Source organism: Numenius arquata, chromosome 1 (assembly GCF_964106895.1).
Source record: "Numenius arquata chromosome 1, bNumArq3.hap1.1, whole genome shotgun sequence".
Lineage (NCBI taxonomy): Eukaryota > Metazoa > Chordata > Aves > Charadriiformes > Scolopacidae > Numenius > Numenius arquata.
The window spans coordinates 71,267,816-71,339,318 of NC_133576.1; the positions used below are offsets into that span (position 1 = coordinate 71,267,816).

General features: G+C 41.4%; 2 protein-coding genes across 2 annotated transcripts; both read left to right on the top strand.

Moving 5' to 3' along the window:
* Positions 1 to 9,641: 9,641 nt before the first annotated feature.
* Positions 9,642 to 31,788, top strand: LOC141463651 (interleukin-1 receptor type 1-like). The gene is made up of 10 exons (XM_074146219.1): positions 9,642 to 9,732; positions 10,698 to 10,929; positions 12,980 to 13,169; positions 14,216 to 14,390; positions 15,591 to 15,650; positions 19,566 to 19,686; positions 22,657 to 22,802; positions 24,350 to 24,493; positions 25,551 to 25,715; positions 27,190 to 31,788. Exons 1-10 carry the CDS (start codon positions 9,642 to 9,644, stop codon positions 27,564 to 27,566), a joined length of 1,701 nt encoding a protein of 566 aa, XP_074002320.1. The 3' UTR covers positions 27,567 to 31,788.
* Positions 31,789 to 41,066: 9,278 nt separating this feature from the next.
* On the top strand, positions 41,067 to 56,499 carry LOC141467049 (interleukin-1 receptor type 1-like). The gene is made up of 11 exons (XM_074151363.1): positions 41,067 to 41,247; positions 43,933 to 44,002; positions 45,407 to 45,650; positions 45,942 to 46,128; positions 47,254 to 47,416; positions 50,609 to 50,674; positions 51,234 to 51,354; positions 53,442 to 53,590; positions 53,894 to 54,037; positions 55,460 to 55,621; positions 56,108 to 56,499. The coding sequence occupies exons 1-11, from the start codon at positions 41,200 to 41,202 to the stop codon at positions 56,497 to 56,499; spliced, it is 1,746 nt and encodes a 581-aa protein (XP_074007464.1). The 5' UTR covers positions 41,067 to 41,199.
* The last annotated feature ends 15,004 nt before the right edge of the window (positions 56,500 to 71,503 follow it).

The window sequence follows — 71,503 nt, forward strand, 5'->3', positions numbered from 1 at the left end:
AAAGGCCGAGCTTCCCACTTGGGAAAGAGTAATGGTTCTGTGAGTCTGGACCAAAGAATCTCCTCTGCCATTTAGTAAGTTAAAACACTCCTTTTTTTCCTTTCCAAACCCTTAACCAAGTTGACAGTCCCTTCACTTTGTTTCAGAAATTGTTCAAATCGCAAGATGATGCTGCTTCTTACATTACGTTTTTATAATTCATATTAAAATGTATGTTTACTTCAGCTGGAATGTAAATAAAGTTAATGCATTTGGATCTTGAATAAAAGCAAAGATGGGGATAAGCAATCACTCTGAGTACCCTACAGTCATGTCTTTGAGGAGTGACTAAAAGTGAGCTTATGAGAACCAAAACAAAGGAGGTGAAGGCAAACTCAAGGAGGAAAAGGCACTAAATAGAAAACTATGGACAAGGAAACAATTCCAGAGAAAGTTCTCCTTGTCTGGGGAAATTTGCATTTCTGTGTTTGAACATGTATAATTTCACCATCAAAGTAAAGAATGAGAACTATGTGGAGTTACTACGCAAACCCTGAAGGAAGAAACTATTGTCTGAACTGAAAACTTGGCACAGCGGAAGTGACAGCTGACCAAACCAGACAAAAAGTTAACACTTAAACGATGGAAAGCAAACAAAGCTCTGCTCCAAATAGAGAGGTTGAGCAACTTCAGGTGATGGAATACAGGAATGGTGGCACCAGGCACCCAGCTGTCCCAGTAAATACCAGGCAGAATCAAGAGTCCCTGCACTCACGAGTGGTGTGCCAGATTTGCCAAGGACTGGGTTCACTGGTGCTATACTGGTCTCCAGGGCAAGTGCGGTTACAGAATCACGGAATCACGGAACCGTTGGAGTTGGAAGGGACCTTCTAGAGATCATCTAGTCCAACTCCCCTGCCAAAGCAGGATTGCCTATAGCACATTACTCAGGACTGCATCCAGGCGGGTCTTGAAGATGTCCAGAGAAGGGGACTCCACAACCTCCCTGGGCAGCCTGTTCCAGTGCTCTGTCACCCTCACTGTAAAGAAGTTCTTCCTCATATTTGAGTGGAACTTCCCATGTTCCAGCTTGTGCCCATTGCCCCTCGTCCTGTCACTGGAAACCACTGTAAAGAGTCTGGCTCTATCCTCCCTCAAACCGCCCTTTAGATACTTATAAGCATTAATAATAATATAATAATATAATATCTATAAAAATAATATATAATATATAATATATTTTTATATAATATATAATATATAAAAATAATATATATCTATATAAAATAATATAATAATAATATAATAATCTTTTTCGTCACTCCCTCCGGTGGCAGGCAATGATGCTGGGAGGAGCAGACGGATCCAATCAGTCAATACATGGCTCCGTGGCTGGTGTCGCCACCATAACTTTGGGTACTTTGATAGTGGGTTGGCCTATGCGGCACCGGGCTCGTTGACAGGAAATGGAAGATGCCTCTCCCAAAGCGGGAAGAATATTCTGGCCCAAGAGATTGCGGGGTTGATTGACAGGTCTTTAAACTAGATGTGAAGGGGGAGGGGGGTGATAACATCAGGCCTGTCCTTGAGGCTCCTGAGGCAAAAGTAATCCGGGAAACACAGATAAAGCACCACAAAGGAAGGCCACCTGAAGAGCGACACAAAGGAAATGGAGCCATTACAGCTAGTAAGTCAGCACCATTGGGTGCCCAGCTGAAATGCCTTTACACAAATGCACGCAGCATGGGGAACAAGCAAGAGGAGTTAGAGACGCACGCACGCCCCCAGGGCTATGATCTTATTGGCATTACTGAGACGTGGTGGGATGGCTCTTATGACTGGAGGGTTGGAATGGAGGGTTACAGACTCTTCAGGAAGGACAGGCTGGGCAGATGGGGTGGGGGTGTTGCCTTCTATGTCAATGACCAGCTGGAGTGTGTGGAGCTCCACCTGGGGATGGATGGAGACACGACAGAGAGCTTATGGGTCAGGATTAAAGGGAGCACAGGGGCAGGTGATGTTACAGTAGGGGTCTGCTACAGACCACCAGATCAGAGTGACAGGGAGGATGGGACCCTCTATAGACAGATAGGAGCAGCATTGTGCTCGCACACCCTGGTCCTCATGGGGGACTTCAACCACCCCAATATCTGTTGGAAGGACAACACAGCAGGGCATGTGAAATCCAGGAAGTTCTTGGAATGCGTTAATGATAATTTTCTTCTTCAAATGATCGAAGACCCAACAAGGAGAGGAGCCGTGTTGGACCTTGTCCTTACCAACAAGGAGGGACTGGTGGGGGATGTCAAGTTCAAGGGTAGCCTCGGCTGCAGCGACCACGAAATGCTAGAATTCAAGATTCATAGGGCAGCGAGGAGGGTGTGCAGCAAGCTCGCTACCCTGAACTTCAGAAGAGCAGACTTTGCTCTCCTGAGGGATCTGATTGGCAGGGTAGTGTGAGAGAAAGAACTGGAGGGGAAGGGGGCCCAAAAAAGCTGGTTAGTATTCAAGGATCGCCTCCTCCAAGCTCAGGAGAGGTGCACCCCAAAAAAAGAAGAAGTCAGGCAAAATAGCCAGCAGGCCTGTGTGGATGAACAAGGAGATGCTGGACAAGCTCAAGACCAAAAGGGAGGCCTATAGAGGGTGGAAGCAGGGACGGGTAGAATGGGCAGAATATAAAGAAACTGTCCGAGTGGCCAGGAACCAGATCAGGCAAGCGAAAGCCCAGGCAGAACTAAATCTAGCCAGGGACATAAAAAACAATAAGAAAAACTTCTACAGATATGTCAGGGACAAAGGCAAGACTAGGGAAGTTGTGGGCCCTCTCCGGAAGGAAACGGGAGACCTGGCCTCCCAGAATGTGGATAAGGCTGAGCTACTGAACAACTTTTTTGCCTCAGTCTTCACTGGCAAGGGCTCAAACCACACTGCCCAAGTCACGGAAGGCAAAAACAAGGGCTCTGCGAATGAAGAACTGCCCACAGTAGGAGAAGATCAGGTTCGAGACCTCTTAAGGAACCTGAAGGTGCATAAGTTCATGGGACCTGACGAAATCCACCCACGGGTCCTGAGGGAGCTGGTGGACGAAGTTGCTAAGCCGCTTTCCATCATATTTGAGAAATCGTGGCAATCTGGCGAAGTTCCCGCTGACTAGAAAAAGGGGAACATAACCCTGATATTCAAAAAAGGAAAAAAGGAAGACCCAGGGAACTATAGGCCAGTCAGCCTCACCTCTGTGCCTGGCAAGATCATGGAGCAGATCCTCCTGGAATCTCTGCTAAGGCACATGGAAAATAAAGAGGTGATTGGAGACAGCCAACATGGCTTCACCAAGGGCAAATCGTGCCTGACAAATTTGGTGGCCTTTTACAATACTGCCACAGGCTTGGTGGACAAGGGCAGAGCAACAGACGTCATCTACCTGGACTTATGCAAAGCGTTTGACACTGTCCTGCATGACATCCTGGTCTCAAAATTGGAAACTCATGGGTTCGATGGATGGACCACTCGGTGGATAAGGAACTGGCTGGATGGCCGCACTCAAAGGGTTGTGGTCAATGGTTCAATGTCCAATTGGCGGCCAGTGATGAGTGGAGTTCCTCAGGGGTCGGTACTGGGACCAGTGCTGTTCAACATCTTTGTCGGAGACATGGACAGTGGGATAGAGTACACCCTCAGCAAGTTTGCCGATGACACTAAGCTCGGTGGCATGGTCGACACGCTGGAGGGAAGGGATGCCATCCAGAGGGACCTGGACAGGCTTGAGAGATGGGCTTGTGCAAATTGCATGAAGTTCAACCAGGCCAAGTGCAGGGTCCTGCACCTGGGACGTGGCAATCCCAGGCACAAATACAGGTTGGGCGGAGAATGTCTAGAGAGCAGCCCTGAGGAGAAGGACTTGGGGGTGTTGGTTGATGAGAAGCTCAACATGAGCCGGCAGTGCACACTGGCAGCCCAGAAAGCCAACCGCATCCCGGGCTGCATCAAGGAAGTGTGGCCAGCAGATCACGGGAGGTGATTCTACCCCTCTACTCTGCGCTCGTGAGACCCCACCTGGAATACTGTGTCCAGCTTTGGAGTCCACAACAGAGGAAGGACATGGACCTGTTGGAACGGGTCCAGCAGAGGGCCACAAAGATGATCAGAGGGCTGGAGCACCTCTCCTATGAAGACAGGTTGAGAGAGCTGGGGTTCTTCAGCCTGGAGAAGAGAAGGCTCTGGGGAGACGTCATAGCAGCCTTCCAATATCTGAAGGGAGCCTACAGGAGAGCTGGAGAGGGACTCTTGTCAGGAAGTATAGTGACAGAACAAGGGGTAATGGTTTTAAATTGGAAGAGGGGAGATTTAGATTAGATATTAGGAGGAAATTCTTTACTGTGAGGGTGGTGAGACACTGGAACAGGTTGCCCAGGGAAGTTGTGGATGCCCCATCCCTGGAAGTGTTTAAGGCCAGGCTGGATGGGGCTTTGAGCAACCTGGTCTAGTGGAGGTGTCCCTGCCCATGGCAGGGGGGTTGGAACTTGATGATCTTTGAGGTCCCTTCCAACTCTAACCATTCTATGATTCTATGATTCTAATAAGGTCTCCCCTCAGCCTTCTCTTCTCCAGGCTAAAGAGCCCCAGCTCTCTCAGCCTTTCCTCATACGGAGATGCTCCAGTCCCTTAATCATCTTTGTTGCCCTGCGCTGGACTCTTTCCAGTAGTTCCCTGTCTCTCTTGAACTGGGGAGCCCAGAGCTGGACACAGTATTCCAGTTCTGGCCTCACCAGTGCAGAATAGAGGGGGAGAATGACCTCCCTCGACCTACTGGCCACACTCTTCCCTATGCAGCCCAGGATCCCGTTGGCCCTCTTGGCAACAAGGGCACATTGCTGGCTCATGGATAGTTTGCTATCCACCAGGACCCCCGGATCCTTCTCCTCAGTAGTGCTTTCCAGCAGGTCCATCCCTAACCTATATTGGTATCTGGCAATACGTTCGGCATGTCCTGAATGCTTGGTGGTGCAATGGCTAGGATCTGGTTATTTGAAGACGTGAAAGGTCTCTGCTCCCACCAGGCTGTCAAATGGGCATTAGCCCTGCACTGTGGTAAAGCTGGCCACAGGGCTCTCGCCCCTCCTGAGATCAGCCCTGTCAGCTCTGAGCCCCGAGGGCAGCCTGAGGGAAAAACGGAGCCCTCACAGCCCCGAAGTCACCTCAGCCGCCCTGGGATGGCAGCTTGAAGGGGAACTAAGCCCAGGTGTGGCAGCTAAAGGAAGTGGGTCGATGCCAGGGAAAACAGGGTTAGCTCAAACTTCTGGGAGATGCCTCAAAGGAGGCGACAATGAGGGCCAGCTTGCCTGCGCCGGGCGCTCGCACGCCCTCGGGGGCCCATGGGGGCGGTACGGCTGTGGGGAGCCGCCGGTCCAGCCAGCCCCAACCGAAGCAGCCTGCCCCGTCCACACCCGCCTCCAGCGGGCCGGGGGCCGGCCCCCCGAGCGGTACCGGGGGCGGCCGCTGGGAGGGGCGAGGCGCCGGCCGCTGCCGTGGCCCGGCGGGCGAGGCGGGGCCTTGCTGCCCGCCCGCTCGCCGGCTATGTGGCGCGGGCCGGGGCGGCCGGCGAGTCGCGGGGAGCGGACGGAGGTGAGGAAAGGCAGCGGGCGGAGGTGAGGAAGGGCGGCATGGGGGCGGCTGTAGTCTCAGCCGCCTCGCTCCCTCCCTTCCTCCCGGGGCTCGGCTGGGCTTCCCGCGCCGCCGGCGTGGCGAGGAGGGCAGCGGGGTGTCCGGGGGGGCGGCGGGGTTTGTCTTTCCCCGCGCGTCTCCCGCCGCTCCGTGGACCGGCGTTTGGCGGCGTGGGGGAGTGGGCGGTGGCGGGAGGGCCCCCTCCCGATCCGGGCCGGTCAGCTCCGCGGCAGATAGACCGCAGTGCTGATGGCTTCCAAAAAAAAAACCCAAACCAACCCCAAAACCCCGCAGTTTCGGTTAATTTCAGGCGCGTTCCGAGGCGGTTTGTTTTGGTGCGCGGGGTGTTTGCACGAACCCGCTGCCTCGGCCAGTGGCTGCTGGTTTTCCGGCTTTTCTGGCACTTTGGAAGTTATTTTATTTTATTTTACGTTTGTGTCTGCTTCCTCGCTGTGTGTGGCGTTTTATACGCACCCAGGTAGGAAGTACGGTATAAAAACCGAAGACTTCTAGTGAGTGCTGAAGGCCAGCACATTTTTAAAAGTCCTTGTAACAGGAAGCAGGATAAAGCTTGGCGTAAATCTTCTTGACCCGGTGAAACACTACAGAAGCTGTTCATTGCATAACTGCGACCAAACAGGGGCTTTTTTTTTTTTTTTTTTTTTTTTAACTGTTCGTATGATGAGAAGAGGGAGGCTTTGGGTGAAGGGGGCTCCTGCAGAAGTACCGGTATCAAACCTAGTGGGGAGCTGCTGTGACAGCCCCGTTACAACCCGTGGAGCCACAGCTTGGTGGGAGCGAGCTCTCTGTTGAAAACTGCCGAGCTCGAATCAAGGTTCCAGTTTGTTTCCAGCAGCCTTTAAGCTTGGAGAGTTTTCACCAGGGGCTCAAGCAAAATGCTGGATGTGTTCTGGTTTTCTTCTTCATAAATTTGGCAACTGCGCGCTTGTTTGACTCGGACCGTTTGTATGTGCTCAGGTTCTCAAAAGGCAGGTTGGAGTTGCTAAATGAACATGCTCACCTTTCATATAGATTGTGAAATTGGAGTGCTGTAAAAGCTGAGAAACTGGCATAAAACTTGCACAAAAATTGTTTTATAATCCTTAATTCAGGTATTTTAAATTAATGAGAAATACTCATTAGGTTTTTTTCTAAACAATATTACCGATTTCCTTCTGTCCCCCCCCAAGAGTAATATATGAATTTTTTAATACTTTGCATCACTGTATTTTTGTAACATACGGTGTTATCTGCATGAGCCCTTACGGTCCTTTTAAATGCTTCTTGACTGTACTTTGAAAATGCTAGTAGAAAAGTAATAACTTACTTTGGACTTAAATAAGAAATGTTCCACAATAAAGTCCACATTATTTTATATTGACAGGTATCAGGAGTTGAAATGACATAGAAAAAGTCTTCAAAGCGCTGACTGCAAAATGAGCTCCTTCCACTTGATGCCGAAAGGAGGTACTGTTTTCAATTGATTTGAATACTGTTAAGATCGCTCCTTTCAAGGTTATTTGGATGCTCTCATTGCCTCCAGTTTGACATGAGGGGGAAGTGGGCAGATAGGTAGCACTTCAGTGTACTAGAATCAACCGGTGGTGGCCAGTTATGTGCAGCTACAGGTATCCATCTCTTTTTTTTGTGTGTGTGTGTTGCTTTGGAGCAAGTGGCCATACCTGGGTTTGGTTCTCCATCCAAAAGTTAAAAAGTTAATGCTGTTCTTTCATATACGTATGCCACTAAATTGGGGCACTACGCCTCTATGCTATTAAGTTGCTTGCAGAGATGATAATGAGCTGCCTTTGAAGGACAATTTGTGTGTTCTTAGGTATGTGTGCCTCAAAGGCAAAGGATCTATTGGTCACCATTGCTGTTGCAGGTCCCCATAGAGAGTGATCAATACTGAAAGCCAGTTAAATTAGCAACGACTTGCTGATATGCAGTTGAGGGGCTTAGATGCTTTCTGTGCTACTGTCTTGAGTGTTTTTTCATTGTGTTGGCTTTTGCAACACAACGTCATGCCATGTATTTATGAATTATTTGCAAGAAGGTCAAGTTTGCTAATTCTGCAGTATGCAGACTTAGGGACCCAATATATCTATAAATGTGTTCTTATGGCATTTAAAGTTGGCAGTGTGCCTAAGGCAAGTAAAAGGGCAAGTTCTGTGAAAACAGACATCCTGCAGAGAACAGAATGTCAGTATCTTAAATTAGGTCTGCATGTTTTGTATTTTGGTTTTCAATATGGTAATTTTAGAAATTTGAAGGAACAGCAATAAGTTATATTTTAACTATGGGAAGATAAATATTAGGAAAGTAACTTGGAAATCAAACCTTTTTCTTTTTTAGTAGCTCGAACCACAAATACGATTGGTTGGTAGTGTGGGGTTTTGTTTGTTTGTTGTTGTTTTTTTTCTCCTTATTTCTTGAAGGACTTCACGTACATTTTTCCTTTGAGCCCAGGAAGTTTTGTGCTGAAACAGTTTTCCAAACTAAGTATGTAGGCAATGTCATCAGTGAAATTGCCATTCTCTCTGCACATGTGAAGTTTTTGAGCTTATCATTTACTTTGTCCAAATGATGTGTTTTGTAAAATCTTGTTTTCCCCTTCTCCGCTCCCCTTTTCCACTCTTTATAGGTAAACTGAAACTCCAAGAATGATGATCAGCTCCCTGGCAAGTTACAGGAAAACCACATACAAGGCAACTAAATAAAGACTATGGTATGAGTGCTTTGTCAGATAAACCGTCCAAAAGAAGTACATACTTGGAGGCTGTTATATTAAAGTGTTGAACTCTACTCTGTGTGTCCCTTCCTACTACCCCAACACTTCTGCTTATGAAATGCTTCAAAAGAAGGAGCTGGTGTGGCTTATTTGTCACTAAAGTGAACTACGTTGGATATAAAAGTAAGTCAAGGCGATGTGGTTTTTTTTTTCGGGGAATACCATCTATTATTCCAGCCATTTCTAGCTGGCTAGAAGGCAAATATTAACTAGGATCTGTGCAATGAATGTTTTGCAGTGGACAGCTCTGTGGGAAACCAAATTGTGTTAGATTGAAAGGGAGCAGCATGCAAATTGGTCAGGAACCGAGGAAAGCCAAGACAACTAAATGCACACCTTAACCTACAGGGAGCTGTCAGAAGGGAAGGGGTTAAGCGTTTGCCATCTGACAGTAAAAGGCTTAGGAAAGGCTCTGATGATGTCTTGCCAAGAAAAAGGATGTGCACCTGAGAGGGGAGCAGGACTTGGTTAAGATGTAGAGGTTTCATGGAAGCCACTTGCGGGCCATGAGGGCAGTGGGTGTCTGTTCAGTCATGTCTTTGTTAGAGAAAGCTGCAAAGGAGACCTGAGGTGTGAAATGAAACTACAAGTCTTGAACACTTCGTTTTGTGTCTGACCACAGCAATACATATTAGCTGCGGTTTCCACACAAGTTTGACTTTAGGCTCCAATTTAAGTGCCAGATCACACTGGAGTTACAGTGTGCTTGTCCTCCTGCAAAGAACTACAAGTTTATCCGCTCTTAAAAGGGGTGCTGCCTCAACTGTATGAGAGCAGTTCAAAGAATGAAACCTCATACATCTCTGTGGTTGTGTCTCTCATAAACATGTGGAAAGAGGAGTAGCTTAATCAAGCTTGGTTTCTAAATTACACAGTACAGCTTAAATCACTGTATGCTAGCATAACTTGTCTATGCTAGAGGGTTGGGGGTTTTTTTGTCTTTGGCTTAACTATGCTGGCAAAAGAAAATTACACTGTACGCAAGAGTTATTCCAGTAGAAATTTGGACAAATTTCAGTAGAAAGCTGAAAACTGAGCACCCTTCTGTGGAGGCCAACAGTTACTGTAATTGAAATCTTCAAAGGCGGGGGTTAAATTATCAAACCCTTTTTCCCCTCCCCGAGATGACTAATGCTTCTTCTGACTTTTGTTTTTAAGGAGTAATGCAGGGTGCAGAGGGCAGTGTAGCTTGAACACTCTTACCACACTAATGGAAAAAAATTCTTCTTTGCAGCAAAAGATGACATCTACGTTTTTCGTCATTGGTCATCTCATTCTACTGATACCGCTGTTCAGTGCTGGTAAGTTAAATACGTTGGCAAAATTACCATTTTAAAAAAGAAAACCTGCAAGAGACGAATTGTGTGTATTTAGTAGGAAAGAGTTACTGAGAGCAAATATTGGATTTGGGGTTTGTTTTTCCTTCATCATATCGAAGATATACTGAATGCCTCTTTTTGGACTGAAGTTGTGCTGGGGATGAAATGGACAAATTGACATTAATATTTTCAAATCTAGCCACATAAATTTAGGATACTGAAGCTTTGATTAGCCTCTCCCTGATTCCTTTTAAGAAAGTCCAAAGAGATTGGCTTCCTTCACTTAAAATTAGCTGTTGAATGCCTTCTTTAAGAGAGATGCTGTAGCTCTAGTTCTTAAAGCAGTAGGGCTTAATTTCCTTTACAATTAATTAGTAATATTTTTCATGGTAGATCTAATTTTTCAGTGAAGTTTAGGGCTACATAAGTTAATGATGCTTGTCTTGCTGCTCTTGCATAAGCAGTCTAATGTGAGTGTGTCTGAATATCTCCATAGGGACCTACTTGGAAATCTTTAAATTAGGTGATAGGAAGGTGGTGGGACTGCAAAGATTACTGAAGACTTTTTTATTTTGAAATTGAATACATTAGCTTTGTATTTTTACAGTCATTCAGCAAGATTTTTAAAATCGGCTCAGTCATATGTTTTGCAGTTGATAGGAATTCAGTGTTGCAGGTGTCTGCAAACGTTTGGAAGCTTTTAGAATCTGCGTTGTAGTCAAATGGTCTGCCCTGTTTGTGCTAAACTGGTAATGTACTGACTTCTTGCAGCATCTGTCCTTCTTTCTCTTGTATTTTTTTGGCTGATGTTTTAAAAAAATGTTTGCTAGGCTGCATGATTGTTTTAATGGTAAATTGTTACACAAATTTTATTTTTTAATTCTGTGTACTTATAAAAAGTATGCGGATTAAAAGCATTGATAATTTTTTTCTTATTTTTTTCATAGAAGAATGTATTATTTGTAATTACTTTGTGCTTGTTGGAGAACCTACAGCTGTCAGTTGCCCAATAATTACACTGCCAATGCTTCATCCTGATTACAATCTCACATGGTATAAAAATGGTAGTGCTACACCAGTAACCACAGAGAGAGATGCCAGGATCCATCAGCGAGAGGGCTTGCTTTGGTTTATCCCTGCAACACTGGAAGATTCTGGACTTTATGAATGTCATGTAAGGTAAGGAAGGGAGGAGGGGAACAACTGGGTTGCTAACGCTTATGAGTGTGGTAATATATTTGTGGAACTTGAGTGTCCAGAATTTTTGGTGTAGGTAGAGAGCTTAGATCAGTTAAAAGCACTGTTTTGACCATGCTTTTTGTTTCTGCATGCTGCCTTTTTTCCCCTTTTCTTCCACAGGTGTAGCATTGCAAAAGTGGTTCATACAGAAGGCTGTTTATCTTAAAGCATAATATTAACAACGGTCTGTGTGTGTTTTTTGTTTGTTTTGGATGAAATGTAAGGTCACAGGGAAAAGTCTTAACTGCTTCAGTTTTTCCTGTGTTCAAATTGCTGTTTGATACTGACAGATCAGGAGAACATTTTGGTTTCTTCATTGGACATGGTTAAATGGAAGAAGGATCTAAGGGGAGCAAACTCTGCATGTTATGCAGCATCACCACATACAGACTTTCTGGAGAGCTTAGCAATTTTGGGAATCATTTTAGAAATTTACAAATTAAAAGGCAGAAATTAATTCTTATTTTTCATTTTAAAACATTACCAAATATTACTGGTCAAAAATGAGAATGCATGTGAAGAGCAAAACAATGTGCTAGACAGCTTTACAGACAGCAAAAGTAACACATCCCTCAAAAGATCTGAGTGCACAAAGAAGAAAAAAAGAATAGATTCTTTTCACCTCTTCAGTATTTTAAAGCTCTTGCTGTATCTACAGCTCAGATTAGCGCGCTGGACTTCACCACTTCAGGTGGTCAAATCTTACTTATAATGGCTGAAATTCACTGTGTGCTGGATAGGAAATTAATTTTGGGAAAGCACACAGAAATGGTTCTTTTCTTCATGACCTTTCCACAGGACACTGAGAACAGCCAATTCAGGCTTTTTGGGTGACCCAAAATTTGTTTTAGTAGTGTGTAGTTGTGTGTACTGGTGTGCATACGGTACACCAGTTATGCTGAAGGGGTTTGTGTTGTGAATGTGGTAACAGTGATCAGCAAAAACTTCCAGCATAGGCACAAGTTGCAGGCCTTTGCATCTTCCTGCTCCAGAGTCGAAAATGAAGCTAAAATTGGAAGTCAGAAGAAATGTAATCCTTTCAAAGCTACCCAGTTAAATAATTTTAATTTAGTCTTTCTTGCTATGTTTCTAGTTAATCTAGCTATGAGAGATGTTCCTGTGGGCATCTTGCATCCCTGGCTTGCATAATGTCAGCAGCACAAAAAACTTGCTAAAGTTCAGTTGTGTTAACTGTAGGCTAAATTTTATGCATCAATCACTTAAACTTTAATTACAGAGCTTGTCAAGGTGCAGTATATAGAAGTTGAAGCAAGGACTATCAAAGCATGCAAGTTCACTCTTCTGGAAACTTCTCCTTTAGCGTAGCATTGGGAAATGAAGAGTTGAGCAATGAATTAATAGAAAGTATTCCTTTACTTCTGGCATAGGCTTCTGGTTTTTAGTGCAATCTCTTCTCTGCAGAGCTACTGTACCACTGGTTCTTGTTGAGCTCTTGGTGTGAAGTGGTTTCACGTTGATACTGCACCTTGATGTATATGCTATTCAAAAGCTCTGTCTCTCTTCTGCTAAGAGTTACCACCTGTTTTTCTTGGTATGTCCCTCCAAGGAATGCTGAGATGAACCTGTCTTCTCCTTTTCATTTGGCGCTGAAAGTGCTCCAGTGCAGATATGTTTTGGGTTGCCCTGGGCTACTGTGTGTTGGTAAATGTAACGCTGAAAATGGCAAGGCTGGGTTGGTGCTGTGGCCTCCATAGAGCGACAGCTCCGAGCAGTCCTGGCATCCCTGCTGGTGCTCCCAGAGCAGACCCTACTTCTGCTCATGACACAAAATCAGAGCTTATTCCCATCTCTCGATCTGGAACAAGGGGTGAGGAGCTGAGGGTGATGTTTAAGAGCTAGGGGGGCTGTAGCAGGGGTGTTAGAGGCAAGGCTGGTGGGGATGCTGAAGTCCCTCTGTAAGCTTCCTGACTTGCTGGAAACAAGGAACATTATTATTAATGACCTGACTTGTTTGATATTCTAATTACAGGAGGCTTAACCACACTAACCACAAAACTATAAAGTTAACAGTTTTTGAGAACGATAACGGTTTGTGTTTTAACGGAAAAATGAAGTTTGAACAAAAAGTGACAAGCACAAATACTGGAAAGATTATATGCCCTGATCTAGATGTTTTTAAAGATGAAGACAATAATCAGCCTGAAGTACACTGGTATAAGGTATTGTGCATGTGTATACAAAATATTCTATTTAAAATGTCTTACGAAGTAACTGTGAAAAGTAGCTTTTGGAAGGGAAGGTTTATTTTCTCTACAGTTTGTGTAAGGTGTCTGTCTTGCTACACTATTGGGGAGGTGTAAGGAGATACGATGTAAGGAGGCATTTAAAAAAAAAACTATTGTTCATTTTTGGATTGGAAGTTTTTTCAGAGTTAAAACTGTGTGTTTCGGTTTGTTGTTTGTGAAAATCTAGTTTGTCCTTTGATTATTTTATGTAGAAAAGCTTGTATGTTTCCTGAAATACAAGGCTCTGCATAATTATTTCAGTTTCACGGAATATTAGGCCTGTCCTGTCTTTTGATCATGGTGTGGCATTCTTATGCCTCTTGCTCTGTTTCTGTAAAAAGTACTCTGTAGACTGTGCAAGCTTAGAAACATGTGTTTTTCCCATGTTAAGGTAGAATTCTAAAGTGGTTCAACTCTTAATTCTGATGCTGGTATTAAAGTAGTTACTTGTATATGTAAAATAACCTTGGTGCTGCACCTATACATCCTCTGTTGAGATGAAATAATTCTAAGCTGCTTATAGGTCAGGGAAGAGAAGGAAGTTTTTCACTGCGTTTGCATTGCCACAGAAACAGCAATGCACCCATCAGCATGAAGCACTGCTACGGCAGCTCTCGTTCATCTCAGTGAAGTAGGAATGCAGGCATGTATTCTCATAAACTCTGCTACCTGTGTAATGACTATTATTACACCTGAGACAGAAAACTGTCAAGCTATTAAACAAAGGCAGTGAACTAAAACACTGCATTTGAAAACTTCAAGGATTGGCTGCAGTCTTTGCATTCTTAAAAATGCAAACGCAGCAAGATGTCATCAGGCTTCGTGTTAGAGCGTAGCGAAGCTCAGGTAAGAACCCACATTGTGGCTTTCCAAAAAATCAGTATTTGGCAAGCATTTTAATGATTCGTAGAGCTCAGTAACTTATTTAATTATCAGATTATTAGTTCCCTTTAAATCACAGGTACTTTTGATATATTTAGGAGTGTAAGCCTGGATTTCTTGAAGACAAGCGACTTCTTTTGGCAGAGGGTGAAAATGCTGTCTGGATTCACAATGCAAATGTACAAGACAGAGGAAACTACACATGCCGTATGATATACACCTACATGGGAAAACAATATAATGTTTCACGAACCGTGAGTCTAGAGGTTAAAGGTGAGTGCATTGAGGTTATTCTCTTCTCTTTTTGGCTCTGCTGTAAATATTTGTATACAGGCATAAGCTATTTGGCATGTTAATTTTCTGCTCTGTGAAATCAATTGCAAATCTTCTTTAATTAATTCTTTCCTGAATGTAAAATTAGAATACAATAATGCATGTTGCTACCCTTGAGCATTGCTTCTGAGGAAGAATTGTCATGGGGAAATGAGAAATGCAGGGTTAGGAATGAGAATTAGAAGGAAGCAATTGTTACTGGGGTGGAGGGGGTTTTTATTGCTAAAACAAATAATGCACTATTAAATTAAATTATTTAAAAAAAAAAAAAGGAATTTTATTTTTGCTGAGGCCATCACAGCAAAACACCTGCTTGTAGCCCAGTTTGTGAACTTGCTTACAAAGTTCACTATAATGTCAGTTGTTGAGAAAGGAGGTGTGGCCAACTGTGTAAATGCTATAAAATTAATAAATCTTCCTCTGGAAAGGACTGACTTACTGTTTGCACTTGGTTGTGTTTTTTGGCACACAAGACTCAAAACTGGCTGCCATTTTCCCAGTACTGTCATTTATTGCCATGATCATTGTGATTGCTTCTTTGTAGGCAGCATTGATGATGGCCTGACCAGTACCATGACAGTAGTGCTATCAGAAAAGTTGGTTGGAGGTAGTGTCCATCTTTTTAGATTAAATCAAAATTCTGACTTTAGAAAGGTGATAGAAGAACAGTGGGTTGTTAGCAGCTAGTCTATACATCGTGCAGAATGAAACCATTCCAGCTCAGTTTAAGTGTGTGCTTATTTACTCTTAAATAGATTTTCATGTACTATAGGAAGTTGTTGATCCAATCCCTCTTTCTCTTCCTAACCCTTCTTTCTTATGAAGTTAATAGCATTTTTTGGTTTTAGTTTCTGCTTTCATATTACTTTTATATTGACTTCCAGTAAATTTGAGATTTTTTAAAAAAAGTATTTTTAAGGTAAGATAAAGCCTTTTAATTTGAAAGCTAAACCAGAATAATTTGGATAGAGTACAGCAAACCATATGAGAAATTTTCTGTTGTAAATTTGAAACTAGTATTAAGTATGGCACTTCAATAGTACCAAACAATAAAACAAAACCATTGTAAAACTATTCGTTGAATTAAGTTGTGGAACTCCTTTTGCCTGAAGATTTTATTTTTCTCTTTGTTTCTGTTAGAAAGACCGAGGAAACCAGAGTTTATTTATCCAAACAACAACACAATTGAAGTAGAACTTGGTAAGTAATGACTATTTAAGAAATCATTAACATTCAGTAAAACAAGTAAGCTCCTGGTCCTTCTGAAGTAACACGTGAACAGTTCCACTGACTTAGGTAAGACTGGGAGATAGGCACATGGATTGAGGATATCTGGAGGACAGATCACAGAACATGATTTGGCGGGGGGAAAACTGTGTGCCTAAGATTGGAGTCTCTTGACCAGCAGTGTGAGGTGGAACACATTTATTTATTTTTCTTATTATTGCCATCTGTCCTTTTTAATGCTTCTCAGTGTCTATGTCTTGACATATCCTCAGTATCTGTGAAAATACGGTTACATACATGTAACATGTTAGCATAGTTACCAGTTGACTAGTTCAGTAGTTTTTCCTCCTCCTGTATGTTTCCTGTCTCCCTTCCCTCCACAGCCTGGATTTTATTCCTTGTTCTAGGGTGATGAAAGGTTTCAGATACTAATCTTTTGTGAAACAGTGAGCTGCTAGTTGATGGCTATACCAGCAATTGTTTGTCTTAGTAATTTCTTAAATAAGGGATTCTGGATATAAGGAGTAATGTCTTCCTTTGAGGACAGCCAGGCAGTGCAGCAGCCTGCCCAGAGAAGTTGTGCAGTCTCTGTCCTTGAAGGTTTCTGAACCTGACTGTATAAACCTCTGAGCAGCCTGGTCTCACCTCAGAGCTGGCCCTGCTTTGGGCGGGAAATTGGACTAGAGACTTCCCAAAGTGCCTTCCAACCTCAATTATTCTGTGATTCTATGTGCCAAGTATATGGTATGCAAGTCTTTTCATAAGTAAACCTATATGTGTTTAGATTGCAACATATATTGGACAGAGCAGTGTTCTACTGATGTAGTCCAGAAGAACGAGTTTTGGAGCTGCATGTACTGTAATTTTTTTTTCTTGTTTTTCACCAAGTAGAATTGTTTCAAACAAAGTCTCTATTTGATTAAAAAGGGCATTAACTGATTTTGGAGAAGTCTGATTAGCTATTTACTAGAATTTCCTAGTACAGGATCTAAGCTATTCTGTAATATTTTGAGGAAGGATTATTACCAATTTGATCATTAGAGAAGCTCTGTGGAAAGGTTGCGTTGGGGCTCTGGTACCATATGGGAGCTGAAGCCAGAGCATTGGGGATTATTCTTATGTAAATCAAACTGATGGTAGTCTCACATAACAGCTACTTTTGCTTCTGCTTTTTCTTACATTGAGCTTGTGAATACTGTGTGTATTGGGTGTTCTTTTCTCATGTTGAGGCTTTATGCTGCTTTTCACATTATCTCAAACGTTTTCTCTGGCCCAAATTCTAACTTTGAGTATATGGTATTAAGCTGAAGTGAACAGCACTGAAATACTGGTGGGTTTTGTGTTTTTGTTTTAGTTGCAGTTGCTTTGGGGGTTTGGTTTTGGTTTTATTTGATCTTTTTTATTTTTTGACCTCAACAGCTTGTGAAAGATACCTTATTCTGAAGTTGCCAGGTTCTGGTGAGGATTAATAGATTTTGACCAGAATAGTGAATGAGCTTTAATAGCTCGTGTTCCTTGAGAGTCCAGAAGGCTTTATTTTAAACAATGGGAATATTCAGGATCTGATACAAACAGTATTACTTTAAGGACTTAAGTCCTACAGTCTTCAGATGGTTATTTAATTCTGTTGGAAATACCCTGAAATGGCTCAGCAGCCTCTTCTTTCCTGGTAATTACATCTTCTCTGGCTTCATTACAATTACATGCCTGAAAAGCTGTATTTGTGCTCTTCCACTAATAAGGAAATTTGTTCACCAGATCTTAGGTTGAAATAGGCAGGCTTTCCACAGTTGTTTTTTTTTTTTTTTACCTCATACAACCCTAATCTTTATGTGTGGAAACTTTTCCTTTGTAATTGTAACTGTGGAAGAAATGAAGTAATACTACAGTGGGGCTTCTCTGTACTGCATCTTCCACCCATTAAAATACCATGTATATTTCATCCCCAGTTCTGACTGTTAATTAGTTATGACATCCTATTTAATTCAGAAAAATTCTTACCGATGCAGCCTCTACTCAGAAGGAGTCTGATCTGCGTAGGCCCTTAAAGGCTCTTTAATTTACTGAAGATATCCTTTTGAATTTTCTTAATCCTTGGTAGTACTTGCTGAGAAAATGGAGAATTGACCAATTATTACCCCAGAGGCTGCCTGTGACTCTCACCCTGTATTAAGATGTGTTATGGGACTTGTTTAGACTCCTTATTTTAGAATAGCATTTGGTTCATATTTGTTATGGCTTGGACACTGCATTAATTAGAAGTTGCTGATGTGTTATTGGATGCCTTAGACCAGCTAAGATGAACAAACCTTGATTGCCTTACAGACATTAGGAAAGCAGTCACAGGTGAGACTAAAGAAGACACAAAGCCTATTGTGGCTACTGAAGAAACCTACAAAGTGGGTTTATTGTGGCTATTGAGCAACTACAAATGATTCCCTACTACGGGGGGGAATCACTTCAAAGGAAGTTGGTGAAGATTTTTTGTGGGGGTTTTTGTTTTTGTTTTTTTAAAGACACTGCCATTCAAAAGTAATATTCTCTGTCCAGTACTTTAATGGAATGCTGGGGGGAAAAAAATTATCATTTCTCTTATTAAATGCCTGGCTGTGGGGCAGAACCTGGAAACACTTGTATGCTTTTTGAATGAGAAATGGCAGGAGGTTAGGTAGAAACTTAGTACATTCACAAATTTATGGAAATGGAGGGCATGGAACACTTGAGGGGTTTTCTTCCTTTTGAAGAGCTGTGCTATGCACTAAACCACATCTTTAGAAAAATTCAGTATTGTGCTGGAAGGACATGAAGGAAGACGTTGGGGAGAATCTGTGATTTCTATGTGAACTCTTGTTCAAGTAACTGCTTTGCATGTGAGCTGAAGGCTTATTCCATACTTTTGATAGACTATCCCTTGTTGGAAGCGTCTAGATCTAATGTGGTTCTAGGAAATGAAACACTGAGATCTTTACATAGGTGAACTGAAAGCCCACCTTCTCCTAACAAATCAAGACTTCTGTGGATAAAATACAGAAGGAGGGGACTCCCAAGAAAGCTGCTTACCTTCCTGTAAATGGAGCTCTCTGAGGTACATTGGCAATAAATAGATTCTGCAACTTGGCTTGCTTTCTTAATACTGAGACATTCTGTAAGATCTGGACTCTTGATGGCAGAGGAGCTGAGTGACAGGTGAGCTTGCTCTGGGAGCAGATTGTGAGAGTATTCAGAAACCATCCCAGTGGACAGAGTTGGCCAAAAGACTCTGGTCTGGAGCAAAGATATCATTGGTCACTAAGAACGGGATTCAGCTCCAGGGTGTAGTTGTCTACACGTGGGTATCTGCATGTGAGATAGGGTGCTTAGTTCTTGCTGTTGTCAACAAGGGCTCGATTCAGTTGCCTGCACATAGATGTCTAGTGCTGTTTTGGGTGGTCTCTAGCAGTACAGGTTTCCTGAGGATCTGGAGTCCTATCTGCCAGCTCCATACAGACGCCTTGGATGCTGGAGAGCATCTTGGATGTCATCATATTGTGTACATGCAACTGATTTGAGCCCTGGAGATCTTTCAGTGGACTCAGTGGAGTCTGGAGAGCCATTCAGTTGATTCACTTTAATGTGAGTGGACTTCAGCACAGCTGAACTCTGTTACTAGCTTAGACATCTAGCTTACATGTAGATGTGAAAATCTAGACACCTACATTTAGGGTGGAATTTATATACAGATCAGAGACACCTGAGTGTGGGTTACAAATGGATGAGTTTTAAGGATTCTGCTTTTTATAAGGTAAGTGGGTTTTTCGATATTGCTCCTTTTCCCAGCTAATCCCTAATCACTTGATCCTGCTTCTGTTACAAGACCTTGAATTGCCATATTTAAATGTTTTTTTGTAGGCTCTCATGTAGTTATGGAATGTAATATATCAAGTGGCATAAATGGCTTGATTCCATTCTGGCAAGTTAATGATGAGGATGTTGATAGCTTTGATAGCACCTACATGGAACAGTTTTATGAGTAAGTATCCTTATACACTGAATTGTAAGTGCATTTGTAGGTGAAGTAATCTGCAGTAATTTGCGGTGGTTTCATCATAAAGTTAACTACTAGTCAAGTGTCAGTGGACACTGAAAGACTGATTAGAAGTCTGCGTCAAGTAAATTATATTCTTATTGTTTGGTTTTAAAAAAAACCCCAAACAATTTATTATAAATACTGATGTATCTGATGCAAATGTAATGAAGCAATCATATGTAGGTTTTTATAATGCTGTTGAGAAACATAATTTTGTAAGGTTTATTTATGCATTTGTTCTTATGCAATCCTTTTTGCAAATAGATTAAAGCCTGCCAACTGTCATTAATATGGGAAGGATAGATTGTTCCAAAACCAAAGAATCATCCAACTTATTTTTATTTGTGAAGTTGGTTGTTTTCTAAGTACAGACATGGCTGCTAATCCTGAAGAACACAAAGCAGAAGCTCTTGTTGCAGAACATTTAGGTTGGTTTTTTTGGGTTTGGTTTTTTTTTTTTTTTTATGTTCAGGAAGATTAAACACAGATTAAGCTGATAATACCAGCAATTCTTTCAAGAGAGCAGGACCTTTGTTACCCAGTGACTGGTCTGTGCTATAGCAGAGTGTGGATGTACTGTTTGCTTTCTCATTGTGTTAATTGCTGCTGTTAAATATAACCCTTAAAACGTAGTGCAAAGAAGAAAGAAAGAAAAAAATCTCAGCTGATCACACTCATGCAGAAGCATTGCTGTCCCCACCAAGTGCCATCATCAGTGCAAAATATGGCTAGAGAGTTAGGTTGCAGACTGCTTTTTAAAAGATCTTTTCCATTCTTCTGTATCTGGCCTCCAGAAGAAATCTTAGTTCTACTTTGTCTCCAAGTTTCTTTAGAGGGAATTATTACTTTCATTATAGATCCATATACTTAGTTGTTTGCTGTAAATATTAGGGCCCCAGCTTATGGTCTCTAAGGCACAACTAAATCCATTATTCTTTAGGGCATGAAGTTTCTGAGCTTCACCAGTTAAGACACATGTGCAACTCTGTGTATTTATGATTAAAGTTTTAACAACTGCAGCTTCTTCCAAAACCAACTCGGTGCTGTTATTAAACACATCTTCCTGTGAAGCATTTAATATATTTAACTCAAAGCAATTCTCTGGTAAGATTTTTTTTGTTTGCTTGGAAATGATCTCTGTTTCTAATCACTACGCTGCCTGATAATTTTCCCATGCCAGAGATGGAGTTGTGCAAAATACATCCTGTGCAAGTTCTGATTAGGATTAATAGTTCAAAGCAAGTTATCAGAGAAATGAATCTAATTGAAATAATAGTGTTTTATTAAAAAAAAAAATAGTAGCAATTTCTCAGCAATTAAATTTGTGGAGCATTTGCTAGTAGCAAACCACACTGTAGGCCTGGCCAACATTATGAACCTGAGGCTTACACTGGGGAGGTAACCTTTTCCTCTGCTGGGAGGAAAGTTGAAACTGGTGTGAACAAATCTGAACATGTTGCAAAATGTATTGGCATCCCATGACAGAAGTTGCTGGCAATTATTCTTGTAATAGAAACTGGTTCTTCAGGATGTTCTGCAAAATGAGTTTTCCTCCTTAGGTACATAAGGTGACGTCACTTTGGTATACAGCATAGAATGCCAGTTTGTAGATACTTTCCTACTGCGGTCCCCCCCACCTCATACTTCTAAATCTACCTTAAGGCAGGATGGTATTTAGCAGGATAGCGCGTTATATCTCCAAGCTTCTTGTGGCAGTAGATATCAGACATAAAGGCAGTATCACCATGTTTCTTGTCATTTGACAGCAGGGTCACCCAGGTTTTGTGAATTTTGTTTGTCATTATTTCCCAAGTTCATTGGCGCTGTTGGCTATAGACAATGTGGGCTTGGGGAGTCTGCTAGTATGCTTAGAAGGGTCTCTGCTTCATCAGTGTAAAGAATCCTGGATGCTTTTATTACTAGTTATTACTGGTTTGAATAGTCTTTCATTCACAGAATCATTTAGGTTGGAAGGGACCTCTTGGGATTGTCTAGTCCAACCCCCCTGCTCAGGCAGGGTCAGATAGAGCAGGTTGCTCAGGGCTGTGTCCAGTTGGGTTTTGAATATCTCCACAGGTGGAGACTTCACAACTTCTCCAGTGTTTGACCACCCTGACAGTAAAAAAGTGTTCAGATGGAATTTCAGATGGGAAGGTGTTTCAGTTTGTGCTCATTGCCTCTTGTCCTGTCAGTGGGCACTACTGAAAGGAGCCTGGCTCCCTCATCTCCACTCCCTCCCTCAGGTATTTACACACATTGATAAGATCCACTCCCTGCCCCCAAGCCTTCTCTTCTCCCGGCTGAACAGTCCCTGCTCTCTCCCATGACAGATGCTCCACTCCCTTAATCATTTTCACAGTCCTGCACTGGGTTTATTCCAGTAAATCCCTACATCTCTTGTACTGGGTAGCCCAGAACTGGCCCCACTACTCCAGGTATGAACTCACCAGTGCTGAGTAGAGGAGAAGGATCATCTCCCTCCACCTGTTGGCAGCACTCTTAAGGCAGTTGAGGATGCCTGGGGACTTGTTATTCCTCCTCGGGTGCAGGATTTGAATTTTGCTTTGAACTCCCTGAGGGTCCTGTCAGCCCGTTTCTCCAGCCTGTCAAGGTTCCTTGGGATGGTAGCATAACCCTCTGGTGTATCAGCCATCCCTTTGCTAGGGGTGCACTCTGCCCCACCAAGCAAAAAAACCCCAACAACCCAATGTATATGGAAGATGCCAAGTGAGCTCTGGTCATGAAGCCGTTTGTTACGGGGGTGATATTTACTGTTCTTCGCTGGCTTCTTAGGTATATAGAGGTAAAAAATGCATGTTCTTGTATTTGTGGGTAGATTACTCTATCCTGTATTCAGCACTGATATTTCAGTTTCTCTACAGAAATTTCCTTTTTACCCTTTTTTAATGATAGAGAGAGGATGCCTCATGGACTTGCTGTATCTGGAACAAAATTTAACATTTCAAAAGTGAAAGCAAAGGATTATGCTCATAAGTTTTTCTGTCACTTCATATATGGTACTCAACAATTTACAGCCTATATCAAACTGGAACGCCCAGGTAAGAGATCTCAGCTTGATAAAGTGGTTATGCTTACTTCTCAGTTTGACAACGCCCTACTTAGAGATAAAACTGCATGACGTACCATTGAGCAAAGTGGGCAATGCAGCTCAATACCTTTTCTTTTGTGAGTTTTTTTTTGTTGTATTCTTAGCAAAATTAAAGAAAGTAACAGTTTGAATGAGAGAAGACAATGAATGAGACCTCAGTGGAATACTGTGCTTCATTCTACACACTTGTACTTAAAGAAGCATGTGGATCAGAGGAGATTGTGTGTCTAGAACAGCAGTGAAACTGGCCAATTCTCTAGAAGAGCTGGGGGAAAGACATAACAAAGTGTGGTACAGACTGCCAAGAGGACATGAATATATATGTGGACCTGGTTTCCCTATCCTTCAGTAGTAGATAATGGGCTCAGATTGCCAGGAGAAAGGAAAAAAAAATAATAAAAAAATACCTGTTTATATAGTAGGAGAAACTCTAACAATGATGATAGTGAAGGAATTGAATAGATTGCTTGGAAAGGTTATGGACTTTCCATTACTGACGCATGTGCTGTGTTGTCATCTCATAGATAGGCTCATGCATGTTCATTGGGAGTATCCTGCCAGTTACTGGAGACCCCGGTCTTGTGCTCAGAGACAAGGATGAGTTTGACCTGTTGCTGGCTAGCATGAAATTTTCTTTTTGGTAGATGAACTTGAAGATAAAGTGGGCTTTACAAACTCAAATGCAAGGCTGAAGAAATGTATTGCTTTCATTTAAAACCAGATACATGGAAAAGCAAATCACCAGATATTCTAAATGCCCTTTTGGTTTTTTTTAATGTAGCTGCAGTAGAGTCTCTGGTCTATTGAGCCTTGTATTGAGCTGATTTTTGTCAACTGTGAGCCAATCCTCTGACAAATCTAATTCTCAAACTTAAGTTTAATTGGCCACATTGTAAACAAATAATTGACTGAAAGTGGATCTGAGCTCTAGCTTGTTACATAACTACAAGGTCTACATAAAGATTGTCTGGGTAGGATTTAACCTCAGAAAACCTTTAATATGCATGAATGGAAAAATGCAGTTTGTAGAGAGTGATTGTTTTAAGGACAAAAAATCTAGTAAGGACAACAAATTAGTAGGTTCAATGACAAATGTTCGAAGAGGCTAGAGACAACGGAAAACTGGTTGGTCCTGGGAGAACAGCACGATCAAGAAATCACCTCCCCACCTCCAACTTTTTTGCTGACTGATAATTTTGTACAAGAATTCTCACTGTACTGCTGCAGTGGGATATATGTCAATATTTTGGTGTTTCAGCTGAAGAGTAGCCTCATTTGTCACATTGCTACGGTATCTTTTCTCTGAAAGATAAAAGTAGGCTTGCCAAATAACAGTATTTGCAGAAAGCATACATGAAGAACTTTCAGTCCTATTAATTCTTTTTTTTAAAAAAAATATTTTAATGACAATTTTGGAGATCTCTTTGGTCTTTCTCTGGTTCTAGGTTGTAACAGTGTTTTGTTTGTTTTCTCCCTTCTTATTTCACTCTGCTGCAGCTCGTAACATTCAGGGTTACTTAATTGGAGGAGGAATTTCTTTGGTATTTTTACTATTTTTTACTCTCTTCATCTACAAGATCTTCAAAATTGATATTGTGCTTTGGTATCGGGACTCCTGCCATCCTTTCCTGGGTAAAAAAGGTAATGTTTGTGTAAACAGTGCTGTATGGTGTAATGAGCCTCCATCTTCCCTTGCAAAGCAATGAGCTAACTTCAGGGAGTGTGATTGGTCTTCCTTGGGATTTTTGAAAGGATAACGTGTTTTTAGGATGTTTAGAATTAGTTCAGATAACAATAGCATCTACAGGGGAAAAAAAAACCAGCAACTTTCCAGGAATTCAGTATTATCATTCCTTTCCCTGAAGACCCACTTCAGTGGTTTGAATGCTGTTCTGACAGCAGTTGTTCAGACTTCTTTTAATTACTGTTTTTACAGAAAGCCGCAATACAGTGGAATTGTTGGGTGTTTTTTATTTTCCATAGATGAACCGGGAAAAATTTCATTTTGTTTTCAATTTGAAGGCACTTCCGATTATTTTACTCTGTAAATTTCTGGCATTCAGAAAAATGTTGATGGGATGCTGACTATGAGAGTATGGGTCATTTCCGAAGTATGGTACATGGCTAGAGAAACAGAAAATATCTTCTAGAGGTATTGAGGTTCTGTTAGATATCTTTAAAGTCTTTTAAATTTGTTCTTTCTAAAAATTTGTTCCAAAAAATCTAATACAATTCAGACCTTGAAATTTGCCAAATACTTTGTTTTTGTTTTCATGTCTATGTGGTTGCTGTGTTTTGAAACTCTAGGTTATAAAAATGACCAATGAGTTATATGGCAGCTGGAATTTTAAGTACTCAGTTGTACTACTGGAACCACTATTTTCCGGATAATTCAGTGATACAATTTTTTTTTTTTATTTAGAGTTCAAAAAAGAATATTCAAACCTACCTAATTTTTGCAGGTCTCTTGCCTATTCAGATCCGGCATACTGAATTCTAGAAGGCCTGATTCTACAAATATTTCAGGCTTAGTACACATGCTTAGATAATAGCAAGATAAGGACCTAAAACAATGATTCAAGTGGGGAAAAAACAGACTTTAGAGATTTTTTTTTTGTTTATTTGTTTGTTTGCTTGCTTGCTTGCTTTTGTATCTTTAGAATCCATTTTTATATTACTCCTGTTGCTCCCTTTTTAGTTTCAGATGGGAAGATCTATGATGCTTATGTGCTGTATCCAAAGAACAGAGAGAGCTGTTTGTATTCATCAAATATATTTGCACTGAAGATACTGCCAGAGGTCTTAGAAAGACAGTGTGGATATAACCTCTTCATATTTGGGAGAGATGATTTACCAGGAGAAGGTAAGCTGTCTGAAGACAAATTACACTTGAGTTTTCTCATTGGCAGCTGCAAATACTAGTCAGAAACAGGCAATCAATCAGATGTGATTCTAAGTATCTCCCACCATTGAATGAGCTATGATTTTCTTATTCTTTTTGGAGAATGAGAAATAGAGCTCTGTGTGCTCCCATGAAGTCTGTTTATCTTGGCCTTTCCCTTGTCGTTATTTAGCTTTTCCAAGTTTTTTCAATGTCTGGCTAGCCTAGACATCTGGAGATGGAAGGATGCTGAGGGAAAGAGGAATTGTGAATGATGCCTAATGGCAGGAAACATGAGAAAGTAGGTCTCGTGAGTGGTGTGAAAAGAGCCTGTTGCTTTGAGGTGCAATTTGACAAGATGTCCTCTCTACTGTTTCATTTTTGTTTTCTCTGAGAATTGCTGTCAAACCAGCAGGATGCAATACAGGGTATAGTGGATGCTTAGACAGTGCAGATGGGGAAAAAAAAGAATACAAAGCAACAGTAAGTTATCAGGAATGACCAGCTGTATCAAAAACTACTTGTCCCTAGTAAATGTCTTACAAAGCATTGCCCTCCGTGCAAAGCTTTAAAATTCTTCTGGAGATTTCCTCTGTGTGCAAATGTGCATCAAATTTAAATTTCTAGCATTTGACACTGAAAATTGCAAAGTCTGTCCCACTGACTGCTTATGTGATGTGAAATAATGAAAATCTTCAGAATCCTTCCTGATCTTATGACTTTAAAAAGATAATATTCAATAAATTTGCAGAGTAGGCTTTTGTTTTAAAAATAATTGGGTGTGAACAAACCTACATGAGTTGGTTTGTGGATCACTTTTACACATATGAAGGCTTTTGGTAGTGGTTTGGGAAGGAAGCGTTCCCCAAGCAGTAGAATCTAAAGTGCTGCTTTATCTTACCAGCTTGAAAAAATGCAATAGTCTGTTCTCAAGGGTTAACCCATATGGGTTTTGTATGGTATTTACGATATTTTGCTGAGTTAGAATGAATTGCCTGGAATGGCATTGAAGGGAGTACTTTCTCTTCCACTTACATGTAACAAAAAACAGTTAAGCATATGAGAACAAGCCATTTAAGGAAAAAGATCATAGTTTTATCTAGGTGTATGGTTTTGGAACTTGTTTTTTTGCAATACCTCAATGATGGTAATAAAATGGCATTAGTGAGATAAGTAGTAGATAGTTGGTAACTCTTCCCTGTTTATGCAGAACAAGAATATAGACATGCAGTCTGATGCAGGTGGTGGATCAACAACACATGTGGGTTGTGTTGTATTGGCCAAATCTCTCCTTGTTGGCTAACCCAGTGTAACTGCTTGCATGCTCTTATGCTATCCCTATTTGTGAGGCAAACTGCGTTGTCTCAGATATCAAACAGGGAATGAACCAGCTGCAACGTGTTGGTAACAAAAAGTAGAAACATACAGCCTTAATTTTGCACCTTTTTCTCTACAGCTGTGATCAGCGTTGCTGATGAAAAAATCCGTCAAAGTAGAAGAGTGATAATTGTTTTAGTACCGGAACCCTCCTGTTACAGTGTTCTAGAAGATGTGTCTGAAAAGCATCTAGCCATGTATAATGCTCTTATCCAAGATGGCATTAAAGTAATTCTCATTGAACTTGAAAAAATACAAGATTATGCAACCATGCCAGAATCCATCAAATATATTAAGCAAAAGCATGGGGCTATCCGATGGAAAGGGGACGTCTCGGAAAGGTCTCACTCAGCACATACTAGATTCTGGAAGAAAGTACGCTACCACATGCCATCCAGAAAAAAGGGATTTTCATCACGACTGCATTTGTTACCAAGAAGCTTTAATTCTGCCTAAATAACAAAAGAAAAATGACACTTAATGACTAATTCATTTCACATAGTTGGTGATGGATTGATTGAAGGTCACATATATCTGTTTTGTGCAGACAATCTTATCCAGATTTTCTGGATTGAAGGTACTACAACTTCATCTACAGATGTGAATAATTTTTTCTTCTGGCCAGATCAACAGAACGCCTTGAAATGTCGTCAGTAGCACAGTGATGACATGGAAACCACGTTGGAAGTACACGAGGCCTTTTCTAGGAATTGCACTGTGATTTGGTGGAATTCTTCTGATATTAAAAATAGAAGGAGAAAAAAACTATCAAAAAAACAGAAAACTTTTTTTTTTTGATTGAAGGTTGGAGATGAAGGGAAATATATTAATTATAATTGTGATAGTATGTAATGGGCATGGTTGATGCCAGTAAATGTTTTTGTTTCGTTTTTTAAAAAGAAATTTGCAGACCGGCTCCATGCTTGACCAATCTTATAGCCTTCTATGACATTATAACTGGATGGCTGGATGAGGGGAGAGCAGCAGATGTCATCTACCTTGACTTCAGCAAGGCTTTTGACACTCTCCCATAACATCCTCATTAGAAAATTAAGGAAGTGTGGGCTAGGTGAGGGGGAAGTGAGGTGGATTGAGAGCTGGCTGTGTGACAGAACTCAGAGGGTTGTAATTAATGGAGCAGGGTCAAGCTGGAGGCCTGTAACCGGCGGTGTCCCCCAGGGGTCAATACTCGGCCCAGTCCTGTTCAACATATTTATCAATGACCTGGATGAGGGGACAGAGTGTATCCTCAGCAAGTTTGCTGATGATACCAAACTGGGAGGGCTGGCCGACACTCCAGAGGGCTGTGCCCCCATCCAGCGTGACCTGAACAGGCTGGAGAGATGGGCAGAGAAGAACCTAATGAGGTTCAACAAGGGCAAATGTAGGGTCCTGCACCTGGGGAGGAAGAACCCCAGCCACCAATATAGGTTAGGAATGGATCTTCTGGAAAGCACTACTGAGGAGAAGGATCCGGGGGTCCTGGTGGATAGCAAACTATCCATGAGGCAGCAATGTGCCCTTGTTGCCAAGAGGGCCAATGGGATCCTGGGCTGCATAGGGAAGAGTATGGCCAGTAGGTCGAGGGAGGTCATTCTCCCCCTCTATTCTGCACTGGTGAGGCCACAACTGGAATATTGTGTCCAGTTCTGGGCTCCCCAGTTCAAGAGAGACAGGGAACTACTGGACAGAGTCCAACGTAGGGCAACTAAGATGATTAAGAGATTGGAGCATCTCCCTTACAAGGAAAGGCTGTGAGAGCTGGGGCTCTTTAGCATGGAGAAGAGAAGGCTGAGGGGAGACCTTATCTATGTTCACAAGTACCTAAAGAGCGGGTTGAAGGATGATGGAGCTGGACTCTTTTCAGTGGTTTCCAGTGAAAGGATGAGGGGCAACGGGCACAAGCTGGAACATAGGAAGTTCCATTTAAATATGAGGAAAAACTTCTTTACGGTGAGGGTGACAGAGCACTGGAACAGGCTGCCCAGGGAGGTCGTGGAGTCCCCTCTTCTGGAGATTTTCAAGACCCGCCTTGATGCAGTCCTGAGTAACGCACTCTAGGCAATCCTGCTTTAGCAGGGGAGTTGGACTAGATGATCTCTAGAGGTCCCTTCCAACTGTGAAAATTCCGTGATTCCGTGAAATTACACAAAACTTCTTTGTTACAAGTTTATTTGCTTTGTTCAGTTTGCTGAAAGATAAATCCCTCTGTTACTATATCAGTATGTTATCGTCCAAAAGACAAAGTGAGAGACAATCTCAGCCTCCCAAAAGTGCTGTTGAACCTGACAAAGCATAAATATTTTTCCCTGATCTTTTTTACATTTTAAAGAACTGTACCATTTTTAGTCACTTTTTCCATGCAGACATTGTAAAAGTACCATTGTAATGCTGTACTGAGTCAAAAAATTAATCTCCAGAGGATATTTTTTTTTTCCAGTTAAGTGGCTTAATATATCTGTTCTTGTTTTACCCAAGTGGAACAATTAGCTAATGACACATATTCTCTCATGGGGAGTATAGAATCATTGGCTTCATCTGCCTTACCTTAAGGACCAGATCAAGGGGCTTCAGGGCACCCACTTCTTGTGGGCTGCTGATGCTGAAGGAGAGCAGGTTTTCCCTCCTGTTCCCAGCCAAGGTTCTGACTGTAGCATTTGTCAGCTCTGAAAGCTGGAGCTGGCCGAACAGGCTAATGTGGCAGAAATCTTTCATTTCCTTGGGGTAGTTTTCTCCCAGATTAGTGAGTTTATATGGTTCCCAGAGGATTCAGAGTGCAATGGGAGAAGAAAAGGTATAGTGGGACCATGCATTTTGGCTCCAAATGTGTTTTGAAAATAAGAGCTAAAATAGCTGGTACTGCTTAAAGAGAGAGAGAGAGATGCTCTTTGTTACCCCCTGCAACTTCTTGCTTTTCTCCTTTCCCTCTGCCCTGATGATGTAAGGAATCTCAGGTGACTGTATACTAAATTTGGCTGGGGCTGGATAAATTGAGGCTGGAGTCACAGCTTCTAAACAGCCATTCAGGAAAGGAAGTTGTTAAAACTTACTGTGCGTGTTGAATCCTTTCTATTTATTTTTATTTTTTTTATTTGTTAACAATATTATATATGCCACAATTGTTAACTCTGACTTGTGTGTAGCCAGTGTTGTAGTTTGTAATGATCAGTTCTTTTTTCACCGGGGGGAATTGATTTGGTTGATTTTTAAAAAAAAATCAAATCTGTTTCGTGCCATGTTTATAGCTATGAATATCATAGGAGCAAGAGGTGTGAGAGGCAAATTGCTTCAGGATTTGACTGTTACTGCCTTTAACTGCTGCTTGCAGCTCTGAATGCTTGTGTGTGTCCTATCAGCTTCTCTCTTGCAGCACCTTTTGCTCTCCTCCCATTCAAACTCCAGCCTGTCTTTTCCCATCAGCTCCCTTATATTGGAACAAGCAACTTACTCGTGTCAAGCTCCCTCACTTTCCAAGCTGTCCTTGAAGGCTGTTGCTAATGCAGTATTAGGCAGAAATTTTCCCTTTGAGTTGGAGCTTTGGTTATCTCCACTTGTTCATCTGAAAAAAACCTCATGTTCTGCATCCTTCAGAATTCATCTACTCATTTTGACACTGCAGTGTTGGCTTTTTCTTTCGTGGCTGAAGCGTTTATCTTCTTATGCCTCCACCCTCGACCAAACAAAACTGATAGTGTGAAGTGCCATCTGACAGAAGACCTGCCCGGTCAATGTGGGATGGCATGACCCTCATGTTCTGCCTGATAAGTGGCAAAACCAATGGAAATAGGTTCCTCTCCCACCTGAAGTGCTTTGCTTACCTTGGTGTGTGCTGGAAACTTGAAACTCTGCTTCTGAGAGATAGTGCCTTCTGAGCTTTGTGAGTTGAATGTGTGTTTGGCCAAAATGGAGTAAGAATCTCTTCATGTCAGGGTAAGAAGGAAAAAAGTGCATTTGAAGCACCAGACTATTTCAAACTGTCATGGTACTGGAATGTTTTACTGGTGAATGTCATGTATGTATAGACCAATGCACATGCTTATATTCTGTTCTCATTCTGTGTTTTGCTCATGTCAGAAGTGTCAAGGAAGGATCAGTTCTGGCCATTAAGTGCCAGCTGTTCCACACAGTCTGCTTTTAAATACAGTGTCTTTTCAGTGACAGCCTGTTGTAGGGTAAAAGACCCTTGAGATCCATCTGAAGTTACTGAGATCCATCTGAGCAAGGTTAATTGTTCACATCGACAGAAGAATTTAGTAGGACAGAAGCTGTATGGTTTGGTCACAGAACTCTTCTGTAAGAAGATCCCCATATCAAATGTGAAGACTAAACACTGGAAGTATGGTATTTGTACTCTGAGGACTCGGGTATGATACTGACTTTGTGCTTCCACCTTGACAGCTCGTAGTATGCAGGCCAGCCAACAGAGTTCCAGCGACCTCGGACCTCCTGAATTATTTTTGCTGACTGGAATAGATTGAATGAAAAACTGCTACTTGTTATCTCTACCTTTAGGCATAGGAAAGTTTACTGAGCCAAAATACTGTGTTGTAAAAAATATTTGTTCCTTTTGATTATATTTATACAAATGATGCCAAAGTTTTCATGTGTGTTATGTAAAGACACTTTGAAGAAATGTCCATTTTTTAATTCAATAAAGGCACTACATTTTTTTTTTTCCTCTTACAGCACTGCTGTTTTTTTTCCACTCATTCCTCCAAGAAGCAGCAATCTTGACTTGAAGTGTCTTAAATAAGACACTTCATATATCAAGTCTTCATTCAGGTCGCTGAATGTGTGTGAGGAAAGGGTCTTATTAACCATTGTTAATCCCATCTTGGCACAACATTAGCACTGTCCACCTCACCCTGCCTGGGCAAACGGGAGCTGAGAGCTTGACTCTGCTTTGGCTTTCCCTAGAAGAAACCCCAGCCTGCAGCTAGAAGGCAGTCATGAGCACACTCTGCCCAGGTCTCCAGCAGAGCCTCAGTATGCATCCAGGTGACGAATGGAATGGCCAGTGCTTCAACAAGCTCAAATATTATAAGAAGTTCCAGTGCAGACACTTGACTAACATTGAGTTAAAGTTGCCAGCCCCTATTTCCTGCTGACCCCAAAGGAATAAGCAGCAAAGACCCATTCTGCCAGCTGCTGGTGCTTCTTTTTTCCCCTGTGGGGAAGGTCCCCTGCTCTGTTCAGCGTCCAAGCTGAACAGATATTAAAACTAGTGCTGACAATATCATGTCATCACTTGACTAGTTTTAAATAATAAAAAAATCCCACCACATGTGGGAGACTTGACTGTGAATTGCCCCACAGAAATCCCTTCAGGCAGCTTAAGGAGACCTAAATTTCTGCATCCTGCACTTGCTTGAAAGTTTCAGTAACTGATGCAACATTTTCATTATACCTTTCTTTTCCTTTGCTGCTTTAGCTCAAAATTCTCGTGGTTGCTTGGTTGCGGGACTCCTTGCACCGGCACTTTTAACTGTTGCAAGACAGAAGTATTACTCTACATACTTTTAAAGACTGATGTTGTGCCTTGGCATTAGAACCCCTGTCATCTTTGCCTGCAGAAAGGGGGTATGCTTGCATAATCACACAGAGAAAGTGCCACACAGAGAAAGTGTACTTTGAGGACTACTAAGAACTTCTTAACAAAGTAAGCAATTGCGCAGACTTGGAGGAGACGACCTCATGGCAGAATTTTCTCGGACTTTCCCGTGTTATCTCTTCACCAGCTGAATTGTAAGCCCCCTTGCTCTGCCCTCCAGTTTTTAGCAGGCTTCATCTCCAGCCTCGTAGACAGAACATTCTGCCAGTGAGTGTCACATTTACGTAATTACAAATGTCTTTTTTCCTTGTCTGTGACCAAGAACTTGGTTGTATGTCCCTGTGCAATGTATGTGTAGTAACTAGAAGGGCCTGAACTTGGGAAACACAAGATGAGAAGGGGCTTCCTCTGTCCCTTGGCTAGTTCATTCCCATCTCAGGTGTTCAGTTATATTGTTCTTTCTGTGATTTATCATGCTTAATCCTAACAAAGTAGTTAGGCTTCTCATCTCAATTATTGCTGTTCAAGAATCTCCTTTGACCTGATTCTTAGAAACTTTCACATTTGTAGCTTTAATGTATTAATTGACAGCTGAGATATATTCTTCTCCATCACTGGTATCTACTGGATATATTTTTTATAGACAGCAGTTGCAGTCCATCTTCAATTTAACCTACACAAGCCAAACTAATTTAATCCTTCCTGAAGGGTAAGCTTCTCATTTTCCCTAGTAAATTAGTAGTCTCCCTCCCATGAGAAGTGTCTTCAAATTTGTTAATGTGTTGACCAGGACAGTGCACAACATTTCAGCTGAAGGTGGTCTGGTACCCTGAACAGTGTTTTTGGGGTCCTAAACAGAAGATGGATGTGCACGGAGGAGTTAGTGCTCCACGTGAGAGCTGATGTGAGTAGGTGCAAGCCTGAGCTGTGCTGCAGGTACCACGTGGCTGCGGGACAACCCAATCCAGTTCACCCCAATGGAGAAGACCTGTAGGCTGCTCCCACTTGGCACCTGGCGGTGACTCCACCCGCATGTCTCAGCTTGCCTTCAAGAGAGACAGCCTGTTTTCATACAACATCCTTTGCTTGACAGTAGAGATAATGAATAGAGTTGTCTACTTCAAAGGACACCTCGCAAAACCTCTCAAGGCTTCAGTGCTGGCAAATCTCCCCACAGACAGGATGTGTGCAGCATGCCATGCCCTGACTAGAGGTCTGCCCCACGCTGCACAGCTCTGGGTTCCCAGCACCCGAAGAGATTTAAGATTATCTGTGCTATCTCCTTTTACCTTCTCAGGTACCTCCAATAAACCAAATTTTAATTAATATCCCATGGAGTCTGAGCAGCTTTCTCACCGGGATCTACAATGAACACTTGCATTGGTGGATTACAGGTGCCTTAGGTACTTCTCTAACTCTAGTGGAAATAGTTCACCTGATTTAAGACAGCATTTGCTAATTTTTCTCTTTTTTTTTAATAGATATAAGATACTGGTGAGTTATGGGAATCTTGACACCCATTTCTTCTCCTTTCTCTGCAATTCTGGATGGCAAGGCATTATTTTGTTGGGTTTTTTTTTTTGTAAAAAAAAAAAGTTGGTGTAATTTCTGAGGGCACAAGGAGCACATGAGTAAACAGGATTATGAGCCAGCCCTCTGGGTCACACACTTCTCTTTTAACTGTTGTGCCATTGGTAAATTACATAGGAAAACTTCAATTTTTTTGTGCTGACAGCACTGATGAAGACATGGATATGAAGGTGATGGCTGATGCCCTGGCGAGTTCCCTCCATGACAGTCACTACTGCCACACCTTGGTTCTTCCCTTTTCAAGCATCTGTTGTCATCTTTCACTCGCTGGCTTCCCAGTCAGCCTTGCAATTCTGGTTTTGCAATATAACTCAGCTTTCTCTGCTCTACCGTGATAATTGGTTTCCCAGATGAAGGTGATAAATATATTGAAACAGACTAATGTGAAGTAACTGACACTGCAACATTACTTTTGTGTTTTCCATTTCCAATTTTCCATTCCTATTTTAAGTTTTCTGAATCAAAAGTTTTTGCGTACCCTACAGCTTACAGTTTGATTGTTTCCGAATATTTCTTCCTCAATAGATTTTCTGTTCTCCAATTGTACCAATTGTAAAATATATACTTTTTTAAAAGAAATAATGTAGAACGTTTTTTTTTTATGCAGAAAAGCTTGTCTGTTCCTCCAACTATTTCAGATGACCCAGAGAAAGATACTACCTCCTGCAGCGGCTCTTGCCATGCTGGGCCTGCAACTTCATATACCAGTTACTCTGGAATTTAGGACAGAAACCTAAGGCTTGGTCTCCCTGAATGAAATATGCAGAAAACTTGAGAATTTTGCTTTTGTCTTATTTATTGCTATTTCTTGGATCGTATCTTTATTTCTGTTAGCACTGTTGCCTTCTCCTCCCATAGTTGCCATTACTTTTCTCAGAGGAGATGAAAGGATTACGGTGGTTTCGTGGCCACATGTAATTCTTTTGCCCATTCTGATTGCACTACAGTCCTATTTCGTTGGGTCATTTTTATAGCTAAAGAATATTTTATTAACTGTTTTAATTTACCTTGTGAAACTAAACTCCGTCCGACTTTTGCCAGTGCTTGTGGTTACGACCTTGGTTACGACCTTGAAAACAGATCTCTGTTTACCAGTCAGTCCCATGTCTCGTTTTTCTAATGTTTTTTGCCAAGACAGATTCCCCTGCTGAATTTTAAGCCTTCCAACCTGCAGGTAAAGTAGGAGAAAGTAAATTTGTTGGAAGCATGAAAACCGATGAATCATTTTCTTTGGGGAAAAAATGGATAGATTTTATCACAAAAAGTGTGCTTGGCTTTTCTACTATAAACCTGCTAGAAGTACAAATTACTCCCTATGCTCTACTGGTGAATAATTTGTAACTGCAAGATGTTTGATTACCACACTTAAAAGTCCAGAGACATTCTTGTAAGAAGGATGTCTGCAAGATGTAAATGCTAAGCTAGTTGCTCAGTCTAAAAACTGAAGGTAGGATTGCTCAGTAAAATGAAATTACACATTCTCAGCACTGCAAGCACATTTAGATGGCCTTGACGTTCCTCGTATTCTGGCTTGGGATGCTAGGTATCAAAACAAACTGTTTTATGCAGCTTTTAACTGCATCTAAATAATTACCGGCAATTACATTTCTTGGTATTTTTTCTTGTAGTTTTAAAAGTTTTGTACATAAACCAATATTATTAATGTCTTCATCAAAGTTATCTTGTGCAACATAGCTTAAAGTAGAAATGGCAGAAAAATACACAAAAAGGGCTTTAAAATTCTGTTAGGGTTTTATTTGCCCTGTTCAGTTTCAGACAAAAAAGATATATGATGAATACCTATTGCAGCCAAAACCAACATATAAGATTGTGGCTACAAAGCACATAGTTTTGCCCTAAATATACTTCCGCATGTCTTAGAGACATGGTGTTGACTATAGTCTCTTTTCACGTAGAAGGGATGATTTACCAGGAGCAGGTGAATCACAAGATTACCTAACTCTCTAATTTCCTTTACAAAAGTAGTGATTACTTTTGCTTACATTCTCACTTGTCCTAAAAAAACATCAGGGCCAACGTTGCCCTGATTTTTGCAGGTTAAATCGGTTGGGGTGGGGGACCTGGTGTCCACACAACGCGTTTCGAGAGACTTTATTTCAGACTAGCTGCTGCCAGGTACTGCTGATAGCACACCCAAGCAGTGCGAGCTTGTCTTCAGGTTTTGCCTCATCTGAAAGGAATCTGTTCCATGGGCTCCAGGACTGTTTGATGATACAAAGTGTGAGGCGTGGGGATGAGTGGGAGATCAGATTTAAAAGCACCCTCCTGATCCAAACAAAAATGCTAATGGAGCCACATGCATATTCCCAAAGCAGATGAATATATGTGAAAAGGGAAAGTTGTCAATATTATAAATTAGGGAAGACAAGTGATCTTGAAAACTGGAACAGAACTACTGGAGGATGTAGAAAAACAAGAAGTTTGTGGTAATGAAAGGAAATGGCCTAAATTCATCTCAGGCAACTTCCATCTCATCCCTACCTAAGTGAATGCTCTCACTCTGATTTCCTTCTACACATAACTCAAAATGGTTGAATTATTTATTGCAGGTAGCATTTTCCCTTCATTGGTTATATAGTGTTTATCAAATAAATAAAACAGATGCATGCCACGATCTGACAGAAAAAGAATTTCATAGTGATACCTTATTTACCAAATACATTTTTGAAAAATGCAATATACCAAATTGCACCCCGAAGTCCAGTCTCTTCATTTGCATGGTAGCCTTTTTTGTACACATCCTCAGTCGCAGAAAGATAAGCCACATCCTGATCATGGCTCTGCTGCAATCTATTTTCAAAGATGGCACTGATGAGTTGTATTAGAGCCGCTCTGTGCTAATTACAACAGATCATTCTATCTTAGAGCTTTATGAGATAAAATACTTCTGAATGTTTGTGTAGATTTAAAAAAAAAAAAAAAAAGGAAAAAGTAAATTCCACTGCACATATCTGATCAGGAGGATGTTTGGATAACTGTTTAGTATCAGCCTCATTGCTGGAGCTGGTGGTTCTTGGTCTGCTTTGAAGTGTTCCTGGTGACCACATCAAATGTTCATGCAGACTTGTGTCAATGTCTACTTTCCTTGGACAACCCATTTCTCTGATCTTCCCTGCGATTTTTTTCTTGTGACTGCCATGTTCTGTATATTTTGTTGTCTCATGAAATCCAGTCATTTCACATGATATTCCTTCAGCTTTCCTACAGTATGTTTTTCTGAATTCCGATTCACTTCAATCACTGAATAGATGAATTCAGTGAATTCAATCACTGAATGATTGAATAGTTCTAATTTTACCTATTCGTTTTGGTAATGTTTTAATGTCTTTTATACCAGAAACCTTTTTACCAGAAACCTTCTTACCAGAAATATTTTTTCACTATTAGTAGTACTATAATGAAGATAGGAGAAAAAAAACCACCGCATACAGCAGAACCTCTATGTGTATGTCTCAAAAAAAATTCTTCAAAAATGATTTTTATTTTTTTTAAATCAGTGCTTCTAGAAAAACGTAGAATAGATTAGGGAACACCTCATTTGCCTTTGTGATAATCAGATTTAACTCAGAGATGTTTGTTGGTGGTGAACAATAACAATAGAGAAACTGGAAATCTTGCATAGAAATTATTTGACTTAATGCAGTGAGTTCATATAAGAAACATTTCCAAAAATGAAATATGGATATAATTGGTGACCGAAGAGAGACTAGCTGACTGCACAAATGCTGCTGTCTTTGCTGAGCCAGGAAAGAATTAATTCTCTGTGATGCTCCCTACAGCATAATGTCTGGAGCTGTTACAACGTGCCTCCAGCCAGTGCTACATACCTTGCACTGACAGAGGACAATCATCTGCTCATCAGCAGGGTGTAATCTCTCATCTTTGCTTATCTGTGGCTACCGCATGTTGGGCAGGATGGTTGAACACGTTTCTGTTTGGTAAATGCAGTAGTACTAGAAAGTGGAATGAAAGAACCAGAAGTCTAATGAAAAATCAGATCGGAAGGAGCAGGACATGTCTGGATTATTCTCCACAGTTTTTGCAGAATACTTGTAATTTGATTAGCAAATCTGTTTATGATGTATTTTTAACAATAACCAAAATATCTACCTTGATAATTCTAAAAGGTCCATGATTGCTGCCTACTTTGGGAAGAACCTAAGAGCGAGCTTTCCTCTACCTTACTATCTACTTTAGTAGTTAGTCAATGAGTAAGTGACAAAGCAGCCTTAAAAATGCTCATATCCAATTCTGTGTTCAACATGTGTTCACCATGCTGCATTGGAAGAACTACTTTGAAGAACTCTGACTCCAGCTGTGGTGTGCGAGTGAAACAAAGAACTTAGACCAGAACACAGTGAACATACTGTCCCCAGAACAGCCACAAGCCAAGGAACCTCTAAAACGTGCCAGGGTTACTTCATAGCTGTTAAGTTTTAAGGTAAAAACTTAGCAGCTTGTCATGGTTTCAGCTCAGACAAAGTTAACTTTCTTGCTACCAGCTGCTGTTGTGCTGTTGTGGATTTTGGGATGAGAAATAGTGTTATAGTGCACTGGTGGTTTTGGTTGTTAAGTCCTTTTCTGCTCCTTACCCCACCCCACCAGCGAGGAGGCTGGGCGAGCGCAAGAAGTTATGAGGAGACACAGCTGGGACAGCTGATCCAAATTGACCAAAGGGATATTCCATACCATATGACATCATGTTCAGTATATAAAGATTGGGGAAGAAGAAGGAAGGGGGGGATGTTAAGAGTGATGGCATTTGTCTTCCCAAGTAACCATTACGTGTGATGAAGCCCTGCTGTCCTGGAGGTGGCTGCCCATGGGAAGCAGGGAATGAGTTCCTTGTTTTGCTTTGCTTGCATGTGCAGCTTTTGCCTTACTTATTACTGTTCTTAATCTCAACCCACAAGTTTTTCCTCACTTTTATTCTTCCGACTCTCTCCTCCATCGCTGCTGTGGGGGAGTGAGCGAGCGGCTCCGTGGTTAAACCACCTGTATGTTCAAGCTTCAGAGCCAAATATCTCGGTGACATGTGGGCAGTCTGGGAAACCTAGACCAAGCTGTCAAAGTAGGCTATGGAAGAAGCAAATAGAACAGATGATGTCCCTGAGATGCTCCTGCCAACAGCATCCATAGTCCTGAGGGGATCTCTCTCTTCCAGTAACACGGTGTCTTCATCGAGGGAAGTCTGCAGCTGCCCCTACTAGGGAAAAAAAAAGAAATAAAAGAAAGCCACCCCCAAAATCAGGTCAGTGACCCCAGATCTCGCAATCCTTACCGGCAGGATTTCCTGCCGTCTCCCCCCGGAGCCTGCCCTGGGGCGGAGGCCGAGCCCTGCACGAAGGGCCGGGGATGGGGGGGGGAGAGGGAATGGCGGCTCAGGCGGTCTTTGAAGCGCGGCCGCCGCCCCGCGTGTCTCTTCCAACAAAAAGCGGCTCTTGCTCAAACTCCTTATTTTTCACCGCCTGGGTTTAATCAGCACCGCCTGCCTGCGCCGGGACACCTCCGCCCTGCGGGGAGTTGAGGGGAGGGCGGCCCGGCCGGCCCAGCCCAGCCCCGGCCCCGGGGCCGCCTCAGCGCCGCGGGGGGCATCCGTGTTTGCGGGCGAGAGCCGCTTGACGGGCAGCCCGGGCTTTCTAGGAGACGGCAGCGGGGGCTCCTCGCCGCCTCGGTCCGCCCCCGGCAGCAGGTAGGCAGCAGCAGCGGGGATTCCCCTGGGCGCCGGACCGTCCTGAGGGAACCTGCCTGCCCTCGGCGCTGAGGGAGGCGGCGGCGGGGCTTCCCCCGCAGCGGGGGCTGCCGGCAAGGGTAGGGGTGGCCTCTGCGGCAATGCCGGCTGGATTTCTGAGAGAAAGGGTGAGCACGGCTTTTCTGGGAAGGTACATGGCGGCCCCCTGGGTCTGGTGAGTCGCCGGGGAGCAGCGGGCGACCGGGGCACGGCACGGCTCGGCTCGGATCGGATCGCCCTGCGGGAGCGCCCCTCAGCCCGGCCGGGCCGGCAGCGCTGAGCAGCTACAGCCCCTCTCAGGTGTATGTTTCCAGGAGGAGCACGTAAGAATTTAAATGAAGAATATTGAAAAATGATACCCTGCCACGGCAGGTGAAGGGATGTCGGCGATTCACAGAAAAAATGGCTATAGAGATGGTCGCAGCGCTGTGACAACTTCCCGGTGGTGGTGGTGGGGCTAACCTGGCTCTTCAGCACCAGTTAGGTGTGCCTCAACAGCAAAGGAATACACATATTTGTTGTAATAATTTTTCCTAGATCAGAAGTGAGACACTTGATTAAGCTCTCTTGAAGAGGCATGGCGTAGCTCGCAGTTACTAGAAGCGTTTAAGGTAATATTTATATATTTTTTTTTTTCTGATTTAAAGTGTTCATGGGCTTATGTAAAAGAAATGGTGTGATATTCTGACTTGTTAGTTCTTTCAGTTCTGAGAACAGAACTGTTGCATGTTGTAATCTGTCCATGTTTTTGAATAAGTCATTCAAAGAAAAAGTGCCACGAGTATGCAAAAATTACTGAAAGACGTGAATCTTCAAAGTTCTGATAAGACTAGTTTTTTTCAATTGAGTAGATCAACTTTGAAAGGACTAAGGAGTACAGGAAAAGGTGGCTGTACCAATTTAATCACAGATTTTGATGAGAATTATGCTTTGCTATGTGCTGTTGTGGGTGCTTTTAATGTAGTTCGGGTGTGTGTACCAGCGAAGACCTCTTTCAGATGCTTGTCGTCTTCTTTTTCTTATTTTATTTTAAATTGATGCAAATATTTCCTTGCAGGGTGAAACTTTACAGATATGGTCTCAGATACATGGAATTTTTTTCCTTCTGGAAAATTGGGGCAAAAATAGCTCCAGTTGAATTCTGTCCTGAGTGGTAAAGCTCCACAGGTCAATTGCAGGCTCAAGATGTGGTTGAAATGGCTGGGAAAAGGGAGACATTTAGCTGTTTATCATGGCGGAATGTGGTAAGAAAAACATTTACACTTGGCTCTGCAGTCATGTTTGTTGTTTTCATGATGAATTATGTGAATGCACGCACAGAGCAGAGCCTGATTTTGCTGCTGCGTATACCTTCCACAGAAATGGAAGTTTTTTCATTGTGAAAAACCAGAGACAAGAAGGAGTCTTTTCAGAGCAGTTCACGGGTCTGGTTTTACACAGGGCTATATATTAATATTTGCAGGTTTTCCATGTTGGCAAAAGGGCAAGTTATACATTTAAATAGATAGAAAGAAAATTGAATTTATAGAGAAGCAGGATTTTGGAAGACTTCAGAATGTGGCAAAATACTATTGCTGCATCTACTGAATCTACTGCTGGGGTAAAAAACTGCTTGAAAAAGCACATGTGAGACAGAACAGTCGAGTAAGGTAACGCTGTAATGAAACAGAGCTTATTAAAAAAAACAGAAATTCAGAGAAATCATAAAATACCTAGTTGTAAGTGGAGTCTATTCAGTCCTGTTTTCTCTTTAAATTATTTCCATTATAATATTTTCATCATCTTTAAAATTGAAAACTAGAGATTTTAGGAGTTAACGTCCATCACAATAGTGAAGGTAGTTTGAGTTTTTATAAACCCCTTCCAGTGATTTTAAAGTTTTGTGTATTTCTTTATATGCTTGGTATTCTTGCAGGGACTCATTCCTTCCTACAGTTAGGCAAGAGAAGACCTGCCTGGTAATTTGAGCGGAAATTTGCAATGAGGGAGGAGGGAAGAGAAGGGGAAGAAGGAAGAAAGCAGGCACTGCAAGAAGCAGTGTGGGTGACTCAATAGATGGCACGCTTCTGAGTCAGTTTGATGAAGTAGAACACAGCAGCCGGAAGTGTCATCTTTGACTGTTGTAGAAATCGATGATCAAGTAAAGATTCTTCACAACAGGCTGAGGTTCTCCTGCTCATCATTCAGTTTGACTAATTGCATTTGTCCTTTCACAGTGCCGTAAAAACTGTGACAGGCTGAATAGAAAAAAAGCAGTAAGGCAGGGCAAGTTAAGGAACAACATGTCAGAGGCATGCAACTAATAGATCCCTCTCCAAACACATTGGGGATAAGAAACCTACTAAAGAGTCCTGGGAGCCAATAGATCATTTAGGTATTAAAAAATCCCTAGGGGATAGATTATGGGAAGATACGAACATAGCAGGGGGAAAAAAATAAATACTTTTTTTTGCATTTGTGTTCATCTTGGAAGAGTATGGATTTCAGTGCCAGTACTATTTCATATGGCTAATCTTCCACGGAAGGATCTCACATTGAAAAGTCAGTAAAAGTCAGTTACAGAACAAAATTGTCAGTAACAAAGCACCGTGACTGGCTAATACTCACTTGTGTTTTCTTGTTGTGAATGTCTCCTTTAAAGCAGCTTCCAGACCAAAAGATCAGAAAGTGGTAAATGTTTTTTTTTTTTATCCTCCCCAAGCAATCAAAAGCCACAAAAATAGAGACCAGTGAGTCTGGCGTGCGTAGCAGGCAGCACGGTAGACACTGCTTTAAAGAATGGAACCAGTGGAAATGAATTTTATTATGTAGGGAAGGAGTCAAGTAACTTTTGTAAAGGGAAGTCATGGCTCACAAATACTAGAAGCATGTTAGAATTGTACCGCTGTATGCGAACACATTGGATACAGGAAACGTAGTTGATACAATCTGCCTTAATTTCCAAAAGGCATTCAGCAGAAGCTGTCAATGAAGCAGACTGCCATAATGTATTTATTCTCCCATATATAAATAAGTACGTAAAAGATAGATGCTCAGTTTTTCAAGTGGAGGAAGATCACTAGTGGAGTCTCAAACAACTCTCTTCTGCTCAGCATATATTTTTAATGATCTGAACAGAGGGAAAAAGTTGCAGTGGCAGAATTTGCCAACAATACAGAGCTACTCAGGCTAGAACACAGAGGTGTTAATTGCAAAGAGTGGCCGAAGGATGTCATGATAGTGAATGACTGGATAATAATAGCAGAAGATAAATGTAAATGTAGATAAATGTAAAGAAAATTTTAACACGTACAGGCAAAATCCTAACGTCACATGCTCAGTGGCTGACTGGGTTTACCTGATTTTTAACACTCAGTGATGAGATCCTGGTATTTTATTACATAGGCCCATGGAATTACCAGGTTGATGCTCAGTAGTACACAAAGAACAAATAGATTGTTAGAAATTATTATGAAAAAATCTAGAAAAAACTATTTTTTTGGTTTACAAGTCTTTAGTGCACCTATGTTTTAAAGACTGTGCGCAAGTTCTGTTTTCCCTTCTCCATCTCAGTTTGTGGTGTAACTGGAGGAGATGCAGAAGAGGGTGGAAAAGATGGTCAGAAGTATGAAATCAGATTCCATCTAAGGGACAGGTAGAGACATTAAGACTGTAGCTTGGGAAAGCAAGAACTGGTGAGAAATGTGATAGATAAAAAGACCGAAAGGAGTGCTTGACAAGCTGAATAGGAAATGTTCACTGCTTTTTTTCTTCTAGTATAATAATTAGCAGCTGTCAGGTAAAACAAGCAGGCAACAGGCTCAAAAGAAGTCAAAGACAATTCCTGTATTTCCTGTGTTGTGTATTAACTGTAATGCAAATGTTGACTGCCAATTGTGGAAATTTATATTGGAAACTGCTAATTGATGGTTTTCTTTACTTTTCTGCAGGGAAACATGACAGCAAAAACATTGTTTTCATGTAATATCACAACAGCGTTTCTGTATTTCATTATTGTAGGTAAGTTTTTTGGTGGCTATGGAAAGTCTTGTGAAACATTTTTTCACACAATACTAATTTTCTGTGAAAAGTCAAATTTAAGTGCATGACAGTTTTTTCTAAACTCCATCTCTGGATGCTCTCTGGAAGCATTAGGTCAGTCATCAGTGGTGGTCAGAAAAGCAGAATTTTGGGGGAGTAGAGCAGAAAACAGCTTCATTACGCTACTGTATAACACCGTGGTGAATGTGAATCAATTGAACTCTGTAGTTCTGGTCATTCCATTTCAGAAAGACTATATCAGAAAAGGTAGAGAGGTGAGTGACAGTCTTGTCTGATGTGGGCTGGCTTCCATATGAGAAGTCATTAAATAAATGAGGACTCAGAGGTAAAGAAAAGAGACGAGTAAGGGAAGATGTGATGGAGGTCTATAAAACTATAAATACTGTAGACTAGGCAGATGAGGGAAAGTTTACTTTGTCATTTCTCATAACAAGAAAATACCCATAGAAATGATAAAAGGCAGTGAATGATTTTTCGTGCACCACATAAGAGGAAAGAAAGGGGATGAAAGCAAAGTATTACTCATATCCTACTCTCTTTTCTTACACCTTTGCCACTGGTTGTTATCAGAGATGGGGTTTTGGGCTTGACAGACGATTACATGACTCTGTGTGGCTGTTCTTATATTCTAACAAAACAAGGAATTTTAGATAAATATAATACTGACTTAGGAATGTGAACATGGTATCCAGAGCTGGTGCCTTTTTTGTCATATTGACAAAAGAAAATTAATCTCATGGTTCCTTTCCTGTATGAATCTCCTTGGGTTAGGGGGGAAGAAAATGAGCTCATTGGTGACTGCTTGTAATAATTCCTCTTTAAATTCTTATAAAATGAAGGGTAAGTTGAAATTTCCATAGCAAACAATATTTGTGCAACAGCAACTTTAACTTCAGTGTCCTCTTAGGTTATTTGGGTACTGAGAGCATAGCCTGTCTTAAAACTTACTTTGACTGCGCTTAAACAAAGTTAACAAATAAAAAATTAAATTTGAAATTTCTGTGTGCATGTGTGTATTTGTGTGTATGTGCATGAAACAGATTTGAGAAATACAGGTACTTTAGTAATTTGCATCTGAACTGAAACATACAAATGGCAGTCTGCTGCAAAAGAAGAGATTCCACTGAGTGTCAAGTTTGCATTAAAAAAACAGCGTTTCATTTTAGTGGCATAACTATATCTGTATATCACTGAGTAATACTCTCAACTGTAAAGATAAGGGATTGTAATTGTATTTTAGTAGATGACTTGAGAATGAAGGTGAAAACTCCAAAGAACTTTGTAAATGGAATCAAGAAATACGTTCAGTATATCCTTTCACAGCGTTTGAGGTTTTCTTTAATGTCTGTCTCTTTCCTTTAGAGAAATGTGAAGCCTATGATGTGATGTTGAGGCAAAGTCTTGTGCCTCATGGGCAGCCTCTTGCTATTAAATGTTCACTGGAGAAGAGCTTGGAAAGTGGAGACTACAACTTAACATGGTATAAAGTTGGTAACCAGACAGCTGTGCCTAGAGACAAACTTTCTAGAATTCATCAGCAGAAGAATTTAATTTGGTTTCTCCCTGCAATGTTAGAAGATTCTGGAGATTATGAATGTGTCATAAGGTGAAAGTTAAAAAAAATTACATTACTTGTAAAGGCAATAGCTTTTAGAAAGCAAGTAGAATTTGGAGGATAAGAGAAGTACTAATGAAGAAGGGAGAGTGCGTTCACAAAAACTAAATTTAGGCTGGGGGAAGTAAGTCTAGTTTTGGTGTTTTTTTCCTAGTAGGCAAAAGTAAATCTATTAGAGAAACTGTAAACTTCTCATCCTCTCTTTCTTCTCCAAAAAGAATACCATATATTTTTGAGTTGGAAAATATTCCAAATAATTTAGTTATGTTATATTAATTGCAGAAATTTGACAAACTGCAGGAAAATGTCTACAACAGTAACAGTTTTTGAGAGGACTGATGGTTTATGCTTAAATGAAAAATTTGCTGTAGAGGAGGTGGTATTCACGTTATCATCTGCAAAGGTTGTGTGCCCACACTTGGATTTTTTCAGGAATGAGAAGAATATTCATCCTGTTCGTTGGTATAAGGTGAGAATGCTGTGTTTTGTACTGTCTTGCAATTGTCCATAATTTAAAATATAAATCACTGATGTTTGTGAATGTAAAGAGAAAAACTAAAGATTTATTGCGAATGGGAGAAAAATTATTTTAAAACAAATTTGTAGAGGATTAAGACTTTTTATCTTTTAAAGGTGTATACAGGTTTTTTGATTAACAGGGTAGAAATTCAGCTTAGATGTAGGGGGCGTTGACCCACGAATCCACCAGGTGGCATCTGCTAGTGAAATACACTGTAGTGAATTTCTTCTGTGCAGAAACAAATGCAGTATGACATTTGTGAAAGGTGGCATATCCATTATGTGCCTAATATTGTTTCATTAAATAAATGCCTTTTCTTACTGTTTATGTGGGAGACTGGCTAGCTGAGAAGGGTCGCGTAGACATGATCCAGCTGGCCGAGCAAGAACTTGAGAAACATCGGATTCAGCCCCCGTAACTGCTGAGCTGGCAAGGACACCCTGTCCTTGGCATGGGAAAAGAGGATGAAAGTAACTGTAAAGAAGGAACTAAGGGCGGGGTTGAAGTTTGGAGGACAGGCCAATCAGAAAGATGTATTGCAGAATATGTATTAGCTAATTATAACGAAGCATAAAATACGGCTATACTATTCAATAAACGAAGCTTGCTGATCACTCATATTGAGTGTCCCTGTCTTCCCTCCGTCGCGACGTGTTTATACTTATTTAAAAGCTCTTTCTGTTACAAGAACGTAGTGCATTCTGCAGCATTCCTCCCTGATACTCATGCAGACCATATGGTACCAAGAGTATTTAAATACCTTAAAAAATTAAGTGTAATTATTAAGCAAGCCGTCATTGATGAATACTTTCACAAGTCCTTATACTTGTATTTCACTTCCTTATTTCTCTAAAATGGAAAGTTGTTTTCTATAGGAAATGAACTTTGAATTAAAAACTCAGGGCCAAAATCATGTATGTTTTGCTTTTCATTCTGCCACCCTCACTCTTTCTCAGCCTCTGCAAGGCGCTCATCCTTATGCAGTGGTCCACTGACAGTTCAGATTGCATTAAAGAGAGACAAACCCCAAAGAGATAGTAGTATGAATTAACAGAGTTCTCTACACACGTTTAGGACTGCCAGCTGCTGGAAGGGAAAAGGTTTGCCTTCTCAAACAGTGATCTTATAATTTTCGATGTCAATGTGCATGATCAAGGAAACTATACATGTGAAACAACGTTTACCTACAATGGAAAACAATATAACATTTCACGAGATGTCAGTCTGACTGTAGAAGGTAAGTAGATAATTTCACTGTGTTTGTGTTCATAACAGTGGCTCTGAATTTTTGTCCGGGTTTCCAAAGACTAAAGCTAAAATACCCAATTTGTGGATAGGCATGCTTAAGGCTATTAGTTTTCACCTAGATATGAGGGAAAACAGTTCTGACTGAGAGCTTACATATTTTTGTCTGTTGTTGCTACTGTGTTGAAGATTGAACAGGGGAAATCAAAGTTGCAGTATGCCAAAGCTTTACTACTCAGACCAGCTGCCAAGGTCCCTAAACAGGTGCCCTGCAATGCTTGGTAGGCACAGTGCTTTCTGCTGTAGCTGCACCCTCTTTTTCTGCCCATCTTACTTCTCTCTCCTTCATATTATTAAAGGCTGTTGATATTGTATAAAGGCTGTTGATATTGTATACCTGGACTTTTGAAAAGCATTCGATACTGTCCCCCATACAATTCTTGTGGAAAAACTGGCTTCACACGGCCTGGATGAGCATACGATCCACTGGGTCAAGCAATGGCTGACTGGAAGGTCCCAAAGAGTGGTGCTCAATGGATTTAAATCCAGCTGGCAGCCGGTCACAAGTGGTGTGCCTCAGGGCTCAGTGTTAGGACCATTTCTGTTTAACGTCTTTATTGATGATCTCAACAAGGACATAGGGTGTATCATCAGCAAGTTCGCAGATGACACCAAGTTAAGCAGGAGTGTTGATTCCCAGGAGGATAGGGAAGCTCTACAGAGAGACCTAGACAGATTGGAGCATTGGGCCAAAATCAATGGTATGCGTTTCAACAAGGGCAAGTGCCAGGTTCTGCACTTGGGCCACAACAACTCTGTGCATTGCTAGAGGCTTGGGGAAGTGTGGCTGGAAAGCTGCCTGGAAGAAAGAGACCTGGGGGTTCTAATTGACAAGCGGCTGAATATGAGCCGGCAGTGTGCCCAGGTGGCCAAGAAAGCCAACGGCATCCTGGCTTGTATTAGAAATAGCGTGACCAGCAGAAGTAGGGAGGTGATTGTGCCCCTGTACTCAGCACTGGTGAGGCCACACCTGGAGTATTGTGTCCAGTTTTGGGCACCTCAATACAAGAGAGATATCGAGGTGCTGGACCGAGTGCAGAGGAGGGCAACGAAGCTGGTGAAGGGCCTGGAAAACAAATCATATGAAGAACGGTTGAAGGAGCTGGGACTGTTTAGTATGAGGAAGAGGAGGCTGAGGGGAGACCTCATCACTCTCTACAACTACTTGAAAGGACACTGTAGAGAGGTTGGTGCTGGTGTCTTCACACAGGTAATTAATGACAGAACAAGAGGGAATGGCTTCAAGCTCCAACAGGGTAGGTTTAGACTGAACATTAGGAAAGAATTTTTCACAGAAAGAGTGGTCGGGCATTGGAATAGGCTGCCCAGGGAGGTGGTTGAGTCACCATCCCTGGATGTGTTTAAGAGACGTTTAGATGTGGTGTTTGGGGATATGATATAGGGGAGAACTTTGTAGAGCAGGGTAGATGGTTGGACTCGATGATCCCAAGGGTCTCTTCCAACCTGGATGATTCTATGATTCTATGATTATCTTCTTGCTGCAAGAACAAGGAACTAAACCAGCCCAAATTGTTGCAGTATCTTGACTCTGTGTGTCCTATCTGTTTCTTTCAAACCTTTGTCTCTTCTCTTTTTTGGTTTTAAGCTCCCCAGCACAAGAACTGTTGATCTCTGATATTGTGTGTCTAGCTCAGTAGACCCTGATTTATGTCAGGGGGCAACCAGCACAACAAAAAAAAATATAAAAAAGGCTTAGCTGTAAAAGGCAAACTCCTTTGCTAGCACAGCATTATGAGGTTGATATTGGATCACTGAAAAGGTGCTGTGTCACACACCTGTGCTGTGTCAAGGTATGAAATGCCAATACTGTATTTACAATCCAACTGATGAAAGACATTTTCAGGTTTACTAATAGATTGCATTACTATTTAATGGTCTTTTTTTGTACTTGCCTGTTTCTTCTCTGTGTGTGTATATATATATATGCATACATATGTATGTATGTGTCTATGTGTGTATGTATGATATGAATATCATATTCATACAATGTCATATGTATCTGATGTGGATAAACAAAATATGAGGAACATATGGTCAGATCAGATTAAATGATCATTCTGGTCTTAAAATCTGTCCCTAGAACTTCTCTCAGTGTAATTTCAGTTCCCATTATTCAGTAGAAGCAAAATAATATCACTCTTTTGCCATAAGTGACTGAAGGCAGCTCAGTTGTTTTTAAAGTCTCCAGCTGAGCAAGTCTACGCTAAAATGGGTGATTTGGGGTCCAAACAATAGTGCAGGTGCAGTTTTTAGAAGGGGAAGGATGCATTTGAGGCAATCTTGTGTGCTTCAATAGGGGCCTCAAAAGGGATACTTCATGATTTCTTTCTGTTGATTTGTGGCCATGGAGGAACTTCAACTTTGAATATCTGATCGGAAATGTTCTAAATCGTCCTACAGCTGCCTGAGACAGCTGGAAATGGTATGCGTGTTCAGTCCCTCCAAGTTCAGCTCATCCAAATTGGGATTCGTTTAGTCATGCTGAGACATCTTTGATGTAGATGTCTAGGTCTCCACCTGTTGATTACTCTCCCGTTGTAGCCTGTAGAGAGAAATAAGCTTTCCAGGCCATCATATACCTAGTCCTAATGTAAATGTGTCATACTTCTTTTTAGATAGTGTTGTGGCAAGAGTTGTAAGGCCTTTCACCAGAGTACAGAAATCAAATTTCCCCTTTATAATAGTAAAAGTCCAGAATAGATGCATTGCGCTCTAAAAGTATTTGGCTCCAGTTTATATCTGTGGGGTGCTGGTGACAGGCTATCCAGATTGTAGAGGGGTAATACTGTAAATATTTGCCTATACCTTTCTCGACACCTGTGCATGCCATATTACAGGATTTTTATGCTGTAGAATAGCCAGTCCACTATGAATGTGTGGAGGTTTGTGGCACTGCATTTTGGAAGAGGTGGGGTGAAGAATAGTTTATCTTCAAGTCAGAAGTAATGACTACCTGAGATATGAGACTTCCAGTACTGAGTGATGTCTGTTGTAAAATTGTTGACAACCTTGTCCATAAGACAGGGGTTTTTAGGTTGCACTTGGGTTACAGAGCTGCAACTGCCCCACATTTTCTGAAAAGCACTTCCTTTCTTTTGATTAGTGAGCCCACCAAAAAAGCCCCCCGAAATATCTTACCCAAGAAACAACTCCATTGAAGTGGAACTTGGTAAGTAGTTTTCTCTATAAGAAAATATGATTTTGTATCCTAGTGAAAATTTATACTCGAGGAGTGCCATACTCTGTGTTTTCTTGTTTTTGCTTCTTGACAAAAACTAGTTCATTGACCAGCTTAGTTTCTCTGTGTTGATCTCCTGAAGGAGGGGTGTTTGGGGGTGAGAGGGAAGGAGGCAAGGCATGTTGCTTACAAAGTCCTAGGGAAGTTTCTCAGATGTGAAGAAAATTGTAGGGAGCCCAAGTGATTCTCTGTAACATCTGTTGCTTTCCATCACTCTGGAAGAGATTCTAAGAACAGATCCATCTTTGAATCTACAGGGAAAGTGATGCCCAGAGAGAGGCGTCTTCTTCCTAGATTTAGACTCTTCCATCCTACCAATCTCTTTCTGAACCTGCAGATCACAGAGTATGTAGATCCAGTATACAGTAACTTTTCTGTAAGGGTGTGGGACCTTCCTTAGCTGGTCTGCGTGGGAGTCTGTGAACAGAATTGTATAGACTTTAATTAAAGTACAGAAATTAACTTTTCGCTTTGTAACACAATTTTATAGGCTCACAGGTTACAGTGGATTGCAATACAACAGGTGCTGAGGGGTATGAGGTGTTTTGGACAGGCAACGGTGTGTATATTGAAGTATTTTATATGAGCAGAATTTTTGCAACTCATTATGAGTAAGTATGTTTTCAGATTAGAAAATGTCATGTTGGCAGCCAAAGTGGAACTTTCTCCCTTTCACATTAAAATATTTAGCAATATTTTTCACTTGCTTAAATAGCTTTCTTTTAAAAAATTCTAATGCTTGCCTCCTCTAATTCATTTTCTGCTTTGAAGTAGAAACTTGAAACATACTAGGCACATGGACTTCACTTTTTGGCCATTGTGAAAATCTGTCGTAATTTCCAACCTTGGGAAAAGGTGTTTTGTTGATTTACGGTCTTGTAAGACGGTTTCTATTGAGCAGGCCCTGGCCTGGCAGGAACCTCTTTCAGTTGGATTAAGCATGTCCTAGCCCATGATCTTCAGACTGTCTCTTTCTTCTGTGTCCTCCTTTCCCTTCACATCTGCCTCTGAAAGGTTGCAAGAGGTGAAATCCATGGTTTACAGACTTAAAGACTTCCAGATTTTAGAGCCTTGAGTTACAGAAGCATAACTGAGATCAGCTGAAGAGCTAATGGAAGGCTTCATTGAGGGCATTTGTATGGAAGCTTAGTGGGGTGAGAGAGATTTCCAGGGACAGTTTGGGGTTTGGGAGGAAAACGGACTTGGACTGATTAAAGCATGAGAAGGGCAATAAGGTGACAGTGAAAAGCAGGTTAAATGGAGTTAGGAGAGAAGAAATTAGACCTGATTTGAAAAGGCAACTAAAATTGGAGCAAAAGGTAATCTGAAAGTTTCTTAGGTATGATAGGTTGGGAATTAAAAATTGCAGGTTTTTTGTCAGCCCTGGTCTCATGGTGGTGCTATGAAGAAAAAATGTGATCATTTTTGTAAATTCTCAAGCACTATCTATGAGCGAGAAACTGATCAAAAAAATGAAAATGTTATCTTCAAAGTTAGAATACAGTTGTGAGAAGTAAGTCCTCATCATAAAACAAAGGGGAAAATAAAATGCTGAATTCTTGGAGCGCTCACCAAGAGAAAACTCTATACAAAAGTAATATATTGTAATATATAAAAAAATTGTATAAAAAATTGTAATGACATAAACAATTCGGCCATAATGCAGAGGCACACGGTCACTGAATTGAAATAAAAGCTGTGCTATATTTTTGTATTTCCTAGCACTTAACAGGCTTTCTTTGCAACCATTAGTCATTTGCATTAGTGATGTTGATTCATTCATTCCTTGTTACAGTGTTCAAATTACTGTTACTTTTTGCTTAGAAAGTGATTCATGTGTTCCTATATAGGCCCTTTATGATATATTTCAAGCTTTGATTTTGCATTTCAAATGGTAACTAGAATATGTTTTCAGGAAAGAATAGCGCTTGGCTAAGTAGACTCGTTCATTTTGCATTTGAGATCTATTGTTAACAAGGTAGTGGTATCACTGGTTTTGCTGGTGGTTAAGAAGTCGTTTAGTTCATACATCAGTCACATCATGGTACACATGATGAACTGAATGTGCAGCATAATGAGCATTTTTGTGCCCTTGTATGATGTATGGGGGATAATCTGAGTCTCTTAATGGTGCAGCCTGACACTTTAGCTGTTACAAGTCTGTTCTGATCCTTGGGGTGAAGCAGCAGTTTAGACTCCACTCCCCGCAACAGGAATCACACTGTGAGTTGGTGTTGTCTTCTGCGGGTCACCACTTCTCATGTCCTTCTTCCCTATCCCAGAGCTGCTCACTGCAAGGTGGTGCCCTTGTACCAGAGCCTCTTTCTGGGTCATGTCACACTGTGGAATTTCTTTCTTTGCACCTACTTTTACAGGGCCTGGGAAGCCCGTAACAAGGGTTTGCTTACGTTTGTAAGGTATATTTTTGTAGTTCAGCCTATAGAAACCGTATATTCCTTTGGAGAAACACAGCTGTAGATAGGATAACGTCTTGATGTTTTCCAAAGTCTATGCTAAATGTCAGTAAGAGGCCTGAATGTTGTTTGGATTTCCTTCATACCGTGTAATTGCTCGTCTGTTCTGAAGCATGGTTGAGATTTGCAGATGGAAACAACCATTGTTGTGCTGCAGCTGCAGTGATGAAGCCATTCCAGAAAGGGCTGTGGTTTTATATCTCTATTTGTTGCCCTTTGGACAGGGAGAAAACTTCTCATGATGGGCGCCCTATGCATTCTTTGAAGCTAATAATTTCGGAAGTGAATAGTGAAGATTATGAACAACCGTTTGTCTGTCAAGCTTCAAATGCCTTTGGGCAGGTTGCATCCTATATTATATTAAAACACAGAGGTAAGAACTACTGTTATTTTTGAGGCTTGTGTTTGTCTTGGCTTCCCCAGGATGGGTTTTGATATCAAATGCTAGAAGTTTTGATATCACGTCGCTAGAAGACCCATGGATTACAATTTACTGTATGTATGCATGTACTTGTGCATAGGGGAGGAGTCACTGTAGCACTGTATTTGTCATTATTGAAATAATAGGCAAATGGAAGTGAAAAGCACGATACTTGAATTTGTATTACATTTGTATAAACAATAAGATTTGGATAAATTCAGCATTAAAAAAAAATAAATCTATGTTTTTGTGCAGTTCCTGATATACGAAGATGGCTGACTGGAGGAATTGTCTCTTTGTTAATTCTAACATTTATTACTTTAATAATCTACAAGATTTTCAAGATTGACTTGGTGCTTTGGTACCGTAATTCTGTCTGTGCCTTTGCAAGTAAGGAAGGTATGTACGTATGACCAGGTATGTCAGTGTAACTAGCCTTTTGATTTTTTTTCACTGTCCATTACTTCTAAGCAATAATGTGATTATTTAGTAGAATGTATGTGGAGTTTCCTTGAGGAATTTTCAGATATGCATAAAGACATTTTTTGGTGGGGTTTTTTTTTCAGTCGTATGGGTAAAATACGTAATCATAGCTGAGGCAATAAACGCTGCATACTATTGAAGGTAGTCATGGTGAGATAGGTTAGAAAGAACTACAGGTTTCCCCCAAATTCGCATGTTGCTTTTTGCTTTTCTCTTAAGTAGTTTCTTTACATGTAAATTTTTGGTCACTCTGATGATGATCAATAGGTGTCAGCAGAGCTACATTCTGTAAACTAGCTGTTTAAAGACATGCATTAAATATTTATATTGAAAATCAGACTCTCATTTTCTCAGAGATTAATTTTGTTGGAATTTGGGTTGGTTTGTTGATTTTTTTTTTTTTTTTTTTGCAACTTCTCCTTTTACCCAACACTTTTCTTCTAAATTCTGTCAGTTATGGTTATGTGCCAAAGAGAAAAAATAATACTAGTTCTGTATTCTGTGATTCTTCTTATGTTTTTATTGCTGTGATGTAGACAAATACATTAGGCAGGTGGGAAAAAATTGCAGTAAGTGCAACGTTATAGGTATTTTGTTTGGCAGCTCCCAGAATTAGACTGTCTGAAGTTCCCCATAGCTTGAAAGTAAATGGATTATATGCATTGAGATAGAACATCCATGAGTAAATGTTTTCATAGAAAAGTAATTTCAACTTTCCATTAACAGTTCTGTTTTCCCAGAATGCTTTAATAAAGTTCTAATGAAAAAAAAATATCAAAGAAACTATGTTTTGTAGCTTGTTGAGCTAAACTTGTTGAGTTAAATCTGATTTTGGTTTGGTTTCTTCATTCCTGTTTATAATGCAATTTTAACTCTCAAAACCCCAGCTGCCTTCTGGCCTTTTCTTCTACCTGCCTTTCCCTCACAGAATCATTATAAGAAGGAGTTGCCATTTTCCGCCCTCTCTCATGGTTAGTCAGAAGTGGAGATAAGTGCTGTTGAGTGCGTTTCAGGAGAGGTGGTGAAGTAAGTCCTGCAAGAGGACGCTGTCTTAACGTCCTGACACCTCTGGGGTTTGGGGCTCCTTCCTGCAAGTCCCAGGTCCTGCACCCAGCTCACTTGCTGGCACATCCATCCCAGTGATGGAAAAAGAGGTCAGCTTCTGTGGCTGGTCATCTCTCTTTTGATTTGTAGAGTGTTTTAGTACTTTGATGTTATTTTGTCAGACAGGTAAATCAGTCCCCCATTACTATTTTTAAACAGCCCAAAATGAAACCTTGCAATAAAGTCATGTTCCTAATTTTTAGTTTTTAATATAAACATTTGTATTTGTTTTAGATGGGAAAGTCTATGATGCATATGTCCTGTACACAAAGAGCAGTGGAGGCAGAAGCTTCTGTCGTCTGGAAACCTTTGTTCGTAGAATGCTCCCTGATGTTTTAGAACAACAATGTGGATACAATCTCTTTATATTAGGAAGGGATGATTTACCGGGAGAAGGTACGCTTTAATTAGTAGAGTTAATAGATTGTCTTTTGACACATTGTTCTCAGGTTAGAAGATTATATGTACAATTTAAAAACACCTATTTTTGGAAAATAAAGTTATATTTTTTTTATTTTTAATGGATAATTTTTCCAATGGACTTTATTTTAAATTTTGTTGGTTTCTTACAAAAAATTCTGTTCTGATGTTATAAGTGTCTCCACTTTACTTTTAGCGATGAACAAATGAGGATTCGGCAGCATTAATAATATTGTTGAGGCTCTTTGAATGGTATCGGCTCCTGGGGACTAAAGAAAACAATTTTTATCAGAGATTTAATGCAATAAATCATGAATCGTGAATGAGAGCTGGGGGTCTTAAACCTACCAGTTCTCTGAGCTAGCCACTGTTCTGTATATATGCAATTTTAAAATTAAGAAATATTTAACATCAGTTGTAAAGTTTCAATGCAAACTTTGATCGTTCCTTCATTGCTTACAGCTGTGGTCAGTGTTGCTGATGAAACCCTTAAGCAAAGCAGAAGACTGATGATTATTTTGGGATCAGAAACATCTAGTTGCTACCTGTTAGAAGACACCTCTGAACAACAACTAGCTATGTATAATGCTCTCATTCGTGATGGGATTAAAGTGATTCTTATAGAAATGGATGAAATACAGGACTACACAAGCATGCCAGAATCAATCAGATACATTAAGCAAAAACATGGAGCTATCCAATGGAAAGGGGACTTCTCAGAGAAATCTTGTTCACCAAATACAAGATTCTGGAAAAATGTGCGCTATCAAATGCCATCCAGGAAGGAGGGAGCTTATTCTGGAGTGCATTTATTGCCTCTAACTTTGAACAATTCTGCAGCAAAGGGAAATTAAGAGGCACTTATTAAAATAGTGCTGAGAAGGTAATTCTGAAATATTCTAATTTTTAAAATTATTTTTTTTTACACAAATTCTTTATATTACAAAGTAAATGTTTTCTTCAAGGAGTAAAAGCTACTTATCCGTTCTGTAAACGACACCCTAAAAGAAAAGTTCTGTGCAACTTTATTTCTATTCTGGGTTTTGGACACAATTTGTTGTGTTAGTCTCACACAGATATCAGCACCATCAGTAAATGTTGCTGATGGTGATAGACTATTAAATAGTCGTGGTCCACATAAATGTAGTATCCACTGAAGAAGCAGCTGTGAAGTAATTTTTTTTAAAATTGAAACTACAGTTGATAAATTAAAAATCTGTTTCTGTTGTCAGCCTTTCCCTAGTCATTCTGTTCTTCTTGTTGCCTGTCATTGGTTGGTTGACTTCCTCGTTACTGCAAGAATCTGCACTGTGCAAGCTTTGGGGTCCCCTCCTGAGGAATAGACCTTATCCTTGCTTCTTGAAGGGGCTGGGAAAATACATGACAAAGCAGGTATATTTAAAACTCCTCACAACACTAAATGTGTTTCAGCTGAACAGTTGGTGCCATATGTGTTCAGCAAATGGAATGGAATCTGTGGCTTTTTAGACAATTGTTGAATAATTCCATGATATCTGGTCTATGGGGTGTTTCTAAACTTAGTCTCTTGAAATGGTCAGGAAACTGAAAATAGTTCAGATTTCTTGCAAACTTGAAAGCTTTCTAGACTGTGCTGCTACTCTGGAAACCAGATGTTCTCATTCGGTGTCTCAACTGTGCTAACTATAAGCGCAGAAATTCACTGAGAATCTATCAAAGGACTGTGCTTGGGCTGAGTATCCTGGAGAGAGCAGAAAATGGCCAGTTCTGAAACATGACCAGGTGCTAATGGCAAAAAATAACGTCTTGTCTACTTGTGAAAGAAAAAATTAGAGGCATGTGGCGATATCAACCTGCTTGGGAGTAGCTTGGTATTTCTGGACCCCAGTCTGTTGTTCTGTGTGCATCACCATGAGAAAATGACGTGCTGCTTCCTTCTCAAGGTGATCTGAATTAGCAAGTTTTCACTCCCTAGCCTTGAAGAGCATCATCTGAATGCAAATGTGAATTCTGCTTGCTTTTTTTTGTTCCTATCTGAAGTTAAGTAGGTTCTTACATTACCTTTATTGCGAGGGTAGCATCTGTCACTGAATTCCTTTCAGCTGGTTCTCAGAAGTGTGTATGCTGTAGAATATACTCTTTGTTGGGCTGTATTGCTGGGAGAGAAAGTAAGGTCCAGGAGTGGAACATATGTTTAAAGTGAAAGATTTGCAATAAAATTTCATGCGACCTTTTTCTTTGAGAAGGGTTAGCAGTACTCCTTATGAAGCAGTGTCTCATTGTCCTGGCTGTAGGATTTGCAATACTGATAAGTACATTGATTTGCGTGGAGATATGCTATTTTTTTACATTTCTTCTGTGAATGTGCCATTATGATTTATCACCACTTTTTTCATAGTTCTTTTCAGAGGTTTGCTATAATATTCAGGCCAAGCATTTTCACACTAAAGAAGACTTAAACACTCTTAAGTGAAAACAGATGATTGAGACTCAGCATTTATCTACTTGATACTTTATTTTAAACAACCCCATTTAGTATGATTATTTAGGCATTTTAATTTTCTTGTGTGAAAATGAGTGTGGGAGACAGATTTCAGTTACCGTGGTTAATTGTTAGTTAACTACTTGAATGTAGCATTACAGGAAGTGGCTTATCCTTTTATCATGGGACTGTATTTTGAAGCTGAATTTTGTTTCTGTTTTCTCCCCTTGGAAACTTCTTTTCTTTTTGCAAGTCACATGGGAAAACACACTTTTTTTTTGTGGTACAATAAAAGAATTCCCATAGAGACAGATATGCTGATTGTTCTTTATTTAAAAAAAACAAACAACAATTTCGTTGGCCAGAGGCCTGCTTCTGGAAACTTGGTAGCTTCAGAAGGAAAAGGCAAATGCAGTGTAATCTGGCATAAAGTATTTGTTCACCGCAATGTGGTAGATAAATTTCAGTTTATAGAATATCTGTGCTGACAGAGAAAACAGTCTGAATGTTACTTGGTGTAAGATACACTGAAGGCATTCTCTGCACCATTTTTTACTTTTCCACCCTAACTGTGTGATACTTCTTCTCTTCGCTTGTTCCTGTCAATTTATTTGGCACTCCAGATTGCCCCTTCCCTTTCTTGCCTTGTGATTAACTTGTCTCAGATTTTCTAATTCCACTGCATCTTTCCATCCATACTGTGAAGCTATTTTTTTCCGTGAGCCTTTCCTCCTTTCATAATTTTTTCTCCCATATCCCACTTTCTTGCCTTTATGTCAGTTAGTGCTGAGTTGCAGCCTGTTTCGTGTTTTAACGTACACATCTATGACTCTATTAATTCATGGATTCACATCTTATGTGATGGGGAAGATCATGTGCTCTGAGCCCAAATGCAGAATGAGTTGTTAACAACCTTGTGGAGTCTATGCAATGGCCCCAGACAGGACAGCCCTGACTGACTCTCTTCCTTTTAATTTATCTCTGTATTGCATCCTCACAGGTAGAAAAGCACAAAGGTAGTTTTCTGTTTCCCCTCGCTGCCTTGAGCTTCTGGTAGAAGGGGAAGCCTATTCTGCCTTTTGTTCAGAGGCTATGGAACTGCTGTACCTCCTTCCATAGCTGCAGTTAACTTGAAGCAAGCTAAATACAGTTAATGTTTATAAAAATCTGGGCTAAGGAGAGACACTTTTTTTTTTTACTTTTTCCTAGAAATACTTCAGGATGTATTATATTGTAGAGCTTCAGAATACATGTAAGTGAAATCTGTCGCTAGCAGCTTTACTCCCAGGTCTCTGGTTTCGTCATAGATGCTACAATGCATAGAGACAGGAGCAACAGAGTTTCCTCCTCTCATCCCTGCACTTATTATTCCTGAGAGTAAAGGCAAAGTACACCACTTGAAGTGTATGCTTGTTCTCTTTTACGATGGGATAATATTAATCAGGGCTTGATGTTCTTGTTGAGACAGACTGAATACTAGTCACTAAAAGTGAGCTAGAAAGTAGTACAAGGCACTTGTGTCCTCAGACCACTCTAAGATTTCTTCCCATGTTGAAAACGATTGAAAAAAGGAGTCTCATGTCTGTTGGGCACCTGGGGGCACAGTTAAAAATTACAGCGCGTGTGTGACTTCCTGAGAGAGCACCCATGTCACTGTGGCATAACAGCTGGAGCTGAAGCTCTGTTTGACAGTGACGATCAGGAGTTAGTATTTCACCCTGAAGAAAGCTAGAAAGCTCACCAAGTCGTTAAGATGAATTTTCCGCTCCAGAAAGGTTGGGTTTGAATTGCTGCTCCATATCAGGTGACTTAGATATGTAAATTCTTTTTCTGGTTCGGTTTTGCCCCCAGACACTCATTTGATCTTGACCTAATTTTTTGGGTTTTTTTGAGCACAGCAGTGACTGTAGTAGAAGGGGAATTTTGAACACTCTGTCATTAGATTTCTCCCCCCCCGCCCCACTAAGCAGTTTCCTTGTTGGGCTTTATTTCTGTTGGCGGTTACTAAAATCCATGTTCTCTCTTTCCCTTATCTCACCAGCAATATGTATCAGGGGAGTGCTTCCTTTTCCCGCATTGTCCATGGTCACACACCCCAGTGCTGCCTCGTCTCTCCTCCAATCTCAAATGCTGATTTTGATCTTTTGCACTTTCTTGCTCTGTTTATACACTGTGAATATACAAATTCCATGAAAGATGGGAAGGGCCACATTCAATTCCTTAAGAAGATATTTCTTGTCTCTTTGAGCACACTGTTTCTTATACCCATACTGTTTGTTTTCTGTTTTTCAAATATGCGTAACTATTTCTTCTGTGCTATGGAAGTGATGACTTGCAAAAGAATTTGGATTTGTAAAGAAATTCGAGCTACTACTCTTCTGCCTCTTGCTCCTAGGGAAGCACACTCAGACTGTATCAACTAGGTGTGCCATACGTTACCCAGAAAATACACAAGCGCATCATTTCAAATGGAGCATAGGAGAAGCGGCAGGACAAATGCATCTTTATAGAAGTAAAGAAGTTACAGACACAGGTAAAGGAGGTTATAAATTCTCCCACTTCTGAAATGGCAAATAAGCAGGGTATTTAGGAGTTACAAAAAATAAGATTCATCTGTCCCTTTAAAGCAGAAAAAAAATTGGCAGTTAACTCCCCTACATACTGTCTACAGGAACAAATAGTGAAAAAGCTAAAGAGCTGTCTTGACAGGGACACTCACAGTGGGAAAGAACTTTTGTGCCATATGTCCCCCTACCATCTGGGTACGCTCTCTTGTGGGTCATGACATCTGGTTCTGCTTGATATCTGGCTCCGATTCCTGTATTTTTAGAGTAAATGGGGCTTGATTCTCCTCAGAGACTGAAGAGAATAGACCACATGCTGATTTCTGCAAGAAAAGCCAAGTTTTTCATAAAAATATGTCTCCTCAGCCTAGATCTGAATGGCTTGGTACATTTATGTATTTAAATGAGCCAAGGATGTGCCAGCACCGTCTGCTGACATTTTTTTAAAAACTGCTAACTTTGGCGTGTTTGACTTTTTCGGAGGCTTGGGCCATGTGGTTAGTTGGGTACCTAAATTAGGAGGTGAACTGGTTACTTACTGGGGAAAGGATCGCGTTGCAAGAGAGCAGACAACTGAAGGTGGGAAAAGACATGGGGTCCCAGGGTGAGGGTTGGTGAGGGAGTAGCTACATCTGCCATAGGAAGGGGCTGTGGGGGCTCCCCAAACCCGGCAGCAGGGAGCCGCATCGGCCTTGTGCTGTGCAATGCCTCCACCTAGTGACGCCCGAGGCTGAAGCGCTCCCCTTTTTTTTTTTTAAAAAAAAAAGCCACTCTGTTTATACGTAAAATCATAACGAAGTTCTGGTGCTAATAATGCCAAGCCACAACGCTAAAAAAAAACAACCACCAAGAGGGAGTCAAAAAAAGAAGATATTATGATGATTTCTGTTCTGAATTATACTGTAATTATTATTTTTAGTGCTTTCCCCATCCTTTGTAGGAACTAGGAGGGAATATAGTGGAGAATTAGATTTTTGGCCTTTGAGTCTGTACATCTGTTAATTTAGTGCCTCAGAATTAATTTGGGAATGGGGACGAGTTGTCTTCTGTAGAGCTGTGTTTCTTTATCATCCTTGAGCATATGTCAATTAAATATGATTGTTTTATGTTAAGCAACCCTTCCCCATTGATTATTCCAAGAAAGAAGACTATGAATGGAGACCACTTCATCTGGGATCTGCATTCCAGCAGATCCACAGTGTGTGATGGCTGAGGGACTGTTAACAACTGTGTGGTCCCCAGGCAATTGAGAGTCCTACAGCTCACTTAATATGGTGAAGTATGGAGAATTTGTGCCTAATTTAACTACCTAACCCACTGAGCTGGAAACAAATGGATTTGATGGTCACATGGTGAGAAAATCTTGGAGTCTGGGATGCTGAAGTGTTTGTAGGAGCCCCAGTCTGCAGATGGATAGTAGGCAAGATTCAGTAGTCCTGGAGTCCTTGAAGAAGAATTGCCTGTGGGCTGCCATCAGAGAGGAATGGTGAGGTACATCATGGAGACCATCCAAAATTGAATGTCACAATGTTCCTGGGAGCAGGAAGTACTGGCCAGTTCTCCCGGGCTCTGATGATTTGGGAGTCCAATTTCACAGGCAGTATCTCTGCTACCTGAAATGATCAGTCCCAAATCCTTGCCTTGGGTGGTGTGCTCAGGTCCCAAGGGACCTTGCAAACCCTCTTTTCCTTGCTGGTATGTAGCCGTTTTTTTTTCTTACTTTTTTTTTTTTTTTTAATTAATCTACAGCCATATGGTTTGTAAGTTGAAGAGAGTTTGCAAAATGGAAGCGATTGTGTGGTTTCAAAGCCTATCTAAAACCTTTGCAAAAATCTCTGTGCAGCAAAATTTTGTACTTTTATTAGTGCCTGTCTTATTTATATAATAATTTACTATAAATGTGGTTCATAATGCTATCATCAATTCAAGGAGCTCTCAGTAGCACTTGGATTTTGTGGCGAGCACTCAGATGGCAATTCTTGAAGTGTTATAGTAGTATACGCATTAAGATACGTGAAAGTCATCTGATGACTGAAGGGTCCAAGAACAGCCCCAGGGATGCTTCGTGTGGCCCTCAAAAGTACAGCACTGCCAAAGCTGATATTTTCTGCTCCAGTTGTGGGGAGGCTATGAGCAGTCACTGGTATCCTGGGGGAGGCTGGGAGTTATGGGAGAGAGGGGCTCAGTGGGCTTGGTGGAGCTTCAGGAATCTGGGAGTCAGGCCGTGCATTTGTTTGTCTTCAGTGCATCTCTCCCTTCCTTGAAACCCACCAAAAGAAGTTGCCTCTTGCCCACCTCATACTCAGTGGGACACAGCTGCTTCTCACAAAAAAACCTAACCTTACTCATATGCTTGCCCTTGTGAGATACAACAGGTCCTACTGGAAATGGGCCAGAGTGCTTGAGAAGGGAGTGACTACATACATTTCTCTCAAGGATGTTGGATAACACAGGGTAGTGGCTGTTTCCATTTACAGATTAGGGTCCTGGTGGGTAGTATGAGATGGTCTTTCATAGGAAATAAAATGAGAGTTCTTGGCCATATTGTAACGGGGGTTAAATCCAAGTGCATATTTTGCAAAAGAAAACATCCTATTTTAAAAATAACTGTACGACTTCTTCTTTGGCAGCAAAATACCATCTCAGAGGCTAATTGGAAAAAAAAAAATCCTTGTAATGCCTTGTAAGTGTATAGCAAATTTGACCTAGATCTGGCAGCATTTTAAAGTCTTTGTGGCCTGGCCTGGCCTGGTGTGGGGGAGAAGAAGGGAGGAGGTGAGGAGGAATAAAGCTATCAGCACCCTACATAATTATTGATTAAGATCACATGTAGCATTTTGAGCTACTTGTGGCCTGTGAAGTAGCGTAGTGCCATTTTATCTTTGTATGTACCTCTAACCACAATTTTTCTTACTATGGGCATATTTCACTGCTCCTGTCTTTTCTCTTTGAAGATAACTCCAATCAGCCTGATGATCTTCTTTTGATTTCTTGAGCGAGGCCACCTCCTGGATCATCACGTTCCTCTCACAAGACCCGATGTGGAAATTCCCTTGCCTTAGATACAGACCAGATTTTTCTTTTTTTCCTTCCTCTAAAGGCTCCTGGTTTGTTGTCATCAACCTGTTTTCAAGCAGCGACTACAGAGCACTTCTAAGTTTCCTTGGGGTGAAATCCAGTTGGCGGCCAGTCACCAGTGGTGTCCCTCAGGGCTCAGTTTTGGGGCCAGTCTTGTTTAATGTCTTTATTGATTATCTAGATGAGGGGATTGAGTGCACCCTCAGTAAGTTTGCAGATGACACCAAACTAGGTGGGAGTGTTGATCTGCTTGAGGGTTGGCAGGCTCTACAGAGGGACCTGGACAGGTTGGATCAATGGGCCAAGGCCAATGAGATGAGGTTTAATAAGGCCAAGTGCCGGCTCCTGCATTTCGGTCACAACAACCCCAGGCAACGCTACAGGCTTGGGGAAGAGTGGCTGGAAAGCTGCCCAGCAGAAAAGGACCTGGGGGTGTTGGTGGACAGCCGGCTTAACATGAGCCAGCAGTGTGCCCAGGTGGCCAAGAAGGCCAACAGCATCCTGGCCTGTATCAGGAATAACGTGGCCAGCAGGAGTAGGGAAGTGATGGTGCCTCTGTACTCGGCCCTGGTGAGGCCTCACCTCGAGTACTGTGTTCTGTTCTGGGCCCCTCACTACAGGAAGGACATTGGGCTGCTGGAGCGTGTCCAGAGGAGAGCCACCAAGCTGGTGAGGGCTCTAGAGAACAAGTCATATGAGGAGAGGCTGAGGGAACTGGGCATGTTTAGTTTGGAGAAGAGGAGGCTGAGGGGAGACTTCATTGCCCTCTACAGCTACCTGAAAGGAGGTTGTAGAGAGGTGGGTGTTGGCCTTTTCTCCCAAGGGAATAATGACAGGACCAGAGGAAATGGTCTGAAGTTGCGGCAGGGGAGGTTTAGATTAGATATTAGGAAGAATTACTTTACTGAGAGAGTGGTCAGGCACTGGAACAGCCTGCCCAGGGAGGTGGTGGAGTCGCCATCCCTGGAGGTATTTAAGGAACATGTAGACATGGCACGTCAGGGCATGCTCTAATGCCCGAGATTGTTGGTTTGTGTCTGTTTGTGGGTGGGTGTGGGGTGGGGTTGTGGGTGTTTGTTTTGGTTTGGTTTTGGTGTTTGGTGTTCTGGGATTTTGGGGTTTTGGGTTTTTTTGTTTTTGTTTTTGGTGTTTTTTTTTTTGTTTGGTTTTTTTGTTGGTTGGACTCGATGATCTCAAAGGTCCCATCCAACCAAAAATATGCTGTGATTCTGTGTAAGGGGAGCTGTGGAAGCAGTTATTTTTGACCTACACTGAAAACCTGCACCTGTGTTTTATAATGGAGTACCGGATGTACCCACCTGCAGGTGATCCTAAATGGCTCGGGGAGTAAAAGGAGGCTTTTGACATGCGATGACATTTGGTTACAGATGCTGCAACTCTGCCTGTTCCTCCAGCTCGGGGCTTATAAGGGCTGAAGAGAGATGTGCTAGCTGCAGTAGCTCCACCTGACCAATTCCTTGGGCCAAGAGCTGTCTCACAGCCAAAGGAGCCAGTTTACTTACTAAGGCTGCTGGGAAAAAAGAGGAACAACAAACGCTGGAGAAGAGCACAAGAAATGCTCTGCAAAGCCAGGCCAGCAGCTGACTGAGCCAGGCTGGTGAAAGGAGCTGCTGAAAATCCGACTGATGTCTCAACAGCTGCCCCAAGCCGCTGGTCTGGCTTTCCAATTGCTGAGGCAGCTGGGTAGGTCATTGCTACCTTCTCACCTCACTGCCCACCTCCGCGCACTCCTGGGCAGTGTGCTGTCATCATGGGAAAAGGGTGACATTTCTGAGGGTTCAGGTGGGTGTCCAAGCTGAAGCCACCCTTGCTCTGGTGCTGCACCTGCATGGACAGCCTCCCAAGGGTGCCAGCTCCAGCTGCACCTCGTGTTGCTGTCAGCTCAAGCTAGTGTGGCTCCTATGCCGTGGCTGTGTCACTTCTGTGCTGTGACCATCCTGTAGGCTGCTCATGCAGTGTCTCAGGTCTGATTCTGGGCCTGTCCTCCTTAGCGCTTCCTCATGCACTCCCTCAAGACCAAGGAATGGAGCCAACAGCAGACAGGCCCCTGAAAATGAGCCCTTCCTGTAGTCCAGAGATGCTCCTACAAGAAGCCTCTTTGCTCTTGCTTGATCTGACCTTACCAAGCTGCAGTGCTGGTTGTAGAGACACCTTGTGCTGGCAGGCTAAGGGGTTTTGTCCCCACTAGCTGTTAGCTAAGACTAGCTGGGGTGTTTTAGTCTTGCGAGTTTCAGAACACAGTGGTGGTTGAGTGACACTGTCCTATAAGCGCTCCTGGAGATCTTGGGGTGCTCTGAGCTCTCAGTGCGCTCCAGTCTCCTGTCAAGCCTGTTTGCCTACAGATGTCAGCAGGCAGCTGTGCACATTGGCAGCTGCTGGGCCATGGCTAATTCGGTCTACATGGATGTTGTCTCCAGCACTCAAGATGTGAAATCTGAGCTCCACTGAAACCCTGGGATCAGGATAACATTCTGGTGTCTGAACCCTGAGGTTTCTTTAGTGTTTTGCTTCCTTTCCCTCTCTGTAGCAACAAACAAAAAAATCCGTGTGAAACCTGCTGGGTTTTGTGTAGCTTGTTTGGCCTGTGTTGCTCCAATATTTCGTGGCATTTTGCCACTGCCTGTAGCAATAGGTGTCAAATGAAGTTGTGTATTTACAGTGAGATGCTTTTATTGTGCTTACTCAGCAAATATTTAGACTCAGGCAGGCTGTTGACTTTCTCTCTTGAGAGTGAAAAAGAGTTTTTTTTGCTTCCTGCAAAGTCTGTTGCTATTGGTGGGAAAGAAAGTCCCCGGGGTGAAGTATCAGAATGCAAACACTGTTCTGTAAGCCTTGAAAACCACACGGAGCAGAGCTTATTTCCATTCAGATATAATAATGCTAAGTTGGTCTACTGTTATTGCATAACACAATTAACCACATCCTCCCCTAGAGAAACAAATATATCTTTGCATATTAAGGTGACTTTGGACCTTGATAGGCATTAAAACAGCCAACTTTTATCTTGAAGGAAACAGCATTCTTCGTAGTTTCTTGGTTAACAAAGACTCATGCAACATGAAGTGACCAGAGAAATGTCTTCAGGCATTGTGCTGGTGCTGCCATCCAGTGCAGCTGGGTATCAGGAGAGTTGTGACACTTCGCTATTCTTCTGGCATGGTCTGACACGTGCTTATTCCCTGTCCTCACTAGTTTGGACTGTCCTGCTCCCTGTCTGACTGCACCCACTCCTAGGTTGCCCTTTCTACCGTGCCAGCACAGCTGCCCGTCTGTGAAAACTGCCCAAGTGCCAAACCAGCTGAAAAATAACTGTGCTTTTGTTGTTCCTCTTGGCGATTTTTTTCTTAGGTAGATCTGTTTTCTGAGCTCTCTGCCATCTGGGAATGCAAAATATTTTTTTTTTTCTGGCCCAAGAGAGGCAGGGAAGGCCAGGGTGGATGATTAGGATGGTGCGAGAAACATTGGTCCTAAAGCACTGCCTTGGTAGGGTTAAGCAGGTGTTTGATAGTCTGTGTTCTTGTGGCTGTATCATTTCCAGCACTCAAGTATGGTCCTTTGGAGCCCCCTGTGTAGTTTGCAGTAACATGCCAGGGACACACTGAGATAACGTCCCTCTTCTCTGGCCACATGTTTGGGTTTTAAGGATTTTTTTTCCTATGCATTGCATCTGATGGACTTTCAGCTCAGGTCAAGAGGCTGAGTGAAAAAGGTCATGTCCCACAGTAAGCAGCATGATCTGAGACACCAGCTTCTGATGAGGAGTGTTTTTTGCAACCAATACTTTTCTTATGTTTTTACCTTTTCCTTTATCAAGCTTCAGCACAATCTTAGTGCTGGCCATCCAGCACATTAAAGAGAAAAAGATGATGGATCTTCAGGAAGGAGATAGCAGTCCTGAGTAACTCCTTGCCAGAGGACACTGCAGAAGTAGGAAGTCCATGCGGGTTCCTGGGGAGAACAGACTTGCAAGAGAGATCCAATAAGAGGTGAATAAACAGACAAAACATAACAGGCTCAGGAAATTCCTGGTGCTAAGAGCATAATAGTCCTTGCTAAGAAGAAATACTGAGCTAGATAGTCTGGGCAGCACAGCTGTTGTCATGTTTCTATGACTTGAACTGTAAAAGCAATACAAGGATGGAGCTATTCCATCATTTGCTACCACTGCTATTGACAAGCATTCTTTCACGTCTTTTTTTCATGTCACTTATTGATGGTTTAATTCCATAAATGGCAAGTCTTGGAAGGAATCATCTCGTCTGAACTGTAGAGTCTATGAAATTCACCATTGTCTACTTCTTTTGTCTATCATTGCCTGTTTCTTCATGTCAGCAAAGTTTGCCATCATTGTCCATTACATTGCTTCAACAGGCTCCACAGCTGCTTTTTATCCTTCTGAGAATTTGTCATTTACCATGATTTCAGTAACCCCAACTAGCTGGTTTTTGGTTCAAGATAATGTATTTCCATTGTTTGTTGCCATAAATTTATTCTTTGTCTTTTCAAGCTTTAATGGATCATCTCAAGGGACTCTGTTGGTGAAAACCACCTGGAGACATTTTGCTAGAGCACGTTCTACTTCTTTTGTCATCACTATTCTATTGTCTTAGTCTTTGGAACATAAATACTTACTTTGTCTATCCTGCAGAGTATGCTTTTACTGCTTCCGATTGGATATTGTGTTTTGACTGAAACTTCCGGGTGCTTCTTCCTTCTCATTGATTTACGCAGAATTTCAGTCATAAGAAGTTAGCTGTTTCTTTCCGGGCATTGTTTGACTCAAAAGACTGAACAGAAAAAAAAGGCGGAAGTAATAGAAAAAAAAAGGAGGTAGTAAAACCCTGTACCTGTAACCTCACAGATTTTTCTGTTGGCATCACACAACATCATCGTGCAGGGAGATGCATGGACTAGATCTAGATGCAGTTTTAACAATGTATTTGGAGTTGAACTTCTCCTAGAGTTCGTATGAGCCTCTGAATAGTTGTGACAAATACTACTTACTACTTACAACCTCCTTAAATTCCATCTTTGTAGCTATGATGGTAGGTGGAACTGTCCATAAGAACAATGTGCAGATGTTATTTAATGGTAGGATTTCCATTCCAGGCTTTCTGTTCTCCAGCTCAAAAGAGCAACATCAAGAACAAAAAGGAAAAAGAAAAAAGAAAAGAAAAAAAGTATAATCAGAATTACTCATGTCCACTTTAGGTGAAACATAGGAAATATTTACTGGCAAATGGAATTTCCAGTAAGGAGTTAGGGGTGAAGTTGATGGAAAAAATGGTTACGGGTAGGAAGCTGATTGGGTGACTGATTGACTGAAAGGAAACATAACTGAAAGGTATGCCCACTGGAGCGTACAATCTCAGAGGGTTTTTTACACATAACCCCAGTCCTCTTTGTGCTGGCTAGAAGAGGTTATAGTAACATTTGTTACAATACTTAGTTGTGCATTTAAAGTCTCTTCTTCTGAAATCTGCAGAGCAGTGTCCCTTCTTCCTTATGCTGTTTCTTTAAAATGTAGTTGAGATGTGTTTTGTTATGCTGGGTTAATATGCTAATCTTCTGTTGTGATGAACATGCTGGAAAACAGGCCACGATCTTGTTTGTTTTCTATTTCTTTTGCTAAGTGTTTACTTTTAAGTGTTTACAGAGAATTAATTTTTCTTTGATTTAGATTTTCTTATCAGGCATTTTTGTAGTGTAATTCAGTATTTTCTGAAACTTCATAATAAACTACTCCAGAAAGATGACACAAACTGAACAGAATAACTCAAGGACTTTAGTGTCTCCCAACTATTTTTCAAAGAATATAGAATGTAGCAATTGCTTTACATGTATGTTTCCTTCATTGGCTTATCAGCCAGAGTTGCTGTTCTACTTATGACTGTTTTAAAACCATGTCTTTCCGTCCTTTAGCATATGAATTCATAGAAAAAGGCTGCTTTTGCTGGTGATGTGGAGAGAGATTAAAGCAATTTTCTGGTTTTATTTCATATGATTGATAGACTGCTATTTCTGCTGAGCTCTTAAAATTCAAACTTTGTGGCTACCCAAAGGTCAGATCTGACAGCTGAGGTTTTTCTGGGGCAGAAAACCAACCTGATAGAAACTTTACACTGACTTTGCAGTATGGATAAGCTTTGTGATAGCAGCAGGAGGAAAGCCTGTAGAAAGAGCTCTCCACACAAGCACTCTCATTCAGAAAACTCCTGGTTGTCTGTGCAAATTTGGATAAATTAATTTGCATGAACTTCGTATCGTTTCTGTGATATCCTGCAAAGCTAGAAATGTGCCTGTGGGCAATGTCTTTGCCCAAATTTAGACACACACACCCCGCAAAGGGAAAGGGACAGTCTAGTATGTCTCTCTGGTTAGTGGCAGAAGGTGAGGACCTCTAAGACCTTCAGAGGGAGCTCTACTCCTTAAATTGGCTACTCGTGACTCTTGCTGTTGACTGTAGAGAGAACTAATAGGAAATGCTTACTTCCACCCCCAGTCGTGGTGTAAGCTGGTTTATCTGTCTTCTGAGAATAGATGCTAATGCAGCAGAAACAGCTCTGGTGATACAAAAAACCTGAATGCATGGTGCACCCCCGCTCAGTTCTTCATTCTTATACTAGCCCTGCGGTTAGAAAGGTCATCAGGAAACTGGTGACTTCTCTCACCCTGAAGAAAAAACATGCTCCCTCAACTCCTCCTAGGACACTTTCTGCTCTTTCTGAGGTACCTGGGGCAATTTGTACGTGGTAGTGCAGTTTTGCTTGTTGAAAACCCAAACTCCGTGGAATCAAGAGTACATGAGGGCTTACAGGCCATGCTTTGTCAGTCTTTGCAGGACAGATATTCACTGGACTCATGCGATTTTAATAATTTTTTATTACTTACTTCTACTTCTGCATTAGGGATCTTTGTGATCCCTGAGAGATACCAACACATCCACATTAGGTAATTAAGCATCCTTGATTTTTTCTTCTTTTAGACCTACTTGTTTCAACTGCTCTTTTGTAAAGATAAAGGAGCTGGAATATGGTTTATCTTTGACACTAAAGTGTAGTTTCCCTGGCAATGGAAAAAAGAGAATTTAAACTCAAATAAGAATTACCTCCCTCCACTCTTGTGGTTTTTTTGTTTCCCTATTAATGTAAGAAAATAAGAACTATCATACCAGTTTGCACAATCTCCCCCACCCCCATGCCCGGCTATTTTTTCTGTTGTTAACCAAAAGCACAAGCCATCAAAAACCCTGTCAATCACGTGGGATGGATATCCTCAGTTTAAAGTAGCTTTTCCAATAGCATCTTAAATGGTGATCAATGTATCTCTCCTTAAACTCAAGTAATGCCTTTCGAACCCAACTATGCATCTACTTTTGAAAGCTTCATGTGGCAATTAGTTTCTGTTTTTGTTTATGTGAGAGTACCATTCTCTGTTTTAACCATGTGCCTGATCCTTTTCCCATTTCTTTTATCCTGAGAGGTACTAAAAAATCTTTCCCTGTGTAATTTTTCCTAGTGCTGAAAGTCCTCCCTTTTCTCAGGTGCTGAGTGCCAGTCAATTTGGCTTATCCTTGCAGCAAACCCTGATATCTTTACTGCTCTTTTTAGTAACTTTTTTCATGCTATTATATCCTTTTTGTCACTGGCACCCAGAATTACATACAGAGCTCAAGGTAAGGATCTGTTGCAACAGTGTAATAACATTTCCTGTTTTGTTCTCTTCTTTTGCTAA

Bases quoted from the DNA above. Each gene is read 5' to 3' on its own strand.
- LOC141463651 (XM_074146219.1), top strand. From the start codon at position 9,642: ATGGAAAAAAATTCTTCTTTGCAGCAAAAGATGACATCTACGTTTTTC. The intron at 14,391-15,590 runs GTGAGTGCATTG...TGTTTCTGTTAG, and splicing joins CGTGAGTCTAGAGGTTAAAG to AAAGACCGAGGAAACCAGAG. The intron at 22,803-24,349 runs GTAAGAGATCTC...ACTCTGCTGCAG, and splicing joins TATCAAACTGGAACGCCCAG to CTCGTAACATTCAGGGTTAC.
- LOC141467049 (XM_074151363.1), top strand. From the start codon at position 41,200: ATGGCTGGGAAAAGGGAGACATTTAGCTGTTTATCATGGCGGAATGTG. The intron at 50,675-51,233 runs GTAAGTAGTTTT...ACAATTTTATAG, and splicing joins CTCCATTGAAGTGGAACTTG to GCTCACAGGTTACAGTGGAT. The intron at 53,591-53,893 runs GTAAGAACTACT...GTTTTTGTGCAG, and splicing joins TATTATATTAAAACACAGAG to TTCCTGATATACGAAGATGG.